The sequence below is a fragment of the Podarcis liolepis genome (genome assembly GCF_965112155.1).
Source record: "Podarcis liolepis genome assembly, chromosome: W".
Taxonomy (NCBI): Eukaryota; Metazoa; Chordata; class Lepidosauria; order Squamata; family Lacertidae; genus Podarcis; species Podarcis liolepis.
Window position 1 is genome coordinate 17,549,486 of NC_139568.1, and position 72,089 is coordinate 17,621,574.

At 44.1% G+C, this 72,089-nt stretch overlaps 2 long non-coding RNA genes across 2 annotated transcripts; both read left to right on the forward strand.

Moving 5' to 3' along the window:
• The first annotated feature begins 13,238 nt into the window (after positions 1-13,238).
• LOC310697774 lies at positions 13,239-14,067 on the forward strand. The gene is made up of 2 exons (XR_014521208.1): positions 13,239-13,369; positions 13,442-14,067. It is a non-coding gene; the product is annotated as an uncharacterized lncRNA (long non-coding RNA).
• Positions 14,068-32,974: 18,907 nt separating this feature from the next.
• On the forward strand, positions 32,975-43,716 carry LOC310697857. The gene is made up of 2 exons (XR_014521221.1): positions 32,975-33,207; positions 43,600-43,716. It is a non-coding gene; the product is annotated as an uncharacterized lncRNA (long non-coding RNA).
• Positions 43,717-72,089: the final 28,373 nt, after the last annotated feature.

Here is a 72,089-nt window from a genome sequence, read left to right on the forward strand (position 1 = left end):
CACTCACCCCAATATCACGATTTTCTGGTACGAACCTCTACCACGCTTGCATTGGCGTGGCAACATCAAACCCACTAGACTTAATTACACTGTGGAAAAAATCAATAGGGCAGTGCGCTCTGCAACCACTCGCATGGGAGGTCAGGTCATGAAACACCCCAACATTAAAGTTTACATGCAGGAGCTATTTCAGCCCGATGGCGTGCACCTATCGGACCTGGGTAACGAGCGTTGGCTGAGCAACATCAGGCATGACCTGATTGATTGGTGGAGGATGGCAAAGGCGTCTTTCAGATGTTGGTAGTCTTGGCGGCGAGACCGCAATTGCGGTCTCGGGTGGCGGTATCAGGCCTTGGGCGGAATCCTTTTGTCCATCTTCCTCTTGCGGCGGCGATACCAGGGTTCCCCGTTAAAGGGGTTTTCTGGAGGGAGGCTTTGGCCGTACACCGAAAGGTCGTCATTGCTCCCTCCTGCGGCGGCGGCGTTACGGGGGCGGCGATCTCTGCTTGAACATATGTTCTCCAGAGCCGGCCCATCCCCCACACACACACTGGATAACCCTGATGCTCCCTAGGTCCCCGGCTGGGGACCGGGGAGGGAGAACGCCCAATGCCTGAGCCAAGGTCTACCCACATTTGAAATTTAATAAAGTTGTGGCCAATTTAATCCCATAGCACGTTGTCTTGAGTCGTTATTCACATGACGGGGGGACCGTGCAGGATCTGGGGACTCCGCCTGTCCACGCAAATGGATCGTTTTTCGCTGTATCGAATTGTATCGTTTTTGCTGTATCTTTCTCATTGACTTTAAGAATAGATCTGAATGTATTTTTCGACTCAAATGTGTTATTCCTCAAAATGCTGTACTTTTCAAAATGTATCCAAATGGGTTTTTGTATTTCCCCCCAATCTCATCGCCTAGAGAATGTTCCTTAAATATAACAATCACTTGTTCCAAATGTATTTGATTCAAATGTATTCAAGTGTATACTTTTATGGGAAAACGTAACTAGGAAAATGTGGAGATATATATATATTGCTTATAGTGCCTTTGAACGGTCAACGTTCCACCCTCTATCCTTTCGCTGCCAAAAACACTCTTCACACCACACTGCCATCTACTGGGTCTACAAATAATACCATGAATACACACAAATACAAGCTCTAAAATAAATTAGTTTTATTTTCCAATAAGTATGCAAACATAAGACTATCACACCTGAATTGATAGCTATGCAGAACAGGATTTCCCCCCCTCCCTCCATCGGATAGCTGCCTGTGCGGCTGTCTTTGAGGGGGGTAGAGGGAGGAACGGGCGGGATCGACATTGGATAGCTGCCTGCCTGCCTGCGTGCCTGAACATGCCGTGCACCCGGGGGGGGGGGCGCTGCAATCGGCGCCCATTGGGAAGGAACAAGACAGGAAAAGGAAGGAAATGGGAGAGGTTTTTTTAAGGCCCCACTTTTCACATGGTGTCCTGTTGTGTGGTCGGAAAGTACTCTTTACTGTTTGATTTGGGTTAATGTCAGAATAAAAGCGAGTTCCTTCAAAATAACACATTCCTTTTTATCTTACCAATTTCTCATATTGTAAGAAGAGGAAGAAGAAACCATAGAGAGCATTAATATTTTCCTTCTGATCAATGAAGTCAAATGTTACAATTATCCATTTTAGAATGAGCACCTATAGGGAGAAGACAGATATCAGTAAACCAAAGCAAGACCAAGACAACAAACCCCTTCTGGAATATGGTCAGCATGTACAACATCTAGCTGAATCATCACCAGGATAACTAAGTCAGACTGGGGGAAATATCATTCTTCAGAACCAAGACAGCGTTACCATGCTTTCCAAGTTACCTGAAAGTCACTAGAACACTTGCGAGCACAGAGACAAGACACAGCTGAAAGAAGAGAATCCTCTGTTATTACGGAAATGGGAATCAGATTCTTCAGTAGCCTAGTGCTTATCACTGTGCCTGCAAGACATTGAAAGACACTGCTTAACATTCTGAACATCTTCACTCTTGATAATTTCTCACAAGCTAGAAGCAGCCCCGGTTCTTGTTAAGGGAGAAGGCAGGGCAATGCAGCTCCGTTGACATACTTTACTGCCAAGGGGAAAGAGAAGCCAAAACATGTTTTATAATAATAATAATAATAATAATAATAATAATAATAATAATAATAATAATAATTTATTATTTATACCCCGCCCATCTGGCTGGGCTTCCCCAGCCACTCTGGGCGGCTTCCAAAAGAATATTAAAATACTATAATACATCAAACATTAAAAGCTTCCCAAAACAGGGCTGCCTTCAGATGTCTTCTAAAAGCCTGGTAGTTGTTGTTCTCTTTGACATCTGGTGGGAGGGCGTTCCACAGGGCGGGCGCCACTACCGAGAAGGCCCTCTGCCTGGTTCCCTGTAACTTGGCTTCTCGCAGTGAGGGAACCGCCAGAAGGCCCTCGGTGCTGGACCTCAGTGTCCGGGTAGAACGATGGAGGTGGAGACGCTCCTTCAGGTATACTGGACCAAGGCCGTTTAGGGCTTTAAAGGTCAGCACCAACACTTTGAATTGTGCTCGGAAACGTACTGGGAGCCAATGTAAGTCTTTCAAGACCGGTGTTATGTGGTCTCTGCGGCCACTCCCAGTCACCAGTCTAGCTGCCGCGTTTTCTTTCCCAAGCTTGGCACTGAGTGCGATGTTCAGCAAGTTATGAATTTCTTCTGGTGCCAAGCCTCTGTCTTTTCCACAGTCTCCAAAGGACTCTGCAAAGCTCCCTGCTTCCGTGAGTCACTATCTTGAATTAGGAAAAAGTCCAAGTGTGATTCAAATCCATTTGAAAAACCGTCCTCATGCATGATGGCCTGTCCAATGGCTTGCTTTACCATCAATTGGCAAGGGAGCCCCATTGAGATGCCATGGCATTTGGAAAACTCTGGAATTCTGAACTTGCCTTTTGCTTTCTTGCTCCTTCGTTCAGTGTGTAGGTAGGTGTAGGTAGGGGCAAGTCGAAAGCTTCATTGAAATTCCTCAGCCCCAGCCAGCATTGCCAATGGGCAGGATGATGAGAAGTGTAGTTCAGCAACGTCTGGAGGGCCAGAGGTTACCCTCACCTGTTTTATCGGTTAGTGTGCTAAGATCGGGGCACAAGCCCAATTCAGCTGACGGTACTTAACAAGGGCTTGCTTTAAACAAAACATTAGCGCTAATACACTATTCTGCTCCAATATACAAAGCATCCCCTTCTCTAGAGAAAGCTAAAGAAAATACAAACTTCGGGGTTTAAAGATGGTTGTAAAGGTTGCTGAAAGGTTTCTAGTTCACTAGTTGGAAACAGCTTCCAGGCTATGCAGGACCAAGGTTGATTTGTAACTGTTCCTGTCTGCCTGCTTGCCATCGTGCATATTTGTAAACAATTCCTGCCAAAATATATACAACTGCAATAGTAGTTTCTGGAAGCAGACCCTGGAAGAGTGCACACTCCATGAAGTCCTTATGAATAGTATTACGGAATGGAGGGGGGCATATGAACAAAGTCTTACTCCTGAGTAAGAGACGTAGAGCCCAAGGCGATGATCTCAAGGGAACCCTGCCACACTAGGACTCCCCTTGCCCCGTCACAACGTTGCACCTAGCACCACACAAAAGTCCAAAACCCAAAGAAGAAAGCGCCATTTCTGACCCCGTATCCCGATGCTATACACGACAATGTATTTGCATGAGGATGCACTCTAGCCAATCAGATGGCGTTGAATGTAGCCCTTCAACCAATCGCAGCAATGCCATGGCTCTGCAGAGGCAGCTCAGCTCCAGCTGTTTTGCACGCTCCACTGAGCGCTGACAAGGTGATGACAGCTCCCGCTGCGAGAACAACGGACTGAGTCAATCGAAACCTCATTACCCTGTTAATCCAATCAAAACTAGATGTTGTTTAGTCGTTTAGTCATGTCCGCCTCTTCGTGACCCCATGGACCAGAGCACACCAGGCACTCCCATCTTCCACTGCCTCCCGCAGTTTGGTCAAACTCATGCTGGTAGCTTCGAGAACACTGTCCAACCATCTCATCCTCTGTCGTCCCCTTCTCCTTGTGCCCTCCATCTTTCCCAACATCAGGGTCTTTTCCAGGGAGTCTTCTCTTCTCATGAGGTGTCCAAAGTATTGGAGCCTCAGCTTCAGGATCTGTCCTTCCAGTGAGCACGCCTTAAGAATGGATAGGTTTGATCTTCTTGCAGGATGGAAGACTGAAGAAACCCCAACTAAAGAACCATGGCAAAAAAAATTGATGGACTATGCAGAACTGGCAAAATTGACATATAAGCTACGGGACAAGGATAACAGTAACTTTAAGGATGAATGGGAACCTTTCACAAAGTATCTGAAAACGCAACAAAGAGAACTGGACTCCTTGGCAGTTTTTGAATAAACATTCACAATTTTTTTACTGATAATAATCAGCTAAACAGTTTGAGGATCTATACAACTTTGTAACATGCAGAAAACAGCATTATTAGAGAAACCAAAGACTGGAACTGAGGGAAGTCGGGAGGTGGGGTGGCTTCTGTGGGGGGGAGGAGGAAAAATGGGCGATCAGCCTTCTTTATGGTCCAGCTAGATACAATGTAGCAATGTCAGGCCAGGCCACTTCCAAAAAGTACTTAAAAAGCCTAAAACACTTGGAAATTCATAGAAAATCACGGGGGGCCACTAGGGGGCGCATCAGAAGATGGCTGACAATAACATCTCTCCGACCCACACGAGGTAATTTGGAGGCTATGATGGGAGTAATTAGCCTCCCTACCCCCCCCCAGGATGGTGGGGGGGACTGCCCTTGCCTGCTGTGCCCTATACCACCCCCGAATTTGTGGGGGTGGGGGCACTAGGCACAAAGCCCTCCTGTGGGATTTCGGCGCTCCTGGACGCCGTCCCTGATCCACACCACTAGCTGCAAGAACTTCAAAAGAAACAATTTGGATGAAGAAATGCACATATTTCAAGGAAGGAGGGGGAGCAAAGACTCCTAACAGAAGAGATCTCTGATAAAACAAGATGAGTCGGAGGAACAAGCATAGATTATGAGAAGACATGCCAAGACTCGGTATGACAAATGACTGATGGGGGAGGGGGGGAAACTTTCCTTTCTTTCCTTATGTGATTAAACAAGAATCCCCTCCCACCACAAGTCAGAAATGTCGTTTTAAGGACTTAAGCTGTGGATTTAAGGCTGTGTGGAGATAAACTTTCGAACCAAAGCATGTTTTAAGAAGAGCGTAGAATGTATAAGGGCTTTGGAATGACGCAGTTAAAAATGCCGTCGCCATATTGGGAAGTTTTGTTGGAGGTCTTGAGTCTGGGAGGAGAAATAGAGAAATAGAGCTGTTCTTATATTGTGGGTGAAACTCCTCAGAGGGACTTAAGAGCGACAGTTCTGTAATTAATGATGGAAAGAGCGATGTTATCTATGAAGGCGATGATATATGGAAACCATCTCGATTTGAGGATTGGAAGAACGGAAAAATTCACACAGGATTATTATTGGTGTTTATCGGCTTAAGGAGACTATCAGAAGAGATCATAAAGAAAAAAGAGAAAATATATGAACAAGATGTCATGTGGAAACAGCAAGATAAGACTGGGTAGAATTATGAACTTTGTTTGGACTGATTTGGACATTAACGCAGTAGCAAGAAGATGATCAGAATCCCCCTTTGGATCTTGAAATATGGGTCCCCCAAACAAAATTTAAAATTCGGCTTTGTAATTCAGAATTTATGTGATGTGATTTAATTTGATTTGATTGGCCGGTTAATAAAAATTATTTTATTTTTTTTAAAAAAAGGAAATTCATAGAAAATCACTGGTTTCACCAATTCTCTTCATTCCACCGCCAGTCTGCTTCGTTGGCCAAAGACTTGGGTGTTGGAGCCCGCCGTTACAAATGGTGCTTTTTAAGCATAAAATAAAGACACAGAGGCCAGCAATATTTCCATGGACGGAGGGCAGCTCAATTCAGACTTCTTCCCCTTCCTCCAGTCCGTTTATTACTCCTTTGTCCTCTCCAGCCGCATGGCTGCATTCCAATGTCTCACGTTACCTACATCCGGTCAAGGCTTTAACCCACCCACAAACGATATAGGGTTACACTGCCCAGAGGGGGGGGGGGACATAACTCCATATGAGGTCATGCATTCCAATACATTGTAAAGCTCAGAGTGCTGGTCAGCCGAGGTCAGGGGGCACCCTGCAATATTACAAGCCTTTACCATGGCTATGACTCCCACATGCCCTCTTTCTTTAATTAATCAGTACCAATACGGTTATATCGAGTGCGATCGACGACTCATGTGAGACCGGAAGCGGGCCGCGGACTGGAGAACCATGCAGTACATATAGAGATTAAGGAAAGAATACATTGTATACAGCAACACAAAATAACGCAAATAACTACTATAATGATCACTAAAATCAATAAATGTCAAAGCCAACTTCCATCCGGAAGCCAAGAATATAAGAATTCTGATTCCAAGCTGCATGGTAGCTTCCTTTCTAGTTTATTAGCCATGCACTGGTGTCACTTCTATAGCACTGAGATTGGTCACTGTATGTTCCTGTAAGAGAACAAGAGCTATTAACCATGAATTTCAATGTATATTTACAGTTTGGATATATGCCCCATGATTCTTTCCCCTCCTTATTTTGAAAATAAATGGGGGCAGGCTCATGGAGGTTCAAGTGTACTGGGGGCCAAAAAGATTGCTTAGGGGATATAATATTAGTAAATTGAAAAGATCCATTGACAGGCACATCATGAAGCATTATGCCTGAATGACTCGCAAAAGGGGACATGTGCATACATAACCAACATTTAGAAGCATGCAATAAACTGGTAAACATAATCATATCTTGTACAAAAATATTAACCCTCCATATCTTATGATAATTTTCTACCCTAAAAGTCTTGTTCAACAATGGTGTTCTTATAGTTTGAAGGTGGCTGAGCCATGGATACTGCCAGCCAGAGTAGGAAGCTGACAACTGCTTGCCAGCCGATAAGGTGAATTATGGTGGTTTCAACTGTATTGGGTCGTCTGCTTCTCCTTGTATAACGGTGCAGCAAAGGATGGCAAGGCAAATGGTTAGGAAGGCGCATCCGCAGTTAAAGAGGCCCGCCATGGCCGCACGCATAGAGCTGGAACCCACAAAGGCTTGTCCTCGACGTCCACTGCCGCGTACCCTCGTCCCCACGTGATCAGCGGGACAGGTCCATGCCACGCGGGATCAGGCAAGCGTCGGTACACCACCAAGGGGCGGGGGAGTGCCTCCTCCTTCCTAAAATGCAATTCAGCGGGGTTATGGGTCCTAAGATGTGGATATAAAAAATTTTTAGGTACACAAAGAACTTGGTGAACAGCCGAAGGGATATCTGCTGTTGGTATGCTTCGGCCGCCAAGCTGTTTAAGCAATAGTGTTTTGAACGTCAGGTGTGCTCTTTCCACTATAGTTTGACCTGTGGAGTTAAAGGGTATGCCATGAGTTAATTTCACATTCCACAACATACAAAATTCCGAAAATGTTTTAGAATTATAAGCTGGACCATTATCAGTTTTGATACTCGCAGGTTTACCCATGACTGAGAAACAGCGGATAGTGTGCTGAATGACATGCCAAGCTGTTTCCCCCCTCATGGGCATAGCCCATATGAATCCAGAGTGGGTATCCACCGTGAGGTGAACCTTGGAGAGTGGAGCCAACACAGGTGTGTGTGTGACATCCATCTGCCAACATGCCAATGCAGACGTGCCCCTAGGATTGACAGCATCAAAAGGAATGGCCAGCTGAGATTTAGAACAGGGAGCACATTGGGACTATATCCCTTGCTTGGGCCAAGGGAACAGAAAAATGCTTTGCCAATGCTTTCGCAGGAAGGTGAAAGGTGTTATGACCTAGTATAGGATCAGAAAAGAGAGAAAAGGCAGAAATGTCCCTCAGAGCCGCATCTGCTCTTGCATTGCCCTCTGCTAAATACCCTGGGTGCGATGTGTGGGAGCGAAGATGTGCAACATAATAAGGGAACTCTCTGTGCTGAAGTAAGGCCTGCAGGGTAAGAAACAAGGAAAACAAGTCAGAATCCAAGGAAGGAGTTATATAAGATATTGGTAAAATAGCAAAAATGCTATATACATACTGAGTATCCACAATAAGATTGAAAGGTTGAGTAGGAAAGGATTGAAAGGCAAGAATCACAGCCGCTAGCTCAGCTCACTGGGCAGAAGACTGTGGAGGGGTAAATAAACATTTCCATTTTCCTCCCTCCTCCCATGTCACCACCCCCCTACTTTTCGTTCCATCCGTGAAGAGGGTTAGTGCAGAGGGGAGAGGTGTGAGAGACAAGGGGGTAGTCAAAACATAGGTGACCTGTGTCAGAAATGTCAAACGGTCATCCTTTGGAGGGTTAAAAATGATGACACCTATAAAACCACCTAAAGCAATTTGCACGTGAACGTCCTTTGATAACAATGTCTGATGTGGATTCAACTATGGAATAAATGTTCTTTGATGGGGTATGTGGTAGATGTAGCCATTCTATAATGCAGATAGTCTTTATGGCAACGTCAGAGGCCAAAGTTGCCATGAGTGCCAAGAAAAACAAACATGGAGCCTGGCACGTTTCCCTGCGCAGCTCTGCTGCCTGTCCGTGCTGATACAAAAGTCCTTCCGGCCTCTGCCTCTTGCCGTTAGCAGAGATAAACACAGCGGTGAAGCAATTGCAGCAGTGTGGGTAATAAATTCAGACACACAGGCGTTCTTATCTTCTCTTGCCTTTAATCATGAAGTTTAACAGCATAACTTCAAACCTGGTGAAAGCTCACCCATCTTGCGTCCTCTCTCCGTAAAAGCGAAACCAGACAGAAACACTCGGCGTCAAACCACTCCCCAAGAGTTTCTAACCACGCCTCAGGAAAGAGACGTCACACTGAACTCCTTAACCCTGTGAGTTCTGAAACCAATAACACCCCCTCTCGTCTCAAACCCTGAGGGAAACTGTGAACCCCTATTTACAGACCTCTTTGAGTTCAACTCACCTCCTATTGCCTTTTGCCTCCCACTGGCATCTATCCCAGGCAATTGTTGAATCCCTTCCACACTCCCAGAATCACACTGTGCGAAACCAACCCACGCACTGGTGACCTGAAACCTCTCCGGTGGAATCCCCTTTGTGGTCCGAGTTGACCGCCGGAGCACAACCTCGGGCGCTCCTCCTGACCCACTGGGGTCAGCAAGTGTGTCTCCCAGCACAGAGGACTCCCCCTCTGACTTGCTGCGTCTTCGGGCCTCCTGCACTTGGCTAACAGGAGATGAAGGCTCGCTCTTGGGTTCCCTCTTAACCTGTGGAGAAACCCACCCCTGTGCTTGACCATCATCAGCAACCTGGTCTTCTGCAACAGGCTCCGCCTTTGCCTCTCCTTCCTCCCTTTCTTCCTCCCTTTCCTCCCCCTCAGAATCGGACAAGCATTCTGAGAGAAAATCAGAACCATACCTAGGCTGTGACCAACCACCCTGCTCAAAGTACTCAGCATGCTTGCTGACCAGCAGCTTGGTCTGATCACCCTCTGGGTATGCAAACTTCCACCCATTTGTTGCAGGATCATACCCACAGAAGATCATGTCCTGACACCTTGGACCACCCTCCTTCCGTTGCGCTGTTGGTATCGGCACTGAAGCCCTGGAACCGAACGAACGGAAGAAATGCACCTGTGGCTTTTGCTTGTGCAACAGAAAATACGGGGTGTCACCTACATCGTGATTGTAGGACCTGTTAAAAACAAAGCTGGCAAATTTCCAAGCCTCACTCCAAAAGCTCTGAGGCAGCCCAGAGTCACACAGCAAAACCCTGACAACTCCAGCCAGTGCTTCACTCCTGTGCTCTGCCACGCCTCTCTCTTGAGGAGACTTTGCACCCGTCACCTGGTGACGAATTCCCTTTTCCTTGAAGAACTCCTTCAGAGCAGACCCAGTGAACTGTGACCCACGGTCGCTCCTGAACTCTTGCACCTTGGTGGAGAACCTTAGTTCCACCTCCGCAACCCAATCCTGGATCAGTTGCGCCGCCTCCCTCTGCGTCCTGAGAGAGAAACACCATAAATTTTGAGAAAAATCATCTGCCATCGTTAGCAGAAACCTGGCCCCACCCAGACTCTCACACTTCATTGGCCCTGTAAGGTCTGTGTGAACCAACTCAAAAGGTTTTGTGGCTACCCTCTTTACCCCGGGAAACCTGCCCCTTTGAACCTTGCTGCATGCCCTGCACACTAGGGATCCCTCACATGATGTGATCTTACAACCTTTGGTGCAGCCGGGTTGCTTCTTAACATCTTCCAAACAAGCATGAGACATTCTCTTGTGCCATATATGAACACATGAATCATGGCTGGGAACACTAGCACACTGCGCCTTTGCTTTTCCTGCATTCCCACCACCCTCCAGAGGTGTCTCCAGAACAAAGAGATTGTCCTTGCCCTCCACGTCGAAAAGCAGCTTTCCCCCTCTGGAAATAGAACAGGTGTTATTTTCAAAACAAATTTTGTACCCCTGCTTCGCAAGAGCAGGTATCGATAACAGGCAACACTTCATCCCTGGTACAATGAAACACTCCAGCTCCGCCTGCAAAACAGAAACATATACATTTACAACATTACACACTGATTTTTGTGTTCCATCAGCTAATGTGACAGTCATTTCACTTGAAACAGCCCTGCAATTCCGCAGCTCCCCAGCAGATGGCGTTATCAGGTGATGACTGGCTCCACTGTCGATTATAAATTTCACAGCTGTGTCCCTGTTGGCATTGCTCTGTAGCGTTGCCATGCCAACAAACGTCTTGCTGCACCTGTCCTTGGCAGCGTCCGAAACCGCAACATCCTGCGTTGCTCTGAAGACTGGACTTATCTCAGAGTTCCCAGACAACTCTGCAGCACGTATCTCCCTCTGCAGCAGATGGCTGACCTTGAAGCCTTTAGCTGTGTCCTGTTTCCCAGGCTTCGACTTTCGACGCAAACAACTCTTGGCAGCCTTTGGAAAAAGAGGCTTTTCTGTGCTTTTACTGCTCACCGCCCCCCCACTGCTCACAGGGCTCCTAGGACGCTTTCCTGCACCCCCAGTGGTAGGTAAAGGGCCCCCAGCAGCTTGCCTCTCTCCAAGCTCCTCACGCAGACACGTTGCATCACCTGCGCAGCTTTTAGACCCTGCGAAACTGGCAGCAACAGCAGCAGTGGCGATAGTCCCATCACCCCCCTCAGGGGTCCCACAGCCTTTCCCAGCTGTGCACCGGCTTCCACGAAGGTGGTCAGTGCTCTCTTGCCTCCCTTGTTCCGATGCAGCCATCTCCCGGCCCTTGCTTCCGCCCCCAGTGTTACACACTTCCTGGAGAGCTAGCCAAGCGACCTCCGGCTTCCTTGCACCCAGAACTATAGGCCTTAGATCAGCACTTACATTCTCAGCCAAAAACGCCAGAACACGCTCCTCAGCTTCACGTTGGCTTGCAACTGCCCCAGCTGACGTAGACATCGGTGTGACCAATTCCCAGAGATTGGCTCCAACTAGGGACAACTCTGCTAAATAACTCCACTCCAGCCACGTTTGGATTGTTAACTTCTCACATGGCAGCTTAAGCTCAAAGCCATGTTCCTGGGACTGAGCCATCTCCTTCTCCCCCGGGGTAAGCGTACTCACGACAGCATCAGCTTCCTCCGGCCTCCGGCAGATCGGCTCAGGCAGACCGCTTCTTCCCAGCGAGCTCCTTCCAGCTTCAAAGACAGCTCCAGAGCTCCAGCTGGCCCCAGCAACCTTCCTGCTGGCTTCCCCACACGTGGGACGTTCCTGCAATGCTTCAAAGCGTTGGCAAACAGGACCCATAACCTATGGCAACGTCAGAGGCCAAAGTTGCCATGAGTGCCAAGAAAAACAAACATGGAGCCTGGCACGTTTCCCTGCGCAGCTCTGCTGCCTGTCCGTGCTGATACAAAAGTCCTTCCGGCCTCTGCCTCTTGCCGTTAGCAGAGATAAACACAGCGGTGAAGCAATTGCAGCAGTGTGGGTAATAAATTCAGACACACAGGCGTTCTTATCTTCTCTTGCCTTTAATCATGAAGTTTAACAGCATAACTTCAAACCTGGTGAAAGCTCACCCATCTTGCGTCCTCTCTCCGTAAAAGCGAAACCAGACAGAAACACTCGGCGTCAAACCACTCCCCAAGAGTTTCTAACCACGCCTCAGGAAAGAGACGTCACACTGAACTCCTTAACCCTGTGAGTTCTGAAACCAATAACAGTCTTCTTCTTGTTCCGCCTGAGCATATAAAATTCCTGTTGGCAACAACTGTGTAGCAAATACTGCCAGATGCAGCTTGTGTGCAGCACCTCTAGGTGGCGCATGCGGAAATGTTTCAATGCTTCACCCCCAAAATGTTGACAAAGTGTGGGGGAGTTCCGCATGCCTTGAGGCAGGACAATCCACTGACATCGCTGCGAATTGTGATATACTGGCAATGTAAAAGCAAACTGTTCCCTGTCTGCTGGAGCCAGTGGGATGAAGATGGTTCAATGTGGCCGAAAGTCAATTGTTCAGAAATAAGCTGTTCAGAAACAAGATGGTGCCATTGCTGCGGATTTTTGTTTTGGTGGAGGCCACCGTTCTACCCACACTGAGGTATCGGTGATCCTGGTTTGCCACGCTGGAAACGTTGTATCGTTGGCTACAGGCTGGTTTTCATTGAGCGCTGCTGCCAGCAGGTGGATCTCGTGGGTAGCTGTACCAACAGACTGAAAAATGCGAAGCATGGCTGCTGTGTCTGTGGCAGGATTGTGTATTATCGGTTGTAACGCAACCTTACAATCCTCATTGGCATTTTCGAAGGCCAATTGTTTGATAATAATTTGTTTGGCTTCAGGATTTTCAATTTGACGACTCACTGCTGTAAGCAGCCTGTCCATAAAGGAAGAATATGATCCTCTTGCCTCTTGCCTGATTGAACCCCACCTTGATTGAATACTAGTGGGTTCTGGGATTTTTCTCATTGCTTGTTTAGCAGCAAGAGCAGTATCCCTCAATAAGATCTGCAGCAGTGTGGCTTGTAGTGAAGCCTGAGCGAAGGGCCCACGCCCCATCATGGCATCTACGATGTCTGCAAGGGTAATATGTGGATTATTTCCTCTGACTTGTTGTAACAAGGCTGGAGCATCTGCATAGCAAGCAGTTTCCCATTCGTGGGCAAACAAAACACCTGCTGATGGGGGTAACACTGTACGTGCCAAAAGCTTGATGTCATCTGGAACCAAAGGCTGGGCTAATGTGGCTTCCAAAAGAGCCTGTGTAAATAGGCCTTGAAATCCATTTGTCCTTACTGACAATTGAAGCTCTTTCAAGATTTTAAAGTCAAAAGCTTGGTGCTGGGCTTGAGTTCCTGCTGGAGCACCAGCAGGGGGCACAATGACAGGGAATGCCATAGTATCCTGAATTAAGGAACAGGCAAGGACTGCACATTGAAAAGAGGTAGCTGGGTCTGCCTCTGAAAGTTTAGGATTATAGCCAGCCAGACCATGGTATTTTTGCAGGATTGGGTCCTCTGGTGAGGAACTGTAGTCCGGAGGTTTGGGGTCTGGAGCTTCTGCTGGCAGGGCAAGTATTGGAACAAAGGCTAACACAGCAGACTCTAACACAGCAGGCTGGATTAAAGAAGCTGGAGATTGTGTTGGCAATGCAGCCAGGGAGATATTTTTTGGTGATAAGGAACCCATAGCATATCGAACCTTGCACCATGCATTTAAAATCCGAGTACTGATGCTGGGGAGCTCATGAAAATGTTCACCAATCTTGTCCCAAAGTTTTGATTCACATGTTCCATTCAAAGGGAACCAGGGATAATGTTCATCAATGCACAGAATGAGCTGTATCAAATCACCCTCAGGAACTTCCAATTTGTTGGAGGAGAGGAGAAATTTTAAGTCTTTTAAAAATTTCTGTTGTGGAGTAGTCAAGGAGCTGCCAATTTTTCAAAAATCAATATAATATAAGAGAAGGGATCGGACTCACCAGGGATCCTAAGATGCTTCAGCGCTGTGCAACCCTTGCCGGGCGTGGTAAGTCTATGATATCCACTGCTTGGATAGAAAAACCTCTCACGGTTTCTTTAAAAATCCTCTTAGTCTGCCTCAGACTGTTTGCTTTAAGTTTGCCTCTTTTCTTTAAGTAGCCTCACACTTTTAAGTTGGCCTCACATGGGGCACCACTTGTCGGAGCCCGCCATTACAAATGGTGCTTTTTAAGCATAAAATAAAGACACAGAGGCCAGCAATATTTCCATGGACGCAGGGCAGCTCAATTCAGACTTCTTCCCCTTCCTCCAGTCCGTTTATTACTCCTTTGTCCTCTCCAGCCGCATGGCTGCATTCCAATGTCTCATGTTACCTACATCCGGTCAAGGCTTTAACCCACCCACAAACGATATAGGGTTACACTGCCCGGGGGGGGGGGCATAACTCCATATGAGGTCATGCATTCCAATACATTGTAAAGCTCAGAGTGCTGGTCAGCCGAGGTCAGGGGGCACCCTGCAATATTACAAGCCTTTACCATGGCTATGACTCCCACACTTGGGAACCCCTCGGTCCCTGCCAGAATTCCCCAAGCGGGAGGTCACGTACTCACAGGAAGGTACTTTACCCGTAGGTGACAATCGCTAGGCAAAAGCTCTCCTCCGGACTTACCCAGGCGGCAGACTATGCGAACCAAAGTTATATTGTCCTCTTGCAGTAGGTGCTTAGAATGTACTTCCCAAGACATATCCTGTATTTGCATGTTACCCCAACACATTCCTCCTATGTTAATCATGTATAACCCTCCCCTTTTCTGATGGAGTGGTGATGTTTAGCGAACTGTCTGCTGGGATAAGATACGAACTTTTAAAAGTCCTTGTCACCCCGTTCTCGGGGTTCAATTCCTCTTTGAACCTGTTGCGCAATAAACTTTGGTCTACGCTATTTGCTCCGGTTGGTGGCTGGACTCCTTCCTTTTTCCGCAGGGACCCACAGGCTCCGAGCAGCCTCCCACCTGGATTTTTTCCGTAACAACAGAAACTAGACTAACCCTCTTGAGAGAAGAAAGGTGGCTTTTGCTCCCACAGCAATGTTGTAATCTAAATAAGCACATCTTCCTACAAGTGAATAGTAGCCACCTATCTGGGGGAAAATAAAGTGGTATTTTGAGAGACATGGTTACGGTGGAGAGCAAATCTGTGTTCAACAATCCAAACATCCAGAGAGAAACCAGATGGCAGCTTTTTTTTACTGTGTCCACAGAACTCAATGAAAGCCAACCAATGGTTTTGCAGTTGCTTTCCATGGACATTTTGCAACCAAGCACAGAATTCCTTGAACCTAGGAAACGCTTCTGATTTCTGCTTGAGCATGAACACATGAATGTACCTGGAAAAAGCATCAATCAATACCATGAAATACTTTGCTCCACCTAGAGAGGTTGCAAGTGGACCGACAAGGTCTGTGTGGACAATCTGGTAGACTTTAGATGACTACCTGCCAGAAACCTTGCCCTATTGATCTGTGTGCCATCATGATGGCCTTGCCCGGTTGTGAGTTGTGAAGGCTGCTACCTGCAAGACCCTTTCCACCTGGCCTGGGGGGCAGGGCCCAGACACTAGCTCTACTAAAGAGGCTCCTGGTGAGACCAGAGGGACATCGCTCAGCCTGACAAGAAACCCAAACTATTGGATTCTTTTGCCCCATCTTTTTGTGCCTGCTAAACAGCCGTGTCATGCTTATGATAATATTTTATTCTCTTGTTAATTCTGCTGTTTTAAATGTGCATTTTATATTTGACTTTACTTAGCAATGTTGGTTTTGGGTGGGGGAATGCTTAAGTTTTTTGTTTTGTTTTTGTTAACTTTGTGTTAAATATGTATTCTGTAGTTGACTTCCTTTGTAATGTTTTATTTTGAAATCTTCAATATTTCAGTTTTTTGTTAACTATGTTGCTTTAACTGTATACTCTATATTTGACATTCTTCAGATTGTTTTATTTATGTTTTAATATGCTGTAAACTGCTTTGAGATTTTTCTTGAAAATATAAAGTGGTATAGAAATGAAATAAATAATAATAATAATAATGTTCATTGAAATGTTGTGTCCAAAGACTGCAGCCGATGGAGAGATCACCCCTCCCTCAATTTTCTATCAGATTATTTAGATTTGGTAAATAATTCTTATTGCTATTGTTATTGTATTGATTATTATAATTGATTTATGTAGTTCTGACGGTTTAGCTGCCTTGAGCATGAAACTAGAAAGGCAGGATACAAACCTAATCTAATAACGAGCCCTCCTCCTCCTCCTGAGCCTGGGGCAGGACCGTAGCCTGAGAGAGAGAGGGTTGCACAGTTCCCCGATTATTTTGGAGGAATTCCACACCACACATTTAAAGCTCTTACACCACTTTAAAGAGTCCAGGCTTTCCCTAAAGAATCCTGGGAACTGTAGTTTGCCAAGGGTGCTGAGAGATGTTAGATCTTTAACAAACAGAGGTTCCCAGGACGTGTTGTGTGAATCTGTGACTCTTAGTGCAATGGTTCTTGTGTGGTTGTGACCATTGTCCTCATAACAGTACTGGGGTTCGGATTGCAGTGTGTGTGTGTGTGTGTGTGTGTGTGTGTGTGTGTGTGTGTGTTGCAGAATGGTTTAATTATCTCATTCTCATCCTAACACATCGTCTTCATTCAACTCTGGCTGTTGAATGAATGCTTTCTTATAATCATTCTTATGTTTAAGTGGGCTTTGGCCTCCTTCCAGACAGCAGCTTGAAAAGGAAGCATAGGAAAACTCAAATGATGACAGAAGACAGGGGCATCCAACAACCAAGAGTTTTGGTTTGGATGTGACACTTTTAGAATTCCCCAAGCCATCCCGAAGCCCCGAAGGCTCGGCCCCATTTCACTCTGGTCCATCTGAGTATCTCCTTTCCACCTATGCCTCCCCTCCCCCCAAAATATTCACAATTAAGAAATCAGAAAACAACCCCCACCTCTCTTTCGACAGAACTAGATGGAATGATCAGGCATAGCAACTCCTGCAGAGAGGATAAAACCAAAATGTTTCCAAGGGACACATTTATCAAACAAGATATCTGCCCATAGCTTAGTCAGTAGAGTGTGAGACTCTTCATCTCAGGGTCGTGGGTTCAAGCCCCACGTTGGGCAAAATAATCCTGCATTGCAGGGGGGTGGACTAGATGACTCTTGTGGTCCCTTCCAACTCTACAATTCCATGATATCCTGTGAGTAGTAGTCAACTGAGTTTTACTCAGAATAGATGCGTCAAAATCAACACATCCACGTAATTTGTGGCGACTTCCGGGGTGGCGCCACCGGCAATGGCGGACTCCCTCTGAAACGGAGGGACAAGCTCCGCGCGAAACGGGGACCCTTTAGAAATCACAGGCGGGTGAAGCCTGTGACTCTGGGACTCGGCGGGCACCCTTAGCGCCCCCCCCAACCCGCAAAGGAACCCAATAACGGGCCCCGAAGCGAAGAGGGGGAAGTGGCACGGTGCTGAGAGTCTACCGCTATTTCCGTGGAGTGAAGCCGCACAGCCGTTGCCGGAGAGCGCTGCCTTCTTCTTGGACAATTTGGATTTTAAAAAACAACCATCGTGAGTACCTAAACTCGGGAAAATCGAACCACAATTTAAGGAACTGGGAAAAGAAAGGAATTGGACTAAAAAATGCACTACAATTCGGTACTGAAACGGGAAGGTCTAACAGGAAGTCAACCTTCCATTTTTTATTTTTTTTTGTAGTTTGAACAAAGCAAAGACAAAGTAAACTAGAGTTTTGAAAATCAATTTAAAGGAGTGGATTTCATCATCTAAAATAGCTGAACCCCCCCTTCGGCAGCAGGAGGAGAAGGGGGTGCTTTCTTTGGACTGTTTTATCCTGCAGAAGTAAGTTTAAAATAAAGTAATTTTCCACTGTCCTGACCCAGGGAGCGGGGTGTCAGGACTGACGTTTGAAGCTCATTGACCACGACAGAAGCTGTTTGACAGATAGCTAAAAGAAGAAAAAAAGCTGTGATTCCACTGTTTCTTTTTGTAACTTTAAACTAACAAGGATTGACAAAGTATCTAAAAGTAAAAGAAACTTTGGGGCTGGATGTGCAACATAAGTTTTCCCTCTAGGGGGAGATAGTGAAACTGTAACTAGGGATTTTCCAGCCGTTACAGTATAACCGGTGGGAATTGAATGGTGACCTTGAAGGACAATGTACTCAGAAATGTTGTTGTGCGCTTTTCTCAAAACAAATGCTCTACTGGAAGAATTTCATGAGGGAATGAATTTGATGACTGACTTGGTTGGGAACCTTAAGCAGACTGTGGGAAATCTTGGACAGGCAGTAGAAAAAAGTACGGAGTTTACCCAGGATTTATACCAAGATTGTGCCTTGTTAGAAAAGCAGAAAGAAGAGGATTCTGCTGAACCTTGGGAGTCAGAAATGGAGACACAGACGGAGGTTGCGGCCCTGCAGGAACATGAATCTTTGGAATTGGCAACTGGCTTTCAAAAAAATCAGACTCGGAAAGAAGAAGTTTGGATAGAACTGGAAATGGGGGGTTGGATTGACCCCCCTGAGCAGGGACATATGGACTTTCCGAGTCTGGTAGTGGACTGTGAGAGGCTTGGAGATATGGGGATTCAAAAGTCTGGCGGGGCTTTGAAACATGCTTCTAAGTACTACATGGAGCTCAGTTTGGACTTTGGAAAAGGGACCTTTTGGTTGGAAGGAGGCAAAAGCATTATTAAATTGGAGATCACACGAGTGAAAAGAAAATATGAAGAAAAACAGTGGAAGGGACGTGGAAGAGATTTAAGAGCCTCGGAGATTAGATCACCAGGTTAATGTGCCAGTTTAATGGACAAATGGACTGACAAACCCGGGACCTGGGGGATGGGACGTTGGATGAAGATTTTCTTTTTCTTTTTCCTACTTTTTGTTATTAGGATTATTCTACATAATTGATGAATACTAGATGGATGGATGAAATGAAATTGCTTGGCTCTGGTATAAAAGTTTAAAGGAATAGGAAAGAATATAATGGTTAAGAGAAATTATTAAAAATAAGATTTAGGTTAAGGTTTTTATAGGATAATGAGGAGAATAGAGTAAGGTAATGTAATGAAAGATTAGAATAGGGTAAAAACTTGATGGTAAGGATTTGTTGAACTAACAAATTGAACTGGAATACAAAAAAGGGAGGTTTGAGGAGGTCTGGGAAAATAAGTGTAAGGAAGATATGTTATGAAAATTAATGTGTTTTTAACTGTTTTTATTTTATATGTTTTTCTTTTTTGTATTTTCTTTTTTATTTTTCATTTTTCTTGTTATAACTTGGAAAACTTTAATAAAATATCTTTTAAAAAAAACAGCCACGTAATTTGTGTTGGGAAACTGCCAGGGAGATAACGTCCATCATGGCCCCCAAGCCAGAGTTCGGAGTTTCCATCGGCCTCCCGTAGTCACGCAGATCCAACAGTTAGGGGCACAAAGCCTTAGAAATTCCTAGCCACATTCCAGGGCTTGGTGCACCCTCTTTCAGCAGAAAGCACAGTCAAAAGCTTGCACCGCAGAAGAGCAGAAGAGCATATTTACAGACTTTATTTAGAACATGAACAGAACAAAAGAAAACACGTCCGTTCTGAGTCAGCGTCTCTGACCGACTGAAAAAACGAAAGGAAAAACAGCAAGCATAAACATCCTGTGAATAGGACATGCGCAGACTCTGTTGCTTACAAAAGCCTGCTCCCTTTTAAGGTGGAACGGAAATATCCTAACATCCTCCCCCTTTCCGTGTAACCTGTTGTACCTGTGGTTCACCCAATTGCAACTTTTGTACATAAACCTTTAGTTGTTCTTTGTTAACAACCTTAGACAACAGATCAGCAGGAATTTCATTTCCTGCCATGTAGGACACCTGAATCAGTCCTTTCTGGATACACTCTCTTGCACGATGTAACTTAATCTGCAAGTACTTGGTTCTCTGCTTGCAACTCTCGGAGTTCAGCAAAGCCAAACACGATCTATTGTCTTGATACACTTGTACAGGACATTTCACAGACACCCTGATGTCCTTAAACAGTTGCATCAACCATTCACAATCCATGAGTGAAAATGACAGAGCATTGAGTTCTGCTTCACAGGAACTTAGGCTCACTGTTGTCTGCTTCTTGCACAACCAGTCAAACAGGCAGTGGTTGTACATGTAGCATACTCCAGAAGTGCTTGTACCATCCGTGGTGTCACTTCCAAAACTTGCATCTGCAAAGATTTCAAGACCTCCAGTCTTCTGACTGGTGAACCTCAGCCTGTAGTGCATAGTCCCTTTCAAATAGCGGGCTATGCGCTTCAGAGCTTTCCAATCCTGAACCGTAGGATTGTTGGCATGTCTGCTAAGCAGATTACAGCTTACAGCTATGTCAGGTCTTGAACATCTGGCAATGAAATTCAGCTTGCCTAGAATGCATCTGTATAGCGTAGTGTCAGAAAACGCTTCAGCAGTACTGTCTACCTGGTAACCTGTCACCATCGGTGTGTCTGCTGGGTTTGCATCAACCAAATTCAACCTGGTTAATACATCAGCAATTTTCTGTGTTTGGTGTACCAGAAAATTACCTGCTTGGTCCTTCTCCACCTGCAGAGAAAGATAGTTGGATACCTCACCAAGATCCTTCATGTCAAAGTGCTCCTTCAGCTGAGCTAGGGTGCTTTGGTAAAAAGCCTGATTCTTCCAAAACATCAGAAGATCATCAACAAAACATAAACAATACAGTTTGTTTTGCCCCTCCTCCTTGACAAACACACATGGATCAGCTTTGCCCTGGTGAAAACCTAGAGAAAGCAATGTCTCAGTGAGTTTTGTGTTCCAACACCTGGCACTCTGCTTGAGACCATATAAGGATTTCCGCAGTTTACAGACCATTCCCTTCTGTATCTGCATCCCATCAGGTGGAAGCATGAACAGCTCCTCCCCCAAAATCCCGTACAAAAAAGCTGTATTAATGTCGTGGTGGGAAACATGCAGTTTCTCCTCCGCAGCGATCTTGAGCATCAGCCGAATGCTCTCATATTTGACTGTGGGTGAGTAGGTCTCGTGGTAATCCTGTCCTGGTACCTGTGAAAAACCTCTGGCAACCAATCTGGCTTTGTGTCTGACTACCTTGCCATTCTGGTCTGTCTTGGCCTTGAAGACCCATTTGCTGCCAACCAGTCTCATTCCTGGGACTACCGGTACCAGTTCCCAAGTTTGGTTCCTGTTCAAGGAATCAACTTCAGCCTTCATGGCATTAAGCCAAGGCTCAGCATCTTTAGAGGTTAACTCCTGAACCTCTTTGAAGCTTGAAGGTTCCCATACCTTCTCTGAGCTACCAAGAACAGCAGTTGCTGTCTTAGCAAACTCATCAGCATACCTCTTTGGAGGTCTGCCTTTGGTCGCCCTTTCAGATCTGCGTACTAGACGCAAGTCTTCTGGACTCATCTCCTCTTTCTTAGGAGAAAAGTGACCAATGGTGAACAGTGGTTCTTCCAGTTCATTGTCAGACGCATCAGATGGTCTGACCGAGGCTTTTGCGCTCTGGTAGTCTGCTGTGTCGTCACTGTCACTGACACCAGCAGCAGCAGCAGCGCCGCCCACTGAACTGGAATCCGAACTCTGATCATCATCATCATCATCATCCTCATCATCATCATCCTCATCCTCATCAGCAGCAGCTTTCTCATCTTTAGCTGCTTGCTTGACATCACCTTCATCCTCCTCTGGGTAACTCTGGAAAATTCCCACATTTTCCCCCCACTTAGGATTGTACTCAACACTCCTTGTGAACTTAATGGACTTAGAGTTAGTCATCCATACCCTGTATGCACCTTTTTCGTACCCCATGAACAAACCATGTGCCCCACGCTTCCCAAGCTTGTTGGTTTGTTGTGTGCGTACCCACATGTCCGAACCAAAGATTTTCATGTGTTTGGTGTTGGGTTTCTTGCCAAACATCTTCTCATAGGGGGTACAACCAATGGGTGATGACAATCTGCGATTAAAAGAATAAACCAAATTCCCCAGAGCCTCCCCCCAAAACTTATCAGGGAGATTGGCATCATGCAACAAGGTTTTGATTCCTTGCAGCAATGTTTGATTTGCTCTCTCCGCAAGAGCATTCATCCATGGCGATCTGGGCGTTGACATGTCATGCTGGATTCCCTTCTCAGTCAGGAAAGCTTCAAACTGCTGAGAAGTAAACTCCCCGCCCCGATCAGTAAACAAACAAGAAATACGTTTACTGTGCACATTCTCCAACCAAGCACAGAATTCCTTAAACTTCGGAAACGCTTGCGATTTCTGTTCGAGCAAAAACACATGAATGTACCTGGAAAAGGAATCAATCAGAATCATGAAGTACCTTGCTCCACCTAAAGAGGGCGCAAGTGGCCCAACCAGGTCTGCATGCACTAGCTGGTAGGGTTTGGAAGCCTGCCTGCTAGACTCCTTGCCTTTTGGAGCAACCTTCACCTTGTTCTCTGCACAAGATACACATTTCATGTGAAATTTACAGGGTTTGATGTTCAAACCCTCAACCACCTCTGGCATCTTGGCCAGTGCCTTCCAAGAGAGGTGACAAAACCTTCGATGCGCATCATGAATGCAACCTGCATGAAGAACTTTGTTAGTTTGTGCAATACAACAAGAATCAGCATTATTCACAACAACAGTGTCGTCATAAGTTATATGGAACAAACCATCCATAAACTTTGCATGCAAATAGTCCTCTTTGCCTTTACTGATGACACAGACGCTCCTCTTGAAGGAAATCTGAAAACCACGCCCAGTAAGCTGTGGGACGCTCAGCAAGTTGCTTGCAGCTCCTGGAACAAAAAGTACATTACTGATGGTAGTGTGCAGACTTGCAAGTTTCACAGTCCCTTCTCCAGCAATTTGCAACGTCCTTCCATCAGCCAGGTGGATCTCACCCTCCTGGGGCTTGAAGGAGATAAAGAGATGCCTGTCCTTCGAAATATGGCGATTCGCACCTGAATCAACAATAAATCTGCCTTTGGCTGTTGGAGCAGTCTTTACAGCAAGCAAACCCTTGTTTTGCAGTGGTGTGGGCTTTTGCAGCTTGCCCCCCTGCTGCTCCTGGCCATCAGACGTGCCTTTAGCCTTTGGTGAAGCAGTGCCAGCAAGCAAAACCTTGCTTTCCACTGGCGTGGGCTTTTGCAGCTTGCCCCCCTGCTTCTGGTCAGCAGACGTGCCTTTAGCCTTTGGTGAAGCTGTGCCAGCAAACAACGCAGTTTCCCTTTTCCCTGGCGCCGCGGGCTCTTCACCCTCCCTCTGCTCCTGGCCATCTGTAGGCATCTGTTTACCTTTGCCTTTCCGGCCTCTGCAAAGGCGATGACCTTGGTTCTCACGAGAAACAGAGCTCTCAGCTGCCGACTCCTTGGCTCCCCCTGGAGGCTGGAATGCTGCCTGGGACGACGTGACGGTCAGCTCCCCCTGCAGCTTGCAACCGGTGCCCTCAGCATCCCTGCACTCAATCGCATTCTGGGAAACAGCTAGGACCTCCGATGCAGTCAAACTCTGGGCTGGGATTTTTGCTTTGTGAGCTTTCATCAAAGCATACCACATTGCACGTGCAGTGGTGTTGCCAGCCAGCGTCTTAATTTCCTCAAGAGATACGGATAGGACTATTATGTCAATCGCTTTCGAATTCTGGCCTTTCCATCTCTCTGTCAGAGGAACTGGGGGGGCTTCAGAAACAGCATGCCACACCCCAAACTGACGCAGCAAAGATTCACACCATTTTGCCCAGGTTTCATAATTCTGCCCATCCAACTTAGGGCACTGAGCATCTCCATCAGCTTGGAAAAGCTCCATTCCAGCTTTTACTTTAGCCGCGAGTCTATTTTTTAATTGAAAGACTCCTTATCTTGGCAGCCATTAATCACGAAGCCTTTCTGGCTCGGCTCCCAGGCCAATTAATCTGCCGGAGATCAAAGACTCCTTGCTGAGGTAAAACAGAAAAGCGTCCCTTTGCTTTCGCTTTTCCCCCCTTCATACCTCTCAAACGCAGTCTGTTGCAGCTTTACTCTCCTGTAGGTGCCGTGAATCTGGGCCCGAAACCTTGTTTCCCAACAACAAGGTTATGCCAGGGAGAAACTGCCAGGGAGATAACGTCCATCATGGCCCCCAAGCCGGAGTTCGGAGTTTCCATCGGCCTCCCGTAGTCATGCAGATCCAACAGTTAGGGGCACAAAGCCTTAGAAATTCCTAGCCACATTCCAGGGCTTGGTGCACCCTCTTTCAGCAGAAAGCACAGTCAAAAGCTTGCACCGCAGAAGAGCAGAAGAGCATATTTACAGACTTTATTTAGAACATGAACAGAACAAAAGAAAACACGTCCGTTCTGAGTCAGCGTCTCTGACCGACTGAAAAAACGAAAGGAAAAACAGCAAGCATAAACATCCTGTGAATAGGACATGCGCAGACTCTGTTGCTTACAAAAGCCTGCTCCCTTTTAAGGTGGAACGGAAATATCCTAACAATTTGTGCCTATCAATGTAAATAGGTCTGCTGTGGAAAGGACTGATGTTGACTACAACCCTGATGTTTTCTGATTATTTTATAGAGCGTTTCCCTCAATACCAAAAAATGGAGGCAGAGACAATTTACTGAATTTCAAAACCACCGAAGCTTTATTGAATGAACGAATCAATTTATTACAGTCACAAACCAGAATATGGACTTATACAGAGATAGAGAACATGTAGAAGAAGAAGAAGAGTTTGGATTTGATATCCCGCTTTATCACTACCCTAAGGAGTCTCAAAGCGGCTAACATTCTCCTTTCCCTCCCCCAACAAACACTCTGTGAGGTGAGTGGGGCTGAGAGACTTCAGAGAAGTGTGACTAGCCCAAGGTCACCCAGCAGCTTCATGTGGAGGAGCGGAGACGCGAACCTGGTTCCCCAGATTACGAGACTACCGCTCTTAACCACTACACCACACTGGCTCTCATATATATGTAGGTTAAAATCAAAATCTATAAACTAGAACACAGTAAATATGCATGTCAATGCTTTATTATAATTAAGGCAGGTAAAATAATTATTACTCTTAATATTATTCATTGCTATGAGGCTTCTTGAAGCAACTCAGAATACAATCAACATTAGCAGAACACTTTCCTTTACAAGGACAATTTAAAAAGCAACAATTTAAAAGCAATAAAAAAGTAAAGGGTGCAAAAAGATACGAAGGACAGTAAGAAGGAGGTGGACAGGATTAGAGTAGAAGTGAAAGAGATAGGAAAGATACAGGAAGAGCTGATGGACAACATGGCTATGACGCAGATGAGGCAAAATCAATCAAATCTGAAGTTTAGAGGATTACCGGAGAGTCTAAATGAGAATATAAGATCTAAAATGGTTAAAGAGTTAGCAACTTGGCTAGACAGGAAGGAAGAAGAGATAAATTACTCTCTTGTAAACATATTCAGGATAAAAACAAAATCAGTCAAAGCCAAAGGGAAAAAATTACCAGGAGATGTATTAGCCATGTTTAATTCGTTGGAGATAAGAAATGAAATACTGAAACAGAATTATAACAAAAGGTTATATATTGAAGGAAACCCAATTATTATATTAAAAGAGATTCCTTCGAGATTTCTTCGAAGGAGGGACCCTTATAAAAAATTAACCAACCAGCTGAAGAAAAACGGGATCCTGTATAGATGGGAATTCCCGGAAGGTATTTCATTCTACTTCAAGGAAAAAAGATTTAAACTGTCCACCCCTTCAGAACTTCAGAAATTTGCAAGGAGATACGAGAAGGACTTTGGGAGGATGACAGGGTGGGAGGAGGAGGTTGGGAAGCAACAGGGGGAGGAGGGGGAGGGAGAGGGGAGTGAAGAAGAAGAAGGAGAGGAGGGAGAAGGGGAAGAAGTAGAGATAGAAGACAAGGAACAGTAGTTTCTATTTAGATTTGATAAACTCATTAACACTATATAACAGATGACTTTAAAAATACTAAATTGGAATGTGAATGGGCTGAACAATAAAAACAAAAGGAACCAGACTGCACATATATTATTGAAAAAGAATTGCGACCTAATTTGTCTACAAGAGACTCATGTAATAAATAAGCATAAGAGAATTCTGAGTAACAAGAGACTAGGATTGGACTTTGTGACATCGGATAAGGTTAAGAAAAGAGGCGTGGTAATATATATAAAGGAAAAATTTGAACCAAAATTATTGTATAAAGATGATCAAGGGAGACTGATTGTAGTACAGATGGTCTTTCAAGGAGAAAAAATAATTGTTGTTGGAATATATGCGCCAAATGATAAAAAGTCAGGTTTTTTTTCTGAATTAGGTAATAAGTTAATGGAGTGGATGGATCAAAAAATGATAATGATGGGTGACTTTAATGGGGTGGTAGCACCAGACTTGGATAGATCAACAAAAAAGCAAAAGACGAAGGAAGGTAAACTACCCTGCTCTTTTTTTGATATGGTTGATAATATGGGACTAATTGACGCCTGGAGATTTAAAAACCCCACTATTAAACAATACACCTTCTTTTCAAACCCAAACCAGAGTTGGGGAAGAACAGATAGTGTTTGGATATCGAAGGAAATGATAGAAAATTTAATTAAGTCTGAAATTCTTCCACGAACAATATCTGATCATAATGCGGTTTCTATAGAATTAAGAGGTAAAGATGTTAGAGTAGGACGATGGAGAATGAATGAATTCTTATTCAATGATCAGAAAATTGTAACAAAGGCTAAAGAAACAATTGAAGAATATTTTAAATGGAATTTAAATGGAGAAACTGCTATAGAGATGGTGTGGGATGCAGGAAAGGCAGTTATGAGGGGTTTTTTGATTCAGAAAAATAGTCACTTAAGGAAAGAAAAAGAGAAAAAGAAAGAACAGATTTTAACACAGATCATAGAAAATGAAAGAAAATTAACTATTAACCCTGATGAGAAGACGGCTGTCAGGGGCTGCCTCAGGTCTCAGCTCACAAAAGACCAACGCCAAGCTCTTCTTATATACAAGGATGTTTATTGCAGTTCATTATTGGTTCCACAACCGAGGCGCGCAGCCCCGCGTCTCTTAACGTTAGACATTTGAAGTCCCCTCTGAGTCGGTCCCGCCTCTACACCAGCTTAAGAGGCTTGTGCTAGACCACCTCTTCCTGTCTTTCCTTTTCCGCAGGGTCTTTCTGCCCCCCTGGGTTCCTTCCCTCCTGCTCTCTCCTGAAGCGGATTCCTCAGATGCCTGTTCCCCCCTCCTTCGTGCTTTGGGGCTAGGCTCCTCCTCCAGGCTTTCTCCATTTCCGCGCGCCTCCACATTTGAACTTGGCGCGCGTTCGCTCCCCCTGACCTTCCTCTTGACACTTACACTACTCCCTGTACTACTCTCCGCCTCTTCCGGCAGGACGTCCTGCCCCGATCTCCTTCCCCTGTCTCCTTCCTGCTCCGCTCCGTGTGTCACACTGGGAACTCCCCTCTCTTCTCTTCGTTCCTGCTGGGAAGCCGGCCCCGATCTCCCACTCCCACTCGGGGTTTCCCTGCTGCTTCCCTGCTCCTGGCAGGTCCCCCCTGTGACCCCCCTTGTCCTGACTAGGGGCGCCCCCTCCTGGGAATCCTCCGATTCACTTGAGAGACTCATGGAAGACCTCAAGTCATTGTCATCCTCTTCCTCACTGTCCTGGGATTCTTCCTCATCGCTCTCCGTCTCCTCCCTCACCTGTGCCTCTGTCTCTGAACCCCTGACAACGGCAAAACAAAATATAAAGATACTACAAGCCAAATTTTCTACAATAATCAACCAAGAGATTGAATGGAAAATTAAAACGATGAAACAGAAGAACTTTGAATCAGCAAATAGGGTAGGGAAATATTTGGCGTGGCAAATAAGAGAAAGAAGGAAACAAAATGTGATTTGTAAGATAAGGGAAGGAGAAAGGATGGTAGAGGAACCAAAAGAGATAAAAAAGATATTTCAAAAGTATTATAAGGATTTATATAAGAGGAGGAAAGGAAACAGATTATGAAATAGATTGCTTCTTACAAGAACACCATCTGCAACAGATCTCAAAAGAAGAAAAAGAGCTATTAGTTCAAAACATTACACAAGAAGAGATAAAGGAGGCTATAAAAAAGATGAAATCTGGGAAAGCGCCGGGGCCGGATGGCCTTCCGGCTAAATACTACAAAATATTAAGTGACCAAGTATCACCAATGTTATGTGAAGTGATGAACAATATAATAAAAGAGGGAAGGATCCCGAATACCTGGAAGGAAGCATATATTACATTGATTCCTAAAAAAGATGTGGATGCTCTGGAAGTGAAGAATTATAGGCCAATTTCGTTATTAAATAATGATTATAAACTGTTTGCTGACGTAATGGCAGAAAGATTAAAAAAGGTTTTAAACAACAGAATTCATAAAGATCAAACGGGCTTCCTTCCAGGGAGACAACTAAGGGACAATGTAAGAAATGTGATAGACATTATTGAATATTTGGACACCAGAATAGATAAACAGGCAGCCCTGGTATTCATAGATGCCGAAAAGGCATTTGATAATATTTCGTGGGGCTTCCTGATGAAAAGTTTGAAATTTATGGGAATGGGAGAAAAATTTAGAAGAGGCATAGAAGCAATTTATCATGAACAAAAGGCAAAACTGGTAATAAATAATACTACAACGGAATTTTTTAATATACATAAAGGGACTAGACAAGGTTGCCCCCTGTCTCCTTTATTGTTTATAACCGTATTAGAAATACTCAATAAGAGACTGAGAGAAGCAACAGAGGTTAAAGGAATTAAGGTCGGAAAGAGGGAATACAAAATCAAAGCTTTTGCGGATGATATTGTACTAACACTAGAGGACCCAAAGAATAGCGTAAAAGAAGCCCTACAAATATTTGAAGAGTTTGGTGCTGTGGCAGGACTCAAGGTAAATAAAAATAAAACTAAAATGTTGGTTAAAAACTTAACTAAGGAAGAAACAACAGATCTAGAACAAAGGGCGGGTATTATGACAGCTAAAAAAGTGAAATATCTTGGAGTGTGGATTACGACAAAAAACATAAATTTATATAACGATAATTACGAGGCCACATGGAGGAATATAAAGAAAGACCTGGAAATCTGGGGGAGGATGAAACTATCCTTTTTGGGGAGGATAGCGGTTGTTAAAATGAATGTTCTGCCCAGAATGTTGTTCTTATTTCAAACTATCCCTGTACTTAAAGGTTTAAAGCAGTGTAAGGAATGGCAGAGAGCCCTGGCAAGATATATCTGGCAGGGAAAAAGACCACGGATAAAAATGAAAATATTGGTAGACAAAAAGGAAAGAGGAGGCTTTTCCTTACCGGACTTGAGTCTATATTATGAAGCCGCATCTTTATTGTGGCTAAAAGACTGGATAAGATTGGAAAATAGAGATATACTAGATTTGGAGGGCTTCAATAACAGGTACGGATGGCATTCGTACCTGTGGTACGAAAAGGTGAAGGTTCATAGGGGTTTCCTAAATCATATTTTTAGGGGACCAATATACCAGGTATGGGAGAGAAATAAAAATCTCCTGGAAAGGAAGACTCCCTGGTGGATCTCACCATTAGAGGTGTTAACGATTAGGAAAACAAATATGGAAGAGAAGAATGCCACCTATGAAGAACTTATAAGTAAAACAGAACAAGGGAACAAACTTAGACCCTACGAAGAGATAAAAAACTTATTCACTGGCTGGTTGCAATACCACCAGGTGAATGATTTGTTAAAAGAAGATAAAAAGAAACTGGGCTTTGAAGACAAAAAATCTAAGTTCCATGTGGAGGTAGTTGAAGATAAAAATAAAATACTGTCTAGGATATATGATATGCTACTGGAGTGGTACACAAAAGACGAGGAGGTGAAGGAGGCAATGATTAAATGGGCAATAGACATCGGCTATAATCTTGACTTTGAATGGTGGGAGGAATTGTGGAACAGTAGTATAAAGTTTACGGCGTGTATGGCACTGAGGGAAAATATCTGGAAAATGATATTGTTAACGGAAAAATCTGAGGGCTCTCTTGGACAAAACAAAGACACCAACCAGGATAACATGGAGCAAAACAGCAGCCTGTAGGCTTGGCCTTTATTGAACTGTTGCAACAGGGTGTTCCCCTCACTAGCAAGAGAGAGGAAAGACCCAGAACAATGGGCTGCAAGACCTTATAAACACTTTTGAAATTCCCCTCCTCTAGCTCAAGCCCACCCCTAGAAACATCATGCATACATTACAGAAAGGAGGGGTTGACATCATGCATACATTACAGAAGGGGTTGACATCATGCATACATTACAGAAAGGAGGGGTTGAGGGAGGAGTTGTCACCTGGCTGCTTCCTCCTTTCCCCCTGCCCATGAGTCACTTCCAGAAGACAAAGGGGAGTTTGCAGTTTCCTGCCCCCAGAGGGGAGATCTGATTATTGTCCTTTGTTTCAGTCCGTGCTGAATCCACTACCATATGCAAGTTCTTTGTCATTTTGATTGTCTTCTGTCTGGGATTATCAGGGCTGACTGGGCAACTGGGCAGGGCTCCTGCAGATGTGCTGAGACAGTGAAGGGATTATGGCTGACCAGGACAAAGCCACCCCCCTTTGATAGTTCTTGTCATATGGAGTAAAATAAAATGGAACAGTGCAAATCCGATGTATGGTTGATTTTCTATGAATTTATAACAGAAATGTGGCATATGTAGGTGTGAGTGAGTGTGTGTGTCAAGTTTGCACAAACAGAATGATTGGGGTGGGGGGGTTCCTGCTACAGTTCCCCCCTTCGGAGATAAGATTGCAAAGGTGGCTACTTTGCAATCCTTTTCTCCGCACAATTTAAGGTGGTAAATAATAACCTGGTATTCTCCGTCCCAGATGTGTGTGTCCATGTGAACCTGAAAGGGACTTGGATATCATGCTACTTTAAGGATATTTGCATGGAAATATAATGGTGTAACAGTGCACATAGTTAGACATAGGATATCACGTAAATTAATATTTTGTTGCTCAGTTACTTGTGGTATTCTAGCACCTTGGAAGAAATATTTTCTCAATAGTGATCTATGCTTTACATTTAGGCAGGAAGGTCCACTAATGACTGAAAAGTGCAGTTTGCTTCCCCCCACCCATTTGTGTGTTCTCAGGTGTCAAGGTAGCTCTTCTGTGGTCTCACATCGGCATGGTGTCGCAGTAGTGGCAATCCCTGGTGAATCCACTTAGGGCTTTCATATTTATCATGTAGCCTGGTACCCACCACAGCTGGCACAGGTTTCGGACACGTCCTGAGAGAAATGCCTTTGCCTTGGCCAAAATCCATGGGATTTCTTATTATTATTACAGGCTCTGGTCTTGCATCCTGGGAAGTTGCTCACTTGCACTTTAAGGACCAAAAAGCTAATTGCAGCCTGGATACACTTGCCCAATTCAAACTGAGTCCAATTTGAATTTATGTGCCCATGGTTCTCAACCTTTCAAACCAGTCTGTTAAAGGAAAACCGTTCTTAAAAGGGCACTTTGTCCAAATAAGTCAATTTAACTCTATAAGGGATCATTCCTGCTAAACCAAAGCATGTGCACCTTCATGTATCTTATAAGCTTCTCCTTGGTAAAGCAAGTTTTAGCACATTTTAAAATGGATAGGGAAAGTTGGAGGAGTGCCAGGTGGGACAATGAAATGTGGTTATCTAAACATTGGACTACACAATAGTGTGAGCTATCAGAAAGTATAAAATGCATGAGAATTGGTGTGCAAGCAATAAGACATTAAACATAAAAATAATTACACACAAAATAGCCCCCCCCCTGTGGGAATAACACACTGTCAGACACATTTCAACATTCCTACATAATAACACTTAAAACAAAACAAACTAATTAAATATCAGTTGCATATCTTGACACAATTGTGATCTTTTACGCATGTATCTTTTGAATCCTGGAGCACAGAGGCTTGAGGTTCAAGTGAAAAGATGTCCTTGCAAGTCAACTCCACCCCCCTTTGTCAGGCCCACTCCCCTGGCAGTCTATATCCTTTGAAAGAGATAGCTGTGGGCACTTGAAAACTCTGGTGTCTTGTGATGACGGAAGAACTGAGTTGAGGGGTTGTTGCTGCTTTTCATCATTGCACATCTGTATAGGTGATATCCTGTAAGGGGCAGGGTTTGGGGGCTTAAAGACAGTTAGAAAAGGGAGGGGGCAAAAGGCAAAAAGGATGTCCTTCGGTTTCTGTTGGAAGCTGCAAATAATAAAAATCTTAGCGAATTAAGCGTTTCATTCATTCCAATATTATTATCACATTTTCCTATAACTACTGTTATTATCTGCCAAGTTCATTTGCTTTCCTTCACTTTGGAGAGAAAGAGAACTGTAAAAAATACAAAGGTTAAAAAATAAAAAAGAAAGCAAAAAATTAGATTACCAGTCAGATGAAAACAAACTTGACACAAAGACATCAGATTTAGAAAAGAATTATTATTAAATATATTATCAAAACCACGCAGATTACTACTAGACTGAAAAAAATGGGAAAACCATGGGGAAAAAACTTTAAATTCACCATGTGCTATTTGATAAAAGAACTTCATGAAACTGACTTTCAACATGTGATGAACATGTCCCCAAAGTAAAACACACACACACAAAATGACCTATGAGGAACCAAATAAATAAATGCTAAAACACACAATTAATAAGTAACCCGAAGTAATCTGTTTTGGCATTCTAACATCGCAAATGAAAATAAAATAGTGTTTCTTGATGTGACAACATCAACTGTAATCTTAATACTGGGAAATGAGTTAATACCAAGAAAATGAATGGCAATTTAAAGTTGTGCAGGTACCTTGCACTAGCCAAAATGACAGAATAAGAAATGCTCAGGCAAAAAGGTAAACAAATACCATTCCACAAACAATGTTTGGTTGTGGAAGTCACTAATATAGCATGGATTCAGACTTGTTTCACAGAACAGAAAGAAAGTTGCTGTGGGAGGAAAAAGGGACAAACACTTTGTTATCGGGGTTCACATATCCTGTTAAAAGGGAAAATTATTTCATGTGAGAAGCTTGTCAGGAAATGCTGTTCCTAAAATTCCCATTGAGGGGGGGAATGCTTTGATATTTACCTGTGAAAAGAATTTGGCATGTTAAGATTTGGAACTTGGAAAGCTCTTGACTTTTGATGGGCTAGTTGTTGTTTTGTGTTGTTTTGTTTTGTTTTGTTTTGTTTTGTTTTTAGCCTTTTGTCTTAAGTAGCCCCTGGAGCAAAGACAGATTAAGGGTGATTTCCCTCAATGGTTCAAAGTTTTCTTTTCTTTTCTTTTTTTTTTGGAAGAAACCTCCTCTCCCCCCTTACAGTTCCCCCCTTCCTCTCTCTCTCTTCTTTAGCTGATCTAGCCTCTGTGCATGTGCAGAGTTCATGTCTCAGCAAACCTTTTATACTATTGAAAATGTTGCATCCTTTGGCTAAATTACCATTTGAATAAGGGAAAGGAAGGGTAAGGAGTAGATTTTGAAAACAGGGTTTGATTTTAAACAAAAAAGAGAAACTCAGCAATTTAAGTATTCACCAAAGCTAGCAATTTCAGCCCAAGCAAACTGAGACTGCTTCCTTTATGTACAGGAAAGGGCCAATATCCCTCTGGCCATTCGCGGAACAATCAACCGCTCTCTTATTTATGAGTAAAAATGGCCAGAGTTAGAATTCATAGGATTTTTTTTTCTTTCTTTCTTTCTTTTTTTTTTTTTAAACATTCTCAGTCATTTCAGCCTTACCATTTGGTCAAGGCTAATTCTACTTGACTATATGAATTTTTATGTGCTTAAACTTTAATAGACTTTTAAGTTTGATTTTTTTTTAAATAATAGACAAAACAATAAACACTGTAATCACTTAAATGCCTGATATCACCAGTTCTGCTTCAAACATCTTCTTTGGTGTAGGAAGTCTTCTTTCTACACATAACTGCTAGTTCTCCTTCTGCACAAAACTGCACAAAACTGCTGCATTTTGGGGAAGCTTTGCACCCTTTCTTTTGCATTCTAGAAAGTCTTGCTTGTAGGTTTTTCCCTGCCTTTTGCACACACTGTGCGAACCTGCTCTTCACGCCTAGCTGACTACAGAACCTGATTACATTGTTACATGCTATAATCAATCATTAAGTAACAGACATCCCAAGCTCATGGAAAACAAACTGTACTTGCTCTCCATGCCTAGCTGACCATCTCTATAGAACTTGATTGTTATATTGTTTGTGCCAATTAATCCCTAGTTACAATTCAGTTAGGAGGCTTCATGCCTGTTAGTTCTGGCTCCGATTCTCAGCCTTCTCTCCATCAATGATAAATGATCACATGTAATCCCCACCTTTCACATGCAATTCCCGCCTTAGTACTTATGTTAACCAATCACAAGTTTCTGTGTGTATGTATCAACCAATCAGCCACAGGCACACTTTGGCAATGCTTGCAATATTCAATAAAATAGGCTCCCAGGGTCCGCCCTGGCCAGACGCCTAGCTACACCTGCCTCTCTTGTCTCCCGTGATTTTTCATTTCTACATCTGGTGACCCACGACGTGCCAGATCCCTTGCGCAGCCGAAGCAGTCAGCCAGCCTCATACTTCACTCGACTGGAGAAGTCTTAGCCGGCTACACCGTGAGTATGGGGGGGGAGCTTACAAAGTCCCAGAAAGTGCATGCTACTGAACTGCTTCATTTAGTCAGACAGAGAGGTGCAGGTGCTCATGTTTCTTTAAAGGAAATTGAACAATTGCTATGTGAGATCGCATTCCAATGTCCCTGGTACCCTGAGGCAGGTTCCTTGGGGGTAGAGGCCTGGCAAAAGATTGGAAAAACCTTTTTTGAAGAACCCAGGGCTCCTATCCAATGTCTGCTAACTTGGCAGAAGTGCGCAGATGCCGTGGCAAAATTTGGACCTCAGGCGTCCCAGGCGTCTCCCTCGGCCCCTGCATCTCTGTCTGTTGGAGACAACCCCCCTCCTTATCCTAAGCTTTTGCCTCCTGCACAATCCTGCCAATCCCTCCCTCCTTTGCCTGCTTCCAACCCACCCACCCCCCCTTCCACCCTTCCTGCATCTGCTCATACAGGAGCTATTCCTCAGCCCACACCCATTCCCCCTTCCCCCCTTCCTGCATCTGCTCATACAGGAGCTGTCCCTCAGCCCACAACCACCACCCCCATCCCCCCTTCCCTCCCTCCTGTGTTTCCTTTGCATGCACCTGCTTCTTCAGAAGCTGTGTCTCAGCCCACATCCACTTCCCCCCCTCTTCCTTCCCCCTCTCTTTCTTCCCTCCCTCCTTCCACCCCTCCCTTGCCTGCCTCAGCTCCTGCCTGTTTCACGGGAGCTGTCCGTGTTGCACTTTCCCAGGCAAGGCAGAAAGGGCTCCTTTCCTTAGAGGAAGAATCTGAGTGGGCTGGTGAAATGCCATCAGCTTTCCCTGTCTCCAACTCAACCCCATCAGCTTTCCCTGTCTCCAGCTCAACCCCATCAGCTTTCCCTGTCTCCAGCTCAACCCCATCTGCTTTCCCCATTTCTTATGCAAACCCAGGCACAGCACAACAACAGGTGCTATATGAAACCCTTCCTTATTCTGTAATGCAAGAATTAAGAAGGGCCATTGTGGATTCCAGTTTAAAATCCACTTATTTGACAGGAATGCTGGAGGGAATAGCAACTGCTTCAACTGCAATCGCCCAGGTCATTTTGCTAAACAATGCAGAGCCCCTGGCGGGGGTCCAAACAGGAATGGTGATGCCAATAAGGCTAAACCTTCCAAGAAATGCCCAAAGTGCGGTAAAGGCTATCATTGGGCAAATCAGTGCAGGAGTTCGGGAAACTCCTTAGGGGCCCCACTCCCGGGCCAGGACAAATAGGGAGCCCCCCCCCCCGCCGTTAGTCTCCACTATTAAAACCATCTCAAAGGATACACGCTCTGATTTTACCAACAACTTAATTAATCAAAAAAACCAAAGACACTGTTTTACCTGGTGAAATTGTGCTTATGACCACCCAATTACCTCCTAAAGTCGCAGGCTTAATTTTACCCAAATTTTCTGCGGCCAAAGAAGGAATCCAGGTTATTCCAGGAGTTATGGATCCTTTATCCCACTCTTGATATCGCTGCTCTGTGAAATTGACTAACGATTGTGATACTTTTGTCTCCTTTCTCAGTAGGTCTGAATATATCTCTTTAGTTGTTTCTCTCTTAGGAGTCCCTGGATTGGCTGTACCGAATCATACGAACATTAATTCTTTAGCTTGTTCTGCAGAAGAAGCCCTGAATTTTACTTCAGAAGCTCTTCACTTTTTGAATAAATAACAGAGTGAAATTCACTATGGAAGAAAAAGCCCTGAATTTTACTTCACAAGCTTCTCACCTTTTGAATAAAGAACAGAGTGAATTTCACTATGGACTTTTTCACTATGGACTTTTACAAAATCGTTCTGCTATCACTATTTGCTGATGCTTCATCATTATGGATGTGAATCATTATGGATTGCAAAATCTTACACACCACATTACACAAAACTTTAGATTTTCTGGCCTCTGGGGTTCTTTCACCCAGTGGCTTACTGCTTGGCTACCTAATCTTACCTGGCTTCGTAATCTCTTTCAATATGCCCTTGTCATTATATGCATCTTAATTTTGTTATGTTGCTTCCTTCAATGCATTCCTGGCCTCATAAGCCTTTTCTCTCGGCTTCTCTCTCCCCCTCAACCACCTAATAAACTTCTCGCCGCCTACCTTGCGAAATGGCAACACCAACAGTAAACCTAAGGTGAGATGTGGACGGGCTTATTTTGGGCATGCGTTGGCAAACCACGTATCCTGAAGTATTCTTGTCCCATCGATCCTGGACGGGCTTATTTTGGGCATGCGTTGGCAAACCACGTATCCCGAAGTATTCTTGTCCCATCGACCCTGGCGAACTTATTTTGGGCATTTGTTGGCACACCACTAATCCTGAAATATTTTTGCCTTATCTACCCAGAATGCCTCGCAAACAAGAAAAGAAAGGGGGAGATAAAGGGAAGTCTTCTTTCTACACATAACTGCTAGTTCTCCTTCTGCACAAAACTGCACAAAACTGCTGCATTTTGGGGAAGCTTTGCACCCTTTCTTTTGCATTCTAGAAAGTCTTGCTTGTAGGTTTTTCCCTGCCTTTTGCACACACTGTGCGAACCTGCTCTTCACGCCTAGCTGACTACAGAACCTGATTACATTGTTACATGCTATAATCAATCATTAAGTAACAGACATCCCAAGCTCATGGAAAACAAACTGTACTTGCTCTCCATGCCTAGCTGACCATCTCTATAGAACTTGATTGTTATATTGTTTGTGCCAATTAATCCCTAGTTACAATTCAGTTAGGAGGCTTCATGCCTGTTAGTTCTGGCTCCGATTCTCAGCCTTCTCTCCATCAATGATAAATGATCACATGTAATCCCCACCTTTCACATGCAATTCCCGCCTTAGTACTTATGTTAACCAATCACAAGTTTCTGTGTGTATGTATCAACCAATCAGCCACAGGCACACTTTGGCAATGCTTGCAATATTCAATAAAATAGGCTCCCAGGGTCCGCCCTGGCCAGACGCCTAGCTACACCTGCCTCTCTTGTCTCCCGTGATTTTTCATTTCTACAACCTCACACCTTTTAAAAAACAAAGAGCAAATCTGGGCTGAATTTCAACTCCATTACCACACCAGAATTTAAGAATTACCCTCCAATGCTTGCAGACACATAGCCTTCCACACAGCCACAAATTGGGAGAGTTGAAAGGGGACCCTGGGGTCATCTAGTCCAACCCTCCAAAATATAGGGTTCACAGTAAGATTTCGCAGCAAGAGTTGTACTACCAAAGAGGCATACACATTTAAGTACAGATTTACAGCTGGGAAAGGAAACATCTATACTCCTGAGAGGATCTCTTATAAAGCACAGTTAAAGCAGCCCTAGATTTGATTTTTTTTTTTTAAAGGGAGTACACAAGTGTTGCCCCCCTTCCCTCTTTGCAGTTTCCTTTAAAGGAAGCTTACTCGGGAGTAAATTTACCTGGCACAGAAGTAAGAAGGGAGAAAACAACTGAAAGAGGCAGAGTGAAACAAGGGGGAGGGGGGGCATTTTCTAACAAAAGAGGCCATGAAGTCTTATAGAGACTGATATCAGGAGCCTTACAATAACTCTTCTGTCCAACCAAATCAAAGTTAAAACTGGACTCAAATATTTTTTCTTAGAATGAACATCATACTTTTATAGGCATACGCTTAATGAAATACATACACTGCATTTTAGCTTGAGAGAGCAGTTGTGCTCAACTAGGCTTTTGCAGCAGAAACATTTGGTTAACTTCTTCCAGAATAGACTGGAGCAGAGGTGTACTCACGAACTCAAAAGTTACCAGAAAACATTTACCATTAGACTTAAAATCACCCTCCTCACTTAAAACTAGAAGAAAGAGGTGGGGTAATCCCCCTTTCAGAACACAAGTAGCACGTATACAGGATTTCACCACTTGGGAGGAAAACTCTCTTTTAGAGCCTCTCTCAAATAACAAACATTTGCACACTCCATTCTCCATTTTGTTTTGTCTAAGATTGATAAGGCGCAACATGGCTTCCTTAGATTTAAAATTTTGAAGCAAGCTTGCAATTTAAAATTATGTGCATTTAAGAACAGTCTGTGGATGCCAAGGCCAATGTACATACAAACCCTTGAAATATTCCTGAATCTTTGAGTACATCTCTTATTCATTTATTTTATTTTTTGTAAGAGAAACTAAAATCTCTAATGCGTGGGCTCTCAGGCTGGGCTGTTATTATATCTACTGCCTTCTGAGCACCATTAAGTTTACAGTTTCATGTTCCAGCTGTAGACTACAGTTTAACAACACAAACTTAACCATTTTTTGCCCCTTTATTTTATTTTTTATTTTTTTCTCTAATTGGAGATGACAAGCTGGAGGGGCATATTAGAATCCTCTCTGGGGCAAAAAGGCTTCATGGAAGCTTTGTTGCCAGGAGGAGTCCAGCTAGGGTGTTTAGTGAGCTCCCCTTCTCTCATATGTTATTATTGGGCTTTTTTTTTCGTTAACGAAGTACGCTAAAGACAGAAAGAGTGGAAACACACACAAGGGAGGAGAGGGCAATGGGAAAGAAAGGGGGGACAGAAAAAAAATATCCTTTCAGTGTTTGGAATATCTTAGACTACCACAACTTTCACCTATCTTCAAGCTACAATCTCATTCCAAGAAACCTTATACATGAACTCAAACTTCTGCCACGGGACACCTGGCCCGAGAAAACTTCTGCCACGGGACACCTGGCCCGAGAAACTTCTGCCACGGGACACCTGGCCCGAGAAAACTTCTGCCACGGGACACCTGGCCCGAGAAACTTCTGCCACGGGACACCTGGCCCGAGAAAACTTCTGCCACAAAACTAAAATTCCTTTTCCTCAGCGCTGCTTCACAAGACTAATCCTAGTGTGGGGCCCCACTTCGTGAACCGCCCCTTCTACCCTCCACAACAGCCTCCTGCCTAGCCTTTGAGACTAAGTTTGGGCTCCCTACTGGACGCCTGCGCTGTGCAGTGCCAGATCGGGGTTCCGAGAAAACAAAGTTTTGAAAGGGGAGCAAACGACCTTGCGTTCTCACATACCCAGGTCATCCCTAACAAAGGTCACCAGGCAGGAGGGGAAGCTTCATTTGCATAGTTAGGGTAGGTGGAGAGTAAGAGAATACTTGAAAGACTCCTCTGGACGACTCCGAGAGAGGGATGTCAGAGAAAAACAGTAAAGAGCCACGCTTTCCCGGACTCAATTCCAAGACGGAAAACGGGGGAGAAAAGGGATAGAGAGATTAAGACGTTCCTGGACGACCCCGGGGGGGAACGTCGGAAAACAGCAAAAGGTACCACAATTTCCCCGGCCAAGCACCACATAAGAATTTGTGGGGAGAGAAAGGGAAAGGTTTTGACGTTTCTAGACGACTCCGAGAGATAACGTCAGACAGAAAAGTTCCGCGATTTCCCTGGCCACTTTCCGAAGGGGAAAATCGGGGGAGAAAAGAATAGAGCTAAAACGTTCCTGGCCGACCCCGAGAGGGAACGTTGGAAATGAAAGAAGGAAAGTCTGGCTGTCGTGGAGATGTTCCTTTTCCACCCCCCTCCCAATGTATTTACTTCAAACCATACTCACGTTCGAAGATGTCCCCCACGAATTTCAGGATCCTTTTCTTTTTAGCCGGCTTGACCTCGCCTTTGCTCCCCTGGTTGAGCTTTTGGTGACGATTGATTACCGCCCGCAAAGAGGAGGCAGGGAGAGGAAGAAGGATCCCTGGGCTAAGGTTGCCCAGTGGCGCCCGATCCCTTCTATCTCCCCTCTCACCTTTACAGGAGAACCAAGTGTCCCTGAGTCTGGGTCGCCAACTGTTAACGGAAAAATCTGAGGGCTCTCTTGGACAAAACAAAGACACCAACCAGGATAACATGGAGCAAAACAGCAGCCTGTAGGCTTGGCCTTTATTGAACTGTTGCAACAGGGTGTTCCCCTCACTAGCAAGAGAGAGGAAAGACCCAGAACAATGGGCTGCAAGACCTTATAAAAACTTTTGAAATTCCCCTCCTCTAGCTCAAGCCCACCCCCAGAAACATCATGCATACATTACAGAAAGGAGGGGTTGACATCATGCATACATTACAGAAGGGGTTGACATCATGCATACATTACAGAAAGGAGGGGTTGAGGGAGGAGTTGTCACCTGGCTGCTTCCTCCTTTCCCCCTGCCCATGAGTCACTTCCAGAAGACAAAGGGGAGTTTGCAGTTTCCTGCCCCCAGAGGGGAGATCTGATTATTGTCCTTTGTTTCAGTCCGTGCTGAATCCACTACCATATGCAAGTTCTTTGTCATTTTGATTGTCTTCTGTCTGGGATTATCAGGGCTGACTGGGCAACTGGGCAGGGCTCCTGCAGATGTGCTGAGACAGTGAAGGGATTATGGCTGACCAGGACAAAGCCACCCCCCTTTGATAGTTCTTGTCATATGGAGTAAAATAAAATGGAACAGTGCAAATCCGATGTATGGTTGATTTTCTATGAATTTATAACAGAAATGTGGCATATGTAGGTGTGAGTGAGTGTGTGTGTCAAGTTTGCACAAACAGAATGATTGGGGTGGGGGGGTTCCTGCTACAGTTCCCCCCTTCGGAGATAAGATTGCAAAGGTGGCTACTTTGCAATCCTTTTCTCCGCACAATTTAAGGTGGTAAATAATAACCTGGTATTCTCCGTCCCAGATGTGTGTGTCCATGTGAACCTGAAAGGGACTTGGATATCATGCTACTTTAAGGATATTTGCATGGAAATATAATGGTGTAACAGTGCACATAGTTAGACATAGGATATCACGTAAATTAATATTTTGTTGCTCAGTTACTTGTGGTATTCTAGCACCTTGGAAGAAATATTTTCTCAATAGTGATCTATGCTTTACATTTAGGCAGGAAGGTCCACTAATGACTGAAAAGTGCAGTTTGCTTCCCCCCACCCATTTGTGTGTTCTCAGGTGTCAAGGTAGCTCTTCTGTGGTCTCACATCGGCATGGTGTCGCAGTAGTGGCAATCCCTGGTGAATCCACTTAGGGCTTTCATATTTATCATGTAGCCTGGTACCCACCACAGCTGGCACAGGTTTCGGACACGTCCTGAGAGAAATGCCTTTGCCTTGGCCAAAATCCATGGGATTTCTTATTATTATTACAGGCTCTGGTCTTGCATCCTGGGAAGTTGCTCACTTGCACTTTAAGGACCAAAAAGCTAATTGCAGCCTGGATACACTTGCCCAATTCAAACTGAGTCCAATTTGAATTTATGTGCCCATGGTTCTCAACCTTTCAAACCAGTCTGTTAAAGGAAAACCGTTCTTAAAAGGGCACTTTGTCCAAATAAGTCAATTTAACTCTATAAGGGATCATTCCTGCTAAACCAAAGCATGTGCACCTTCATGTATCTTATAAGCTTCTCCTTGGTAAAGCAAGTTTTAGCACATTTTAAAATGGATAGGGAAAGTTGGAGGAGTGCCAGGTGGGACAATGAAATGTGGTTATCTAAACATTGGACTACACAATAGTGTGAGCTATCAGAAAGTATAAAATGCATGAGAATTGGTGTGCAAGCAATAAGACATTAAACATAAAAATAATTACACACAAAATAGCCCCCCCCCTGTGGGAATAACACACTGTCAGACACATTTCAACATTCCTACATAATAACACTTAAAACAAAACAAACTAATTAAATATCAGTTGCATATCTTGACACAATTGTGATCTTTTACGCATGTATCTTTTGAATCCTGGAGCACAGAGGCTTGAGGTTCAAGTGAAAAGATGTCCTTGCAAGTCAACTCCACCCCCCTTTGTCAGGCCCACTCCCCTGGCAGTCTATATCCTTTGAAAGAGATAGCTGTGGGCACTTGAAAACTCTGGTGTCTTGTGATGACGGAAGAACTGAGTTGAGGGGTTGTTGCTGCTTTTCATCATTGCACATCTGTATAGGTGATATCCTGTAAGGGGCAGGGTTTGGGGGCTTAAAGACAGTTAGAAAAGGGAGGGGGCAAAAGGCAAAAAGGATGTCCTTCGGTTTCTGTTGGAAGCTGCAAATAATAAAAATCTTAGCGAATTAAGCGTTTCATTCATTCCAATATTATTATCACATTTTCCTATAACTACTGTTATTATCTGCCAAGTTCATTTGCTTTCCTTCACTTTGGAGAGAAAGAGAACTGTAAAAAATACAAAGGTTAAAAAATACAAAAGAAAGCAAAAAATTAGATTACCAGTCAGATGAAAACAAACTTGACACAAAGACATCAGATTTAGAAAAGAATTATTATTAAATATATTATCAAAACCACGCAGATTACTACTAGACTGAAAAAAATGGGAAAACCATGGGGAAAAAACTTTAAATTCACCATGTGCTATTTGATAAAAGAACTTCATGAAACTGACTTTCAACATGTGATGAACATGTCCCCAAAGTAAAACACACACACACAAAATGACCTATGAGGAACCAAATAAATAAATGCTAAAACACACAATTAATAAGTAACCCGAAGTAATCTGTTTTGGCATTCTAACATCGCAAATGAAAATAAAATAGTGTTTCTTGATGTGACAACATCAACTGTAATCTTAATACTGGGAAATGAGTTAATACCAAGAAAATGAATGGCAATTTAAAGTTGTGCAGGTACCTTGCACTAGCCAAAATGACAGAATAAGAAATGCTCAGGCAAAAAGGTAAACAAATACCATTCCACAAACAATGTTTGGTTGTGGAAGTCACTAATATAGCATGGATTCAGACTTGTTTCACAGAACAGAAAGAAAGTTGCTGTGGGAGGAAAAAGGGACAAACACTTTGTTATCGGGGTTCACATATCCTGTTAAAAGGGAAAATTATTTCATGTGAGAAGCTTGTCAGGAAATGCTGTTCCTAAAATTCCCATTGAGGGGGGGAATGCTTTGATATTTACCTGTGAAAAGAATTTGGCATGTTAAGATTTGGAACTTGGAAAGCTCTTGACTTTTGATGGGCTAGTTGTTGTTTTGTTTTGTTTTGTTTTGTTTTGTTTTGTTTTTAGCCTTTTGTCTTAAGTAGCCCCTGGAGCAAAGACAGATTAAGGGTGATTTCCCTCAATGGTTCAAAGTTTTCTTTTCTTTTCTTTTTTTTTTGGAAGAAACCTCCTCTCCCCCCTTACAGTTCCCCCCTTCCTCTCTCTCTCTTCTTTAGCTGATCTAGCCTCTGTGCATGTGCAGAGTTCATGTCTCAGCAAACCTTTTATACTATTGAAAATGTTGCATCCTTTGGCTAAATTACCATTTGAATAAGGGAAAGGAAGGGTAAGGAGTAGATTTTGAAAACAGGGTTTGATTTTAAACAAAAAAGAGAAACTCAGCAATTTAAGTATTCACCAAAGCTAGCAATTTCAGCCCAAGCAAACTGAGACTGCTTCCTTTATGTACAGGAAAGGGCCAATATCCCTCTGGCCATTCGCGGAACAATCAACCGCTCTCTTATTTATGAGTAAAAATGGCCAGAGTTAGAATTCATAGGATTTTTTTTTCTTTCTTTCTTTCTTTTTTTTTTTTTAAACATTCTCAGTCATTTCAGCCTTACCATTTGGTCAAGGCTAATTCTACTTGACTATATGAATTTTTATGTGCTTAAACTTTAATAGACTTTTAAGTTTGATTTTTTTTTAAATAATAGACAAAACAATAAACACTGTAATCACTTAAATGCCTGATATCACCAGTTCTGCTTCAAACATCATGGCTTCACCTCACACCTTTTAAAAAACAAAGAGCAAATCTGGGCTGAATTTCAACTCCATTACCACACCAGAATTTAAGAATTACCCTCCAATGCTTGCAGACACATAGCCTTCCACACAGCCACAAATTGGGAGAGTTGAAAGGGGACCCTGGGGTCATCTAGTCCAACCCTCCAAAATATAGGGTTCACAGTAAGATTTCGCAGCAAGATTTGTACTACCAAAGAGGCATACACATTTAAGTACAGATTTACAGCTGGGAAAGGAAACATCTATACTCCTGAGAGGATCTCTTATAAAGCACAGTTAAAGCAGCCCTAGATTTGATTTTTTTTTTTTAAAGGGAGTACACAAGTGTTGCCCCCCTTCCCTCTTTGCAGTTTCCTTTAAAGGAAGCTTACTCGGGAGTAAATTTACCTGGCACAGAAGTAAGAAGGGAGAAAACAACTGAAAGAGGCAGAGTGAAACAAGGGGGAGGGGGGGCATTTTCTAACAAAAGAGGCCATGAAGTCTTATAGAGACTGATATCAGGAGCCTTACAATAACTCTTCTGTCCAACCAAATCAAAGTTAAAACTGGACTCAAATATTTTTTCTTAGAATGAACATCATACTTTTATAGGCATACGCTTAATGAAATACATACACTGCATTTTAGCTTGAGAGAGCAGTTGTGCTCAACTAGGCTTTTGCAGCAGAAACATTTGGTTAACTTCTTCCAGAATAGACTGGAGCAGAGGTGTACTCACGAACTCAAAAGTTACCAGAAAACATTTACCATTAGACTTAAAATCACCCTCCTCACTTAAAACTAGAAGAAAGAGGTGGGGTAATCCCCCTTTCAGAACACAAGTAGCACGTATACAGGATTTCACCACTTGGGAGGAAAACTCTCTTTTAGAGCCTCTCTCAAATAACAAACATTTGCACACTCCATTCTCCATTTTGTTTTGTCTAAGATTGATAAGGCGCAACATGGCTTCCTTAGATTTAAAATTTTGAAGCAAGCTTGCAATTTAAAATTATGTGCATTTAAGAACAGTCTGTGGATGCCAAGGCCAATGTACATACAAACCCTTGAAATATTCCTGAATCTTTGAGTACATCTCTTATTCATTTATTTTATTTTTTGTAAGAGAAACTAAAATCTCTAATGCGTGGGCTCTCAGGCTGGGCTGTTATTATATCTACTGCCTTCTGAGCACCATTAAGTTTACAGTTTCATGTTCCAGCTGTAGACTACAGTTTAACAACACAAACTTAACCATTTTTTGCCCCTTTATTTTATTTTTTATTTTTTTCTCTAATTGGAGATGACAAGCTGGAGGGGCATATTAGAATCCTCTCTGGGGCAAAAAGGCTTCATGGAAGCTTTGTTGCCAGGAGGAGTCCAGCTAGGGTGTTTAGTGAGCTCCCCTTCTCTCATATGTTATTATTGGGCTTTTTTTTTCGTTAACGAAGTACGCTAAAGACAGAAAGAGTGGAAACACACACAAGGGAGGAGAGGGCAATGGGAAAGAAAGGGGGGACAGAAAAAAAATATCCTTTCAGTGTTTGGAATATCTTAGACTACCACAACTTTCACCTATCTTCAAGCTACAATCTCATTCCAAGAAACCTTATACATGAACTCAAACTTCTGCCACGGGACACCTGGCCCGAGAAAACTTCTGCCACGGGACACCTGGCCCGAGAAACTTCTGCCACGGGACACCTGGCCCGAGAAAACTTCTGCCACGGGACACCTGGCCCGAGAAACTTCTGCCACGGGACACCTGGCCCGAGAAAACTTCTGCCACAAAACTAAAATTCCTTTTCCTCAGCGCTGCTTCACAAGACTAATCCTAGTGTGGGGCCCCACTTCGTGAACCGCCCCTTCTACCCTCCACAACAGCCTCCTGCCTAGCCTTTGAGACTAAGTTTGGGCTCCCTACTGGACGCCTGCGCTGTGCAGTGCCAGATCGGGGTTCCGAGAAAACAAAGTTTTGAAAGGGGAGCAAACGACCTTGCGTTCTCACATACCCAGGTCATCCCTAACAAAGGTCACCAGGCAGGAGGGGAAGCTTCATTTGCATAGTTAGGGTAGGTGGAGAGTAAGAGAATACTTGAAAGACTCCTCTGGACGACTCCGAGAGAGGGATGTCAGAGAAAAACAGTAAAGAGCCACGCTTTCCCGGACTCAATTCCAAGACGGAAAACGGGGGAGAAAAGGGATAGAGAGATTAAGACGTTCCTGGACGACCCCGGGGGGGAACGTCGGAAAACAGCAAAAGGTACCACAATTTCCCCGGCCAAGCACCACATAAGAATTTGTGGGGAGAGAAAGGGAAAGGTTTTGACGTTTCTAGACGACTCCGAGAGATAACGTCAGACAGAAAAGTTCCGCGATTTCCCTGGCCACTTTCCGAAGGGGAAAATCGGGGGAGAAAAGAATAGAGCTAAAACGTTCCTGGCCGACCCCGAGAGGGAACGTTGGAAATGAAAGAAGGAAAGTCTGGCTGTCGTGGAGATGTTCCTTTTCCACCCCCCTCCCAATGTATTTACTTCAAACCATACTCACGTTCGAAGATGTCCCCCACGAATTTCAGGATCCTTTTCTTTTTAGCCGGCTTGACCTCGCCTTTGCTCCCCTGGTTGAGCTTTTGGTGACGATTGATTACCGCCCGCAAAGAGGAGGCAGGGAGAGGAAGAAGGATCCCTGGGCTAAGGTTGCCCAGTGGCGCCCGATCCCTTCTATCTCCCCTCTCACCTTTACAGGAGAACCAAGTGTCCCTGAGTCTGGGTCGCCAACTGTTAACGGAAAAATCTGAGGGCTCTCTTGGACAAAACAAAGACACCAACCAGGATAACATGGAGCAAAACAGCAGCTTGTAGGCTTGGCCTTTATTGAACTGTTGCAACAGGGTGTTCCCCTCACTAGCAAGAGAGAGGAAAGACCCAGAACAATGGGCTGCAAGACCTTATAAAAACTTTTGAAATTCCCCTCCTCTAGCTCAAGCCCACCCCCAGAAACATCATGCATACATTACAGAAAGGAGGGGTTGACATCATGCATACATTACAGAAGGGGTTGACATCATGCATACATTACAGAAAGGAGGGGTTGAGGGAGGAGTTGTCACCTGGCTGCTTCCTCCTTTCCCCCTGCCCATGAGTCACTTCCAGAAGACAAAGGGGAGTTTGCAGTTTCCTGCCCCCAGAGGGGAGATCTGATTATTGTCCTTTGTTTCAGTCCGTGCTGAATCCACTACCATATGCAAGTTCTTTGTCATTTTGATTGTCTTCTGTCTGGGATTATCAGGGCTGACTGGGCAACTGGGCAGGGCTCCTGCAGATGTGCTGAGACAGTGAAGGGATTATGGCTGACCAGGACAAAGCCACCCCCCTTTGATAGTTCTTGTCATATGGAGTAAAATAAAATGGAACAGTGCAAATCCGATGTATGGTTGATTTTCTATGAATTTATAACAGAAATGTGGCATATGTAGGTGTGAGTGAGTGTGTGTGTCAAGTTTGCACAAACAGAATGATTGGGGTGGGGGGGTTCCTGCTACAGATATATAGGTGGTATCACACGCCGGTGAAATTGGCTAAAATGTATAGGTTAAAGAATAAAAGATGTTGGAAATGTGGTGAAGCAGAAGGCGACTTTTATCACATGTGGTGGTCATGTAATAAAGTGAAAGGCTTTTGGGAACTAATTTATAACGAGCTTAAAAAAATACTTAAATACACCTTTCCCAAAAGACCTGAAGCCTTTCTGCTAGGAATGATGGGTAAAGAAATTAGAAAAGAAGATAAGAACATATTTCTTTATGCCACCACAGCTGCAAGAATTATGTTGGCACAAAACTGGAAAACGGAAACCATACCCAGTATAAAGGATTGGCAGGTCAAAATGGTAAACTATGCTGAGCTTGCTAGACTAACAGGTAGAATACGAGACCAAGATGAACAGAAATTTCAAAAAAATTGGAATAAATATTGGAATTATATTGGAACCAACTTGTAGAGGAAACTGGCGGGGTTGGAATAAATCTAACAGTGAGTGATTAACTTTTAAGAATAAAAACAAAATACGTGATTGTGGAATTTATTTGATACTTACCAAAAGGGTGGAGGGGAGTCCAGGGCTCGGCAGAGCCCGAAATATTATGATTTTCTTTTTCTTTTTATGATTTTTTGTATAATTTGGGGAAGGGAAATAATAAATTATGTAAATATGTACTTATATGTATACTGATATGTTTAGCGGTATGTTTATTTGTATATTTTCTTTGTGTAATTTGAATAAAAATGTACTGGAGAGGGGAAAAAATAAATAAAAAATAAAAGCAATAAAAAAGTAATATTGCATAGGAAAGATTTCTGAAACAACAGCAATGATCACAATTAGCAACAACACACAATGAAACAGCAAGCAAAAATTGCCACTCCATCATTGCTGAGCCTTGAAACTTGTGTCTTATCCCCATAATCGAAATTGACATCAAGTATTATGTCATCTGGAAGAGAATGAAGGAGAAGAGAGATGACTTTATGCCACATTTACTGATTCACCAAATTTACCTGGCACCCATTCCACCCTATTTACAATGAGGCTTTATGGATCCTGTCTTTGGTGGCAACGTCTCCTTCCAAGCCTGCAGTTTGGCCATCTTTGTGCTGTGGCAGGATTTCACAGCCACATGACCCAGGAGGTCTGCATCAAGCAAGGATGCTGCAGCTACTGAGTGGGCTCTCCTTAGTCTGGAAAGTGTGTCCCATGTCCCCAGGCTGTGGGTGTTACCTTCTTTGGGGCAGAAGTGAGCCAGCTCCAGAGGGACGAGAGCATGCTGTAGAGAAAAGAAAAGACAGTACTGGATCAGATGACTGATCTGATCCTAAACCCTCCCCAAATAATGGATGCAAGAGAACATGGAAGCAGACCCAAGCCAGGGAAGACTTGCTTCCATCATGGGATGAGTGAGTTCTATTGCCTGGCCCCAATCCCTTGCCCCAGGCGACCTCAATGGGTCCTGCAGCCTACTAGGCAGAGGTGGAAGTGTAAGATCAAGGAAGAGGGCAGGAAATGTCTCCAGCCTTATCCGGCATCCCAGGAACACACATTGTGTTGTGCGCCTGATACCAGACTGTGATTCCTACTGTGGGAATCCTTTCACAAGCCACTCTGGGAGCCTCTTGGGGCTGTTAAGGTGCCAAAGGTGAGAGACTTACCTTCAGGCAACTAAGCGTTCTTGCATAGGACATCAGCGAGCTAATGCCACTGGCTGCCAGTTGCCTCTCCGCTGCGATCGCACTTGTTGTGTAACCTCTCAGTTCCTGTGGGAGGAAAGAGGACCTCAGAATCAGGAGGCTGGTCTGGGGGAAAGAGGCAGACCACTGTGAAGCCCTTTACACTCTCAGAGAGAGATCCGTTTCTGTTCTAAAATGGCAATGTCCTCCAGCCCCAAATTGTAGCTCTTCATCCAAGGCCCTCCTTTGGTTGTCTGGGCAAGTGGGCCTTTGCTGGCTATTCCATGTGGCCAGCTTGCCTTACAAGAGGGGAAGGGCCCAAGAGGTGCACTGCTGAGAAAGTATATGCTAGGTGGCGGCTTCTCGATGAAAGCTTTCTAGGTCAAACAGCCACTGAGGCCATCAATATACTTACATTCATCAGCAAGTTCAGGATCTTAGTGCTTGGGGCCTCCCAGAGGAGGCCTCCCAGCATCAGAGTATAACGTTCCTCTAATTCCTGCAGGCAATGGCAATTTTCATGCACATGGGTTCGTTGAGGAAGGGAGAGGATGCGCCAAGCAGGGGAAAGAGAGATCAGATGTTGAGCAATGGGAGCAATGCTTAAAGCATGTGAAGAAGAAACAACTATAGAAGTCAAATTTCAAGGCTAACAACTTACCTGCTTGTCAGGCTCAGTTTTTACCTCAATGACCGCCCCAGAGGCTGCATGCACAATCAGGCTGTGGAGCTTCAGTGGTAATTTGGGCTTCATGAGGCTGGAGAGAAGGAGGGAAACATTTTTAGACTCTGTCTCATATGGGGGGGCATCAAATACATTTCATTGCGTGGACAGGCGGAGTCCCCAGATCCCGAGCGGTACCCCCCGTCACGTGGAATAACGACTCAAGACAACGTGCTATGGGATTACATTGGCCACAACTTTATTAAATTTCAAATGTGGGTAGACCTTGGCTCAGGCATTGGGCGTTCTCCCTCCCCAGTCCCCAGCCGGGGACCTAGGGAGCTTCAGGGTTATCCAGTGTGTGTGTGGGGGGGGATGGGCCGCCTCTGGAGAACATATGTTCAAGCAGAGATAGCCGCCCCCGTTACGCCACCGCCACAGGGGAGAGCAATGACGACCTCTCGGCGTACGGTCAAAGCCTCCCTTCAGAAACTCCTTTAACGGGGAACCCTGGTATCGCCGCCGCAAAGAGGAAGATGGACTAAAGGATTCCGCCCAAGGCCTGATACCGCCAAAGTTGTGACGTTTTGCTACGGGAAAGGCGAAACCTGCCAGTGCAGGGAAATTCCTTTCCGGCCCTTTAACAGCGACCTTAACGTAGCAGCGCCCGCATACCTGTGAAGATAAGTTAACCTGCAAAACCTACGAAGAAAAGTTAACCTGCAAAAGAAGACATTAACTGAGGGTGGGTAGGGTGGGAGAAGCTCTGGAGCCAAGTGAGGATTCCTAGGTAAGATCCTCCCTCTATTGTGTGGGCAGGTAATCCCTCCCCTACCTGGCCTGGTCTCCTTGGCAACGCTTCCCCCAGGTGGGATTGGACAACTGACTGAGGTAGGCAGAGACCTCCAGGTATCCCACCTGAGGGAAGGCAAAGCCAAGCCTATGCTGATGGGGCCGCTCCAGATCTAGGGCTGCGCGCGTCCACGCAAAGGACGCCCCCCGTTTTAAGCGGGGAGCGTTCATTCTCTTGAACTTCTAGTGAATGCATGTGTTAGCTTAAACCACTTTTTACAATCAAGCAGCGTATCAATTTTACAGGGTAAAAATGAATAAAGGTAAAATTAAAATAAACACGGTGGAGGAAAATGGCGCCGAGGTAAGACGCGCCTACCGGGGCTCCTCAGATTTCTTTTAATCTTCCTTTAATCCTTTATATATTTTATCTTAACTGACCCAGTCAGCCTTTGAAGCATTTTATAATTGCTGCAACTACATGCCATGGCAACCTTCTGAGAGATTTGGCCCTGCTCCAGATTGCTGCAGACTGCTCCTTGTTTCTCTCTTATCAGCGGGCCGGCCTCGGCCACTAAAAGAGAAGAGAATGCCATTATCTTAATTGGAGAGAGGGCTTAAGAGGAAGACGCCGTGTGGTGTTTAAATCCTGAATAAGTTATCGTTTGTGCCCAGGCTGCTGTCATAGAGGGCTGAGAGAGGCCAGTGGAGCCAGGACACTTGGCACCCTACCCCCTAGACATTTTGAGGCTGTCACATTTCAATAATTCCTCTTGTGAGAAACTGCAAACTGGGTCCAAGACGCCCACGGAAGACTGAGGTTGTAAGTGGATTTTACCGCAGTGGAGAGGAAAACTTCACTATTAGTATCCATCCAAGGAGCTTACATCCACGGTGCCATCTTCTGGTGGTCTTAACTATCTTATTTGTGTGTTAAATGTTATGTTAACTTAAGAATCGTATAATCCTCGGCCTGAGGAAGTATGGGTCAGAACAAACACTTGAGAGACTTTAATGAGCCCCTATCATCCCCTAAACCAAAACTATCAAGGTTGGTGCCACACCGGAATAGAAGAGGGAGTGACAATGCCGAGCATTGCCTTGCGGTGGAAACTCAAAATCGCTTCCTACCTCTAATTGATTTAGAAGACACTTCAACTCTGACGACTCAAAATTTTTCAAAATTGAAGCTGGTAAAGGAGAATATGAAAGAAAAACTCTCATCACAGGATGATGGTTTAACATCTGATAGGGGGGAGTTCCCCAGTTGTGAGCAGTTACACTTAGTAATTAAGACCCTTCACTGTATCTTTAAAAGGCTGGATGAGGTATCTTCACAATTATCCAATATCCTGCTGAAAGTCGAAAAACTTGAATCAACAACACAATCTTCAGTTTGTGAGGTCAAAAACTTATTGCCTCACCCCAATTCAGATAAAAGAAAGGAGACGAAAATTAAATATATCTTAAATTCCCAATTGAATAATCAGATATTAACTCTGCAACCCAAGAAAAGTTGCCTTTCTGTCAGGTCGGAAATAGGAAGATGGTCATCACTAGAAGGGGCTAAAGACTGTTTAAGCAAACTTTTAAAAATTAAGAAACACCAGATTGACCTATATGCGGTGATGCCCCTGTTCCGACAGACCACCTTCTTGAAGGTGATACTTGCGTTTCACTCTGAAAAGATACCATCTATTATTGCCAGGCGGAAAATGCTTTTGTCCATGGCTGATATCGTAGCAACAAGGGTTTTTGCAGACAGCAAGATCAAACCCCTTCTAAATAGGTGCCCGGGCGGTGAGGACATTAGGACAAGTGACTCTGCTTTACTTCAAAATACTGCCAGACCCTCCTGCGATGATTCTGCAGTGTGTCATTTCCGACCAGTTTCGATACCCTCTCAAACAGCCATACATGAGGACGGAAACCTGCAGACTGCCCTTGATGAAAGGGAACTTATTGATTCGTTCAGAGTCCTCCCTCCGAAAGAACAGTCGGTGATGATGCAAAGATTTGACACACTTAAATCTCAGCTTTTGCAAGTCCAACACAGAGAGGAAGATACTAACGATGCTTCAAACAATCCCACTTGGGCTCACCGGACAGAAGTGGTAGACCCTCTTCAGCTCAGCCCCACTTTGAAAACAAAAACCATCTTGCAAGACTCAAATCTTCAAGTTGTTAATGCCCCCCCAGTGCTATTCCAAGAGACGACCAGGCTATGCCATCCTCTCTTAACCTTCATCTATATCCATCGACCAACACACCTAAGGATGAAACTCTGATTTCCCTGCCTGACTCAAATCCCTCTTTAACTTACTCATCTATGCCAGAGCTAGAATCTTCTCCAGTTTTGACCAGTTATAGAAGTAGTTCACAAGTGATGCCCCCGAGAGAGTCTTCTGTAATTACCGCCCCCGATGTCCCCTCAACTGTGAATGTTACACTTCGGGACCCGTCGTCGGAAACGATTGAAGACCCGATGGGACGCATCAATAAAATCATCCTAATGCCTGATGATAAATCTGTTAGTATCGTCAGCTCACAGGCAGAGGTACCTGGCCTCCCCCGAGGCAATTGAGCGAGATACTGTGCTTACCGTCCGTCTGCGACCTCGGCAGGCTAGGTAAACAAACCCGGCGATTCTTCTCATTAGTCGTGAGAAGAACACACCCTCTGCTTCTCTGCTTCTCTCTCCCTCCCTGCATTCTCCCAGGGAGGAGAAATGAGACAGACAGGAGTCCTTTCTACATGTTTTATTCCTGTCACTCAACAGTACATAGAAATGTGACTGTTCCCTTCAGACTCCATTAGAAGAGTCACACTCTCCTCCCCTGTACTTCCAGCACAGGTCAGATGACACTCTGAGCTAACATCCGGTGCTCAGTACAGAGAATAGGCTCCACCTTTTCTCCAACAGTACAGTGAGAAACCACAACATCCTGTTGTGCATTCCAGCTATCTGGAGCTGGCTTTTGCCTTGGTGCTTTTTCCTGACAACCTCCCCCAAAAGCATCAATTGGCAAAACATGATCCAGAGAAGAGAACAAACAGTTGTTATACATATAACAGTCCCCTGTTGTTTCAGTTCCATCCTTGGAACTCCCCACCACTGGTTTCACCAGTGTACCTCTCTGGTTGTCTGGCTTCCAAGGAATGAGTGCTTCTGCATTACCTTGCTTAGCTACTCTCTGTTGTGTCTTTGTCTCTGACTTAGACACTGCTTTAACCTGCTTTGAGTTGTTAACAATAGCAACACATGCAACAGCTAAGTTAGCAAACTCTTTTGAGTACCTCTTTGGTGGTACACCCTTTGTAACTCTCTCAGACCTGCGTATGAGGTTCTGATCCTCTGTGCTCACTGGTTCAACCTTTGGACTCTGTTGAGAACCAGTAGCTATCAGTGGTTCTTCCTTCACCTGTGAAGGTCTATCCATTGTGTGAGATTTTCTGACAATGACCGTTACAACTGAACTCTCTGAGCTATCACTGTCATCGTCAGTACCACTGTAACCTGTGACATCAGAAAAATCATCATCATCATCTGAATTGTCACCTGTGGGAAATGTCTGTACTACTCGCTCTTGCTCTGGAGCACTCTCTAGGAACTTTGTGAGAATCACCTGACCAGATTCAGACAAAATTACTCTGTAGAGACCCTTTTCATATCCCACAAAAATGCCTCTGGCATTCTTTACTCCACATGGAGCTTCTGTTCTCACATGAGACCCGAAAACCTTAAAGTAGGCAACAGAAGGTTTTCTATTGAACAGCTTCTCAAAAGGAGAACATCCCAACTCTGTTGAGACTTTTCTCAACCACACATGAAGATAGGACGCTAGAGATTCGGCCCAATAGTCATGTGGCAAATGTGAACTCAGCAATTGCGCATTCATCCCCTTTTGCAATTCTTTGTTCACCCTCACACAGACCCCCCTGTTCCACGCTTCTTGTGAAACAGCCACTTTGTGGTCTATCCCTTTTCCATCCAGGAACTTCTGAAACTTCTGTAACAGAAAAACTTGCTTCTCATCTGTGAAAAGACAATCAATGTTAGCATCATGCATATTTTTAACCTTGTCACAAAACTCCTGAAACTTTTCTAAAGTTTCTTGCGGTTTCTCCATCATATAAACCCAAGAATAATTAGTGAAACAATCCACACACAAAAGATAATATTTTGCACCGCCTCTAGATTGTTCTAGAGGACCAATCACATCAGCATACACCCGCTGAAACGCTTTGTCGACCTTCGGCACCTTCCGGGCGCTCTTGGTCACACCTGCAAGAGAGATTACGTTAGAATCAGAAGAATTACATTTCATGTAATCACTTTGATCAAAAGTCAACAAATACAGTCCATCTTTCTCTTTAGCAGTAAGAAACAGTTCTCCATCTTTGTAGATCTTGCAGCTTTTAGCATCATAGGTCAGTTTCAGTCCTTTCTTTGCAATCTGCGACACGCTCAGCAGATTAAATTTCAGTTCTGGAACCAGGTAAACATCACTTATAGTCAAGTTCAGACTCTCAAGATACACAGTTCCAATTCCGGTCGCTTCCAACTCTTGACCGTTGGCCTGTTTCACAGTGAAGCTTTGCTTCTTCAACGTCGAAAATAGTCCTCTGTGTGGGCATAAATGTTTTGTACATCCAGTGTCGATTATAAAGGCGTTCCCAACATCTGGCGTGGTTCCTTTCGCCATCATAGCCTTTGCAGGTTTCACCTGGTACGTGGTACGGCTTTTGCCTGACGCCTCAGGCTTCGTAGAGCTGCTCTTTGCTCCTCTTGACTGTCGCGGCTTCCTACAGTTTTGCTGTAGATGCCCAGTCTGTCCACAATTGTAGCATCGGACAGCACTCGATGCTACTCCATGCTCTCCAGTAGCACCATCAGTGGGGGAATTAGAACTCCGTTCCTTCCTCCCCCTGTCAGCAACATCCATTGCACCTTGTTCAGGAACACCAACAGTTCCAACAGCCACAGTTCCTGCACTCTCCCCTCTGGGGTCAAAGCTCTCCTCAGCTTTCGATGAGCTCTTAGGAACTTGGCCAGCATCATCTTGGCTCACCCCTTCTGGGGTAGTTATCCATCCAGACCGTGATGAATAACTGTCTCTGGTTAAGGGAGGTGGGCAAGGCAGAGCTCCTTTCTTGGCATCCATCTTGAAGCCAAGCCTCTTGCTTACACTGTCAAGCAAACTGTAAAATCCAACAGTTGTTTTTTTCCTTTCTCAGTCAGGCAGACTGCAAGTTGTTTTTGCTTTTAGCACCTGGCAGCTTGACGCTGGCTGCTATGGAAAGTCCCTTCCAAGAGCTCTGAAACGTGTAGTCAAAACAATCTATGGCTTTGTTTCGCTTTCCCAGGCTCACACTCACAGTCCAGCCCTTTTGCCAGTAACTTTCCAACTTTCCGTTACTTAGCAACAATGCATTTCAATAGGACAGTCTTATCTTAACCACAAGAATTTGTGGAATGCAGGCGTCAGCCTCTGAGCTGCAGGCCTTTCCTCCCGGAGCTTTTGTTTTTCCAAAACGCAGAGCTCCCGTGAAGTGAACCAGGGAATTAATCAACCTGCGTTCACACTTTTCGCCCGTAATGTGCAGCATACCTTGAACTTTTGTTGCTCTGGAAAACACCTCTTCTTTCCACCAGCTGTCTGTTGAGCCTCTGGCTTCTTTCAGACGCTTGCCTTCTCCCTTGGAGCAGAGGAGGACAATCCACCAGCCTCTCATGCAGATGTCCGATGAATCGAAACCATCCTCTGCTACCATATGTTAGTATCGTCAGCTCACAGGCAGAGGTACCTGGCCTCCCCCGAGGCAATTGAGCGAGATACTGTGCTTACCGTCCGTCTGCGACCTCGGCAGGCTAGGTAAACAAACCCGGCGATTCTTCTCATTAGTCATGAGAAGAACACACCCTCTGCTTCTCTGCTTCTCTCTCCCTCCCTGCATTCTCCCAGGGAGGAGAAATGAGACAGACAGGAGTCCTTTCTACATGTTTTATTCCTGTCACTCAACAGTACATAGAAATGTGACTGTTCCCTTCAGACTCCATTAGAAGAGTCACACTCTCCTCCCCTGTACTTCCAGCACAGGTCAGATGACACTCTGAGCTAACATCCGGTGCTCAGTACAGAGAATAGGCTCCACCTTTTCTCCAACAGTACAGTGAGAAACCACAACATCCTGTTGTGCATTCCAGCTATCTGGAGCTGGCTTTTGCCTTGGTGCTTTTTCCTGACAAAATCTGCTAGAGGGTTTCCTCCGACGGACTCAACTTCTCCCTCTCTGGGTATTTCTCTGTCAAGTTGTACAAAGAATTTTGAAATGAAGAGACTTCCTGTTCAGGGATCTACTTCTAGTAGATCAACCTCGGTGTTCCAACAGTCGAACCAAATTGTTAAAAATTTTAATTCGGAGGGCTCCTCTCAGTTACCATCTTCCCAATGTAAAATAACTGATTTTTTTTGTTACATCTTCTGTCTCTTCCAGAGAATCTGTCCCTCCTTCGCTTTGATTGTTAAAAGAACAACACAGAAGTACCCAGCTAGCAGTCCTAAGTTGGAATATTGCTGGCTGGAAAAGCAAAAGATTAGATCCTGAATTTTTGTCCTATATAAACTCTTTTCAGATAATTCTTTTGCAAGAAACATGGGAAGAAGATAAAATAGATATAAATGGCTTCGAACTGATATCACTTCCAGCTAGTCCCTCCCAAAAAGGTGGCCGGTCCAGAGGTGGTCTTGCAATCGCCATATTGCTTAAAATGAGCGCTAAAAACTCTCGCTAGTTCAGACTTTTCCTCCTTTTGCCTTTACAGGTCTGATTTCAAGCGAAAAATTCTCCCTATTAATCACCAATGTTTATCTTCCTCCAGGTGGTCTTGTATCGGACCTCCATTATAGATGGGATTCGCTGGAAGATCATTTATTGGCATGTTATGCTATGTACCCTAATATACCATCAATAATGGGTGGTGACTTTAATGCACGTACAGCCGCCAATTGGGATGGGATAATTAAGGCCAAGTGGTGGGTACCTCCCCCCTATCCAAAATCTGATTTAATCTCCTTTATATCAAGAAGATCTAAGGACATCAGAGTGAATGAAGCGGGAGTCCTTCTCTATCAATTGGCCATTCATATGAATTTGAACATTTTGAATGGCAATTGCACTCCGGACGTGCCAGGAGAATTCACTCATTTGGGCATAACATCAAATAGTGTCCTAGACTACCTTCTAGTTTCAGAAGACCTATTCTCAAACTTCCCTTATTTTAAAGTAGACAATGTGCAATCCAGTGACCACCTACCTCTAGCGGCCAAGCTAACGCTTGACTGGCACCCGGTTAGCGGCTCACACCCAATTCATGTAGGTTTAAATGCTGCAGCTCAAGTAAGAAGCATTAAATGGTCTGTGAAACAGGCCCAAAAATACGCAGAATTCTTCCAGAGGAATATCTCCGAATCCTTTATTGTCTCAGTGGTGGAGTTGTCTGAACCAAATAGGATATTGGAGTGGTTCTCCCACCTCTCTGTAGCTTTAACTAGCTTCTTTACGATGCCGACTCACCTGGTTAACCGAGATCAACCCAGGTTCGGTGCTCCTTGGTTTGATTCCAAATGTAAGCAAGCTAGGCTCTCTCTCTGTTGTATTTACAACAGATATAAATCTTCTGGAGCTGAAACTCTTCCCCCAGAGTACTTGCAGGCTAAAATTGCTTACAAACAGGCACAGAAGTCAGCCAAGCATGAATGGCACCTAAGACATTGGCAAGCACTGATTGCTGCCTCTAAACTTCGCAGCTCTCGTGGTTTCTGGAATTTAATCAACAAAAGATCGAGGAAATACCCATTGACTGTTATACCAGCCCCGACATGGGAACAATTTCTAAGAAAATATTTCTCCCAGACAGCTATCTCTAACATTCATCTTGACACTCTTTCATGTCACTTGCCCATATGGCCAGATACTGACCCGGAGGAAATAGTAGATTTAATTGCTAAATTGAAAACTGATAAAGCCCCAGGGCCCGATTTGATCCCGGCAGAAGCTATTAAACAACACCCAGTATGGTGGGCCAAAATCCTTGCAAAAATCTTTGATGCAATTAATGCCACGGGCCAGATACCTAGATCATGGAAGGAGTCCATCATAATTCCTATATATAAAAAAGGACCACCAGAGGACCCAGGAAACTATCATAATATCAGTTTATTATCAATCATCAGAAAAATCTATACTCGCTTCCTGCTAACCAGACTAACCCAATGGGCCGAAGATTCCAATCTGATAGGCCACGAACAGGTCGGGTTTAGACCAAATCGTGCTTCTATTGACCATGCACTAATTTTATATCATTTGGCGTGAAAGTATTCTTTCCCCACTCATGGTCTTCTATGTGCCGCTTTTATAGATCTGAAGGCGGCTTTTGACAGTATCTCTAGAGAGCTGCTATGGGAAAAATTGGCAAAGTGGGGCATAGAGAAAAGGCTGTTGTGGCTTATGATCAAATTGTTGATTTAAAGCAGAGTCTCGTGCCCAGCGGAAGGATGAGGAGTACGTGCTGCATACTCTATATTGCTTTATTTATAGTTCAAAGCAGGTATAATACAGAAAGACATCTTGCCTCTGCCGGAGCAGAGAAAATGCATCCTCTCTCCTCAACAGCTCGGAGAGAATCACACAGAGAAAAACAGGAAACCAGTGTACGTCACATCCAGCCTCCCTTTCCCGTGAGAAACTCCAACAGTACAGACTGTGGAATGTAAACACCTGTCTCGTGACAAGCCCTTTCGCTGCACAGTGAAGGAAAGCAGAAACCAACATCCTCCCCCTTTCTGTGAACATCACTGGGCAGCGTGTTCGTACAATATCAGTACAAACCCAACTTCTGCACATAGGTACAGTGTTGATCCCTTGATACAATTTTGGACAATACATCAGCAGGAATTTCATTACCTGGCATATAGGACACCGTTACGAGTCCCTTCTGAATACATTCCCTAGCATGCTGCAACTTTAATTGCAAGTGTTTCGTGCTTTGCTTACAACCTTCAGATTTCAGCAAAGCCAAACATGCTTTGTTGTCCTGGTAAACCTGGATTGGACATTTGACAGGAATTTTCATATCTTTGCACAATTGTACTAACCATTCACAATCCTTAAGTGAATAAGACAGTGCGTTCAGTTCAGCTTCACAAGTACTTAAGCTAACTGTTGTTTGCTTCTTGCATGACCAATCAAACAGACCCTGATTGTACATGTAGCAAACTCCAGATGTACTTTTCCTGTCTGTAGTGTCACTTCCAAAACTTGCATCTGCAAATATCTCAAGACCACCAGACTTCTGATTGTTAAGTCTCAGTCTGTAATGCATAGTGCCTTTCATATACCGCGCTATGCGTTTCAGAGCTTTCCAATCCTTGACACTAGGATTGTTGACTTGTCTGCTTAGCAAATTACAGCTAACAGCAATGTCTGGTCTTGAACATCTGGCAATGAAGTTTAGCTTGCCTAGCACACTTCTGTACAGTGTAGTGTCAGAAAATGCTTCTTCAGTGTCATCTACCTGATAACCTGTTGTCATTGGTGTGTCTACAGGGTTAGCATCCATCAGGTTTAGTTTACTTAACACATCAGCAATTTTCCGTGACTGGTGTACTAGAATGTTACCATCTTGATCTTTCTCTATTTCCAGAGATAGGTAGTTGTTTACCTCACCAAGATCTTTCATGTCAAAGTGCTCTTTCAGTTGAGCTAGGGCGTTATTGTACATTGCGACATCTTTCCAAAAGAATAATAAATCATCAACATAAAACAAACAGTACAGTTTCTTTTGCCCCTCCTCTTTGACAAATACACATGGATCAGCTTTCCCTTGCTGAAAACCTAGAGAAAACAATACTTCAGTGAGTTTTGTGTGCCAACACCGTGCACTTTGTTTGAGACCATAAAGGGATTTCTTCAGAGCACAAACAAATCCCTGTTTTACCTGTACGCCATCAGGTGGAAGCATATAAAGTGATTCATCCAGAGATCCGTACAGAAAAGCTGTATTAATATCATGGTGACTTATGTGTAGATTTTCCTCTGCAGCTAGCTTGAGCATAAGCCTAATGCTCTCATATCTCACTGTGGGTGAGTAGGTCTCGTGATAGTCTTCACCTGGTACCTGTGCAAAACCTCTGGCTACCAATCTGGCTTTGTGTCTGACTATCTTGCCATTTTGATCTGTCTTCGCTTTGAAGACCCATTTGCTTCCAAGCAGTTTCATTCCTGGAACTACTGGAACTAGTTCCCATGTTTTGTTCCTTTCTAAGGAATCAAGCTCAGCCTTCATGGCATTTAACCATGGCTCAGCTTCCTTTGAATCCAAACCCTGGATTTCTTGGAAACTTGAAGGTTCAAATACCTTCTTGGAGCTTTTAACAGCTGTTACTGCTATCGTAGCAAATTCATCAGCAAATCTCTTTGGAGGTTTGCCTTTTGTGGCTCTCTGTGACCTACGAATTAGCCTTAAGTCTTCAACACTCTCCTCTTCCTTCTTGGGAGAAAAACGACCTATTGTGAACAATGGTTCCTCCAATTCCTGATCAGAGCTTTCAGAGGGTCGCATAGAGGCTTTCACACTCTTGAAATCCTCTGAATCACCCGATTCAGTTTCAGATTCAGACTCAGAACCTTCATCAGTGGGTTGTTGTGGTTGCTTTTGACTATCCTCAGTCTCATCACCGTCATCAGGATAACATTGGAAAATTCCCACATTCTCCCCCCACTTTGCATTGTACTCAACACTTCTCGTGAGCTTAATTGTCTTAGAGTCAGTCATCATTATTCTGTAAGACCCTTTCTGATAACCTAGAAAGATACCATGCAATCCACGCTTGTCTAACTTGGAGTTTTGTGGTGAGTGAACCCACATGTCAGAACCAAAAATCTTCATGTGTTTGATGTATGGCTTCTTGCCAAACATCTTCTCATAGGGGGTACAACCAATCGCTGAAGATAACCTGCGATTGTAACTGTAAACAAAACATGAGAGAGCTTCGGCCCAATAACTCTCTGGAAGATTGGCATCATGCAGCAAGGTTTTTAACCCTTGAAGCAATGTCTGATTTGCCCGTTCCGCAAGTCCATTCTGCCATGGCGAGCGAGGACTAGACAAATCGTGTTGAACTCCTTTCTCAGTCAGAAAAGCTTCAAACTGCTGAGAAGTGAATTCTCCCCCGCGATCACTGAAAAGAGTCTTTATCTTCTTACCATGCACATTTTCCAACCAAGCACAGAATTCCTTGAACCTAGGAAAAGCCTCTGATTTCTGCTTGAGATTGTACACAAAAATATATCTAGAAAATGCATCAATGAGAACCATGAAGTACCTATTGCCACCCAAAGAGGGCGCTAGTGGTCCAACCAAATCTGCATGAACAACCTGGTATGGTTCCGTAGCTTGCCTACTAGACACCTTACCTTTCGCAGCCATTTTCACCTTGTTTGCTGCGCATGCTTTGCACTTCATGTGGTACCTGCAGGGTTTAATAGTCATACCTTCAACCAAGGCAGGCATTTTAGATACTTCCTCAAAATGCAAATGACCAAATTTTCGGTGAAAATCATGAATACATTCTGCATGCAAACTTTTGTTAGAACCTGCAATGCAACAAGTGTCATCCTTTTCAACATCATCATAATACAAAACAAACAAACGATCAACATATTCAGCATGCAATACATAATCATTTTTCTTTGTGATGATGCACTTCTTGTTCTTGAAGGACACGTCAATGTTCCGCTCATTCAACTGTCCAACGCTGAGCAGATTATGTTTGGCGTCTGGCACGTAAAGCACATTCTGTATCGATAAGTCCAAACTGTGAAGAACAACAGTTCCGTAGCCTTTACTGGGAATAGTGTGGTCATCCGCCTGGTGAATCGCACCTTCCTGCGGTGTAAAAGACACAAACAGTCTCTTATCGTTGCACATATGGTGGGTTGCCGCTGAATCAACAACGAAGAAAGATCTAGACGTCTTCTGAACCTCTGCAACCTTTGGAGTGAAGCGTGAAACCATAGCCTTGTGCTGCGTTGTCCTAGACACCGGACCTTTGCCTTTGCCTCGGCCTTTTCCACGCGATGAGCTTTCGCTGCGCTGCTCTGTCTTGGCCCTGGGATATCTGCATTCCCTCTTCATATGGCCTAGACGTCCACACGAGTAGCATTTCACTGCCTTCAAAGCTTTGGCGCCATCTGGTGGTTCCACTGCACTATGGGATGACGTCTGTGAAGACTCCCCCTTGCCCATGCAGCTAGCACCCCGGCGATCTGCTTCATTCAATATCACGGCAGTTACATAGTCCACTGTCAGCTGAGCGGTTGGCTGCACAGCAATCTGGGTTGCAACAGACTCCCAACCTGAACCCAAAGATTGTAGTATCATGAAAGAATACACAGCCTCTGGAAAGTTGAGTCCTCTCTGTTGCAGCTCATGTCTCAGATTTTGCATCTCCATCAGATGTAAACGCACATCTCCACCTTCAGCAAGAGCCATATTATGCAGCTTGTTAAAGTAAAACATAGTAGATCCAGCTTCTGTCCTTAAGTGAGCCTCTCTCAAAGCGTCCCAAATTTCTCTGGCTGAGGTCTTATCACGCAATAGACAGAGCTCTTCTGGGGATACTATCAATGTAAGAGTTCCCCTTGCTTTGGAATCTTTAGCTTCCCATGCATCTGTAACTGGAACTGGGGGGGTGTCTGTAATCACCTCAAACAAACCCTCTTTCCGCAGAATTGCCTCTGCATACAGAACCCAGTCGTGGTAGTTTTTCTTGTTGAGCTTAGGAATCCCACAAGCATCCTGAAGGGCCATCATGACTCTGGCATTAGCCTTCAGCGTCATATATGCTGCTTTAAATCTTGCTGCGTCACTGCTGCAGCTGCTTTATTCCAAAAGCGCACTTAAAAGTTACTTTCGATTTCCCCAGCATAGTGACTTGTGCCTGGGAGCCTTTTGCCTGTTCCCGGCAAAACGGCTTTAAAAGTTCAAAGTCCAGCCATAAAGCAATTAACTAGAAGCTGGCAGGCTGCCCGGAGCAGTAGCACATACCTCATCAATCACTTTTACGCGCAGAGCAGATTCCGATCTGATCTGTCCCTCTGCTTTCCGATCCTTTGCCGGCACTCCGATTCGACTTCTGGAGCCCATAACCACATGTTGATTTAAAGCAGAGTCTCGTGCCCAGCGGAAGGATGAGGAGTACGTGCTGCATACTCTATATTGCTTTATTTATAGTTCAAAGCAGGTATAATACAGAAAGACATCTTGCCTCTGCCGGAGCAGAGAAAATGCATCCTCTCTCCTCAACAGCTCGGAGAGAATCACACAGAGAAAAACAGGAAACCAGTGTACGTCACATCCAGCCTCCCTTTCCCGTGAGAAACTCCAACAGTACAGACTGTGGAATGTAAACACCTGTCTCGTGACAAGCCCTTTCGCTGCACAGTGAAGGAAAGCAGAAACCAACACAAATTACATGAAGGGACGGCCGCTAGGGTGAGGTTAACACCCGAGGGCGATCTCACAAACTCTGTACCAATAAATAAGGGGGTACGACAAGGGTGCATCCTTGCCCCCTATCTCTTTAATCTTTATATTAGTGACATGAGAACTCCCCTAGCTGAGGCCCAAACCACCATTCATGCACCCAGGCTTGCAGACTATCGCTGCCCCTTATTATTGTACGCTGACGATGCGGTGATCCTCTCATATTCAAGAATCGGTTTGAGGAGGGCTTTTAAGATCTTCGCGTTATATTGCCAATCAAATTTACTTACCATTAACCATTCCAAATCTAAAGTTCTATTTTTTTCCAGGAGTCGTAAAATGTATAGATGGGAACTCGAGGGGAAGCCAATTGAACAAGTCTACAAATTTCAATATCTAGGAATTTACTTCCAGCATAATATGGGATGGCAAGCGCATATCACATACTTACAAAATAAGGGCAAAGCCCTTATCTACGCTCTATTACGCTTTTTCTTTACAGAGGGGGCTATGCATGTTCCATCTGCCTTAAAAGTTTACAGTGCAAAAGTGGTTGCAACTATGGCCTATGCGGTCCCTCTATGGGGCGCTTTTGTAAACCTCTTGCCTCTGGTGACATTGCAATTTTTTTTCTCAGACGCCTTTTGAAACTACCCTCCTGTGTAAGCAACTCTGCTATTCGTTTAGAACTTAAGACCCCCTCCTTAGAGATCCTGATGTGGAGACATGCCTTTAATTACTGACTGTCTCTCTGGCATAAATTGCCCAATTACCATCTTATTCAGTGCCTTTGGAGAGATGAATTCACCAGCCCATGGGCAACAAAAATCCATTCCAAACTGTTGACTTACGGAATCTCTCCTTCCGATATACTAAACTTAGATCTAATTACAGCAAAAAAAGTCATCAAACAAAGATTGGAGGAGGTTGACTTGCAACAAAATCTTACTACAGGTGGTGGTACATGTTCCCTGATAAACCAGGGCATTACATTTATGTCCCAGATACCTCAATATCTGTCTACCTTATCGGTTGCGTCGCATAGATTCGCTTTTGTTAGAGCCAGATTTAATGTGTTCCCCTCAAATGTGCTGAACAATAGATTTTCTAACGGTAAAACCTCTGTTTTATGCGCATGTGACAACAAATCAATAGAATCCCTTCATCATATCTTGTTTAATTGTCCTTTATATATTGTTCCCCGATCAAGGATTCTGAGTTCAATCATTTTGGAAACTCTTGCAAAACCACCTGATTTACATCTAGCCTATCTACTCCAGGATATTGACTCTTATAGAACATTACAGGTTGCAAGATTCCTGAATTCTGTTCTTTCATATAAAAGACTTCATGGAATGCTGCATGACTATTAAAATCTAGTAAATTCTATCCACCATCTTTATATTCAAGGCCACAATATGGTACATCTAGAGACTGTATGTAATGTGAAGGAGATTATGCGTTGAAATATTTTAGTTGATATTTTAAAATGTAAAATGCTATTTTATTTACTGATTGGTTTTACCTGGTGGGCTTATAGCCGAATAAAGTATTATCTATCTATCTATCTACCTATCTATCTAAAATAAACACACGAGGGCACTGTTTATGTGGCAGTCTACCTGGCACTTTGTTGCAAGCCTCTAGGTCTTAGTTAATCCCACCCCTAAAAGCTGAGCCATTTCGCAGTCATCTCTAGACAATATATCTTCTATTTTCTCTCTCACATCTCCACTCATCCTGTAAATAGTTGCTGCATAAATAAAGCTTTTTGAATGCAAGAAACCCAAGAAATTGTAAGCAATTATTCCAATCTAATTCACTGAAGTGGCAAGGTCTGGTAGCACCTTTCCACATTCTGCTCCCCTCCCCCCCCCCCGCCAGCTCCTCGTCAAGCTCAAAAAAACTGGTATACCTCAGTTGGTAAAGGGCTTCCAGTGCCATAGCAAGGGCAAATTCAGGCTGCGTAAAGCACGCAATCCGTCCCATGAGATCCTGATAGAGAACAGAGGGCGGAGGGGGAAAACGTCATTTCCCTATGGACATCAGGTGGATTCCTCCAACCCCAAACTCAGTGCAGGAATTGGCAGTTTAATGCCAAATGCCTGTACAACCCTTATCTTGCTCAGACCCCGCCAGGCCTTCCTTCTGCCCAGCATCCCAAAAACCCCATCCCCAACTCTCCTGCCCACCTCACCCCTGGATACCTCATGCAACCTCTCACTCACCGCAATTGCCTTGACGGCCATATTTTTGGAGTACCTCAACCTGTGCTTTTCTCTCTTGCGGGCCTCTGAGCAAGTGGCCAGCACTCAGGAGAGGAACATCTCATCCTTCTCCAGTTGCTGAAATGGCAAGAGTCAGGCTGTCAGTTCATGGCAGGAGGGCTTATCTGCATCTGAGACCGCCAAAATGGGGGTATAAACAGCACTGGTGGATGGGGGGTGAGGGATTTAGTATGTACTGTGCTGTTTTCTCAAATACTAACCACAGGTGATGCCAAGACCCTGCCAGTCTCTGAACCATCTGCAACAAGAGAAGAAGGAAAGGACATGGGAGCAGGTTAGTTCATTACTACTTATTTTCCACACTTATTTTCCACAGTTGAGTATTAGAGCATTAAGGCCACCCCTCCTTACGCTCCAAAATGAAAAGGAAGCATTTGTTCACGTGGGCCCACAGCAACCCTGGACTTCTTGGGGACTTTGCGGGTCCTCTTCTTCTTGCGGGCTGCCATGTCCCTCAGTCGCCTGAACCTAGAAGAGAAGGAGAGGGGCAGACATTGTTGTTGTTGTTATACCGCCCTATACCCACAGGCCTCAGTTACAACCAGTGCTTTTTTCTGGGGGGGATGCAGGGGTACGCATACCCCTAAACATTTTGTGAATCTTTGCACTTTTGTCCATTTACTGTACTGCATTTATTTTCCCCGATTTGAACTATAAAATGAGTCAAAATCAGAGTACCCCAAACATTTTTTTAATAGAAAAAAGCACTGGTTACAACATAAAAATCGCAATATAAAAACACAAAATGCATAATAAAGGTGAAAAACAACCCAGTAAACCCCCCTCCCCAACACATTTCAAAACCTTGTGGGATGTGAAACACAAGAGCAGTCAAGTCCAACATTCCTAGAGTGAACATGTTTACACATGGGGAGGGATGTTTGTCCAGCCAGCAGGTAAACTTCCTGTTTCCTTCTGGGCTGGGACAGACTTCCTCTACATGTGACTAGAGGTGGGTGTGGCCTCACCTGTGCAGGTAATGACAAAAGCACAGGGCAGGGCAGCCATCTCTCTCTCTTACACCACATGCATCAAAGAAACAACATCTACTGAGCTAAAGATGCCCTCTTGGCATCTTCTTAAGAGATAGATTCCAAGTGTATGTTATTTCATTAAGCTAAGTCTGCCTTCTGGGATCTGATTGTGAACAGAATGTGAGTAAACTCTTTTTATACTTTTGTAAAAGACTGTGTCGTCTCTTCTATTTTATGAGGGAATAAGGGGAAAATACCAGAACAGTTATTATAGAGGCTTTAGCGAGCCTGAGCAAACGCAGCTGTTGCAAACTTAAAATAAAGGGGAATGTTTTACAAGTTGGTTAAGGATATAATCAGACAATATATCCTCTCCTGCATCCCTGAACATTCCCACAAACCTGAGACAGAAGCCTACAACCAAAATGATGTGTGTGTGTGTGTGTGTGTGTGTGTGTGTGTGTGTGTGTGAGAGAGAGAGAGAGAGAGAGAGAGAGAGAGAGAGAGAGAGAGAGAGAGAAGAGAAGAGACGAGACCACGGAGTCTTTGCAGCATAGCCATAACACAAATATGGGTAGCCTAACAGTTGCAGGCAGAGCCGTGTCATTTCACACACTACTTCGGCTGTGGGACATCGTATCAACAAGGAAAGGAGCATTTGGTGTTGTTGCATCTCCTCTGGTATTTGTTGATTTGTCGCCACGAGGGGTTGTAGTTGTGGAGGTATAGTTTGATGAGGTTTCTGGTTATTTGTACCCTAGGTGCCCACTCACAATGGGAAGGCGGGGAAAGGGAGGGGGGTGGGAAGAGAAGTTAAGCTGTTCAGGAAGGGGATAAATTCCATGGCGATGCTGGCCGTGTGGGGGACCCCAAGCCCTCGCCCCAGAAGATCATAAAAAAGAAGCAGAAGAAATCCTACTTACAGATTCACGATGCTGGCCATCTCTTCAGGTGAAATCCCCTCCTGTTTAAAATAAACTGCTTTAAAATGCTCACATAACACTAACTCTGAACCTTGCCTCTAACCCTATTGCTACTCCTCTCTGTCTAAAATATACAGGAAAATATGTGCACAAAATATACAAATGAAAATGAAATGATAAAGTTAAAGCAAAGATGTAGGAATGAAAAATCACGGGAGACGAGAGAGGCAGGTGTAACATGAGGCGTCTGTCTGGGCAGACCCTGAAAAGCCTCTTTTATTGAATATTACAAACATTGCCACAGGTGGGCCTGTGGCTGATTGGTTGATACACAAAGAAACTTGTTGCTGATTGGTTAACATAAGTACTAAGGCGGGAATTACATGTGAGAGGTGGGGATTACATATGATCATTTATCACTGATACATTAAAGGCTGAGAATCGGAGCTATAACTAGACAGGCATGAAGCCTCCTAATTAAATTGTAACTAGAGATTAATATGGCACGAAACAATATAACAATCAAGTTCTGTAGATGTGGTCAGCTAGGCATGGAGAGCAGGTACAGTTTGTTTTCCATGAGCTTAGGATGTCTGTTACTAATGATTGATCATAGCATGTAACAATCAAGTTCTGTAGATGTGGTCAGCTAGGCATGAAAAGCAGGTTCGTACAGTGTGTGCAAAAGCAGGGAAAAGCCTACAAGCAAGGCTTCCCAGAATGCAAGAGAAAAGAGGAGCAAGGCTTCCCCATAATGGAGCAGAAAAGTCTACACCTATCTCCCTTGTTGGTCCCTCGCTTGCTTGTTTGCTTCTCCGTCCCAGTTCTGTCTCAGCCAACTCCTCCCAACTAACCCACGACGGTATGTGTAGCTGCTGTCTTTTGTACAAGCAGCAAGAGATGTCACAAAGATGGGCAGGGCACTGTTTCCTTGACAACCCACCCAGCTTGACCCTGAACTAATCTCCCCCCTCTTTAGTTGCGATGTTTTTTCCCTAACTTTGGGGCACTTGCTGTTTGCAGCTTTACGAATCACTTTTTATCACAAACCAGTTCATACATTTTCTTGCAACATTTCTCAAGAGAGGCCACCCAAGCATTTGTTGAAATACAGTAGAGAACTCACGCCTCCCAAGTTTAGGGAGGCCTTGCTTTGCATGCAGGAGATCCCAGGTTCAGTCCAGGATCTCCACCAGACAGGGCTGGGGCTGTCCCCTGTTTGAAAACCCTGCAGCGCTGCTGCCAGTCAGTGTAGGCAGTGCTAGGCTAGATTGACTCTGTCAAGTGCAACTTCCTATGAATGCTCCTCTTATACGATTTCTCGAAACACAAGCAAGCTACCTTATCAATGAGTTGTGAGAGTTCATTCATGACTTCTAAAAAACAGCATAAACCATTTTATTATTTTTATGTAAGTACAGAAATCCAGAATATGAAAGGAAGGAAACTTCCTGCCTCTGCAATAAAGGCAGCTGCACTGCTAGGTGAGCTGTCCCGATGCCAATTGAAACAGACCCTCCAAAGATTCAAAGGTGAAAAGGGAATTTTGCCAACATTAATTCATAATATAACATTGATTGACTTCCCTCCATCTTGGTTTTGGACTATATAACCACCATACCTTTCTGCAGTATCATTTTACAACATCTGTACACCGCAGGTTTTATGTAACCCCTACTGTGATTTTAATATTTCCTAAATTTGCTTCTATGTATGTTATAAATTTATTCCAATCGTTATTAAATTTTACACTTTTTTGATGCCTGATTTTTTGTGTCATCTTCGCTAATTCTATATACTCGAATAATTTAGTTTGCCATTCTCTAATAGTTGGGATATTAGGGGTTTTCCAATTTTGCGCTAGCAATATCCTGGCTGCTACTGTTGCGTATTGAAACATTGTTTGGTCTTCTTTCTTGATCTCCTCTCCAACCATTCCCAGGAGGAAAGCTTCAGGTTTTGGGGGGGAAGGTATATTTCAATATTTTCTTTAATTCATCATAAACAAGTCCCCAGAACCTTTTCACTTCTTCACAAGTCCACCACATGTGATGGAAATTACCTTCTTTGGTTTTGCATTTCCAGCATGTTTTATCTCCGGTCTTATACATTTTTTCCAATTTTACAGGGGTGATGTACCATCGGTAGATCATTTTTCCCATATTTTCTCGGAGAACAACACATGCTGGGAATTTCATATCCTTGTTCCAAAGTTTCACCCACCTGTCATATTCTAGGTTATATCCCAGATCTATAGCCCATTTGACCATAACTTCCTTTATTTCTTCATCCTTAGTATCCCAGTCTAGTAGTTGGTTATACATTTTGGATAAGAGTTTGGAATTACCTTCTAGTATTTCCACCTGATATCTGGACTTTTTCTCATTCATTCCTGTTTTTTTATGTTCGTTCCAAAGGGCATTAATTTGGTGGAATTGTAGCCATCCTGTTAATTTATCCTTTAACTCTTTGTATGTTCTGATTTTCCAACCTTTTTCTGATCTTACCAGGAGGTCTTCATAGGTCCATCTTTCACTTTCCATGTTTAGTTTTTTGATTGTTATGATGTCATTTGGTGATAACCACCAGGGGATGTCTTTTTCAATAAGTCTTTTATTTCTATCCCATACCTCAAGCAAAGAACCTCTAATGATGTGGTTAGAGAAGCCTTTGTGTACCCTCTCTTTATTCTGCCACAGATATGCGTGCCACCCGAATCTGGTGTTAAATCCCTCTAAGTCTAACAAATCTGTGTTTTTCAAGAGAATCCATTCTTTAATCCAACATAGGCACGAGGCTTCATAGTAAAGTTTCAAGTTCGGGACAGCAAACCCTCCTCTATCTCCTCGACCTGTAAGTAGTTTAAATTTAATTCTTGCTCTTTTGCCCTGCCAAATGAATTTGGAAAGGGTTTTCTGCCAATCTTTAAACATTGCCGTACCTCTAATCACCGGGATATTCTGAAACAAAAACAGCAGTCTTGGGAGAATACTCATCTTAATTACAGCCATTCTTCCTGACCAGGAAAGTTTTATCCTACTCCAGACATCTAAGTCTTTTTTAATCTCTCTCCAAATCTTAGTATAGTTATCTTCTACTAAGTTTATATTTTTCGTGGAG